The 64,444-nt window shown below is 46.7% G+C and overlaps 1 protein-coding gene across 1 annotated transcript; it reads right to left on the minus strand.

Moving 5' to 3' along the window:
- Positions 1 to 24,205: 24,205 nt before the first annotated feature.
- LOC121851885 (DNA-directed RNA polymerase, mitochondrial-like) lies at positions 24,206 to 58,034 on the minus strand. The gene is given in 18 exon segments (XM_042345964.1): positions 24,206 to 24,348; positions 24,351 to 24,360; positions 29,596 to 29,775; positions 30,633 to 30,755; positions 33,416 to 33,538; positions 43,742 to 43,855; positions 44,604 to 44,901; positions 45,492 to 45,609; positions 45,612 to 45,654; positions 47,044 to 47,051; positions 47,397 to 47,598; positions 49,720 to 49,739; positions 49,742 to 49,964; positions 50,737 to 50,907; positions 52,031 to 52,201; positions 55,672 to 55,821; positions 56,541 to 56,727; positions 58,009 to 58,034. Coding segments are annotated over 18 exon segments (2,310 nt in total).
- Positions 58,035 to 64,444: the final 6,410 nt, after the last annotated feature.

Raw genomic sequence — 64,444 nt, forward strand, 5'->3', positions numbered from 1 at the left:
AGGAACTTTATCTGTGTGTCGCTGTCAGAGGAAGAAAAGATATTACACCCTTGTCAGTCATAAGACAGTGCTGAAGGCCGGTGTGTTCGGGGGGCCATATGATTAGTCTCTTGTTCAAACTCGTAAAATTAGCTATAAGCCGCATGGTTAGAGAGAATAGTTCATCGTTCGAGTATTGTTGTTGCTTTCGGATGGGAGTTACTTAGATGTAATTCCTGTAGGACGTCAAATATACTCGTCGGAAGGACATGCCGTATAATTCAACGCGTGTCGAGACGGGACGAGTTGTCGGGGTGTTTCACGTTTGCGACGGGCCTGCTGTCTTCCCCCCCAGAGGTGAGTGTTACGGCATTGAAGCAGGATATGCAGCCAGGATCCGTCTCGTAAGCATCCGTCGGGACTACATGAGCCCCAGAAGCAGAAATCATCCCCGTTTTGAATGCAATTCCACCCTTAAGTTCGCTCGGTAGGGATGAATGGGCTGAGTGCCGTGTTGTACTGTCCGCGCTGTCACAACAAGGAAGAAGCACGTTTATATCCAGCCGTCTCAGCTTAGCGTGAGATATATTAGTGATAATTGGACGTTTACGGTCAAGAGAGTGTGGGTTTGTTGTCTGCTTGAGCGTATCTTGCGCCCGACGCATGGGGAATTGTTCATATCCAACCGAGGTAAAAACGCTGAACCTGGAATTTGCCGGGAGTTCTTTAGGTCCCGCATGACCAGACCAATTATCTCGATACCCCTATTCGGTCGGGTGTTACGACCGGCGTATTGATACGTGGACAGTACAGAGAGGTTGTCAAGCCTGCGTAGTCGCATATTAAAAGTCGGAACGGCACTCAATGTTACCTCGGACTGGATGATGAATGCATAGATGCTAGGTGGTGACCTTTAGCTGACAGCTATCCTTTCTCATAAGTTGTGCTAAAGACATAACGATGGAAGCGGCAACATACACGACATACAGTACGCCCCCTGGTGAGAAAGGTACTTCACGTGATAGACGAAAAGGGTCCAGCAAGGGAATAGCATGCGAAGGGGCTGCGTGCCCTCATTAGTTCAAATAAAACTGGCATTGGTCACTATATCCGGATACTCGACTCCGGAGTCTTAGCGATTATCTAAGAGGTCCGGGGCAACACGTTCTGGTGAAGCCGCCGTTGAAGACGACGACGACGTCTTTTGTCACCGATGGCTCCGATCTGCGTGACGACAACCCCTCGGGCGGGATCCTAGTCCATGGACCTGGAAAGCCCACACTCTACCATGTACATATCACAACGTGCGCTTAACGGCCTTTAAATAGGATCCGCCTCGGTGCCCGCACTTAATGTTATTCCCACGTCGTAGCTGTATCCTTGGAACTAACAATGTTTTTCAAGGTGCAGCAACCTGTCCCGCAGCCGGGAACGGTAAGTGGCTCCTGGCGCGTGCCGGCCGTCAATTACCCGCGGATGGCGGGAAACTTGTAACTACCCCTAAAAGACACCTCTGAGCTAGACCAAAAATATGTCTTGAATCGGTGCTAAATTAGTCGCACGCCTCCTTTCGGTACGTACCGCCAGATGTCTAAGAAGAGGCAAGGTCCCTGGAGTAGTACTGGAAGTGCGAGAGCACATTACCGACCGTAATAGAGTACCGTAGCCCGCGTGGTAACGTGTTCATCAATAGGGGGGGTGCGCCGCAAGGCTCAAGTTTCACATCGTTTCAGAGACATATCTTACAAGTGAGTAGGGCTTAGAATCATGAGCGGTATCCCTAGCATTCCTTCCTTTTGACTATACCACTCAGACATCGTCTTTCAAACTGCACGATAAGTCCAACGGCTATGACGATTTCTTAATGTCCCGTTACCGCGGTGTCATGGGCGGCCGCTCGCGACACACCGACGGCATTTAAAGAGACCGAGGAAAAATGAGCCTAAGGCATTTAGCACGTTTTCGGAGATAAGATATGGACGCCTCACGGTTGGATGAACACAATAGCCGTATATCTTTCTTATTGATGTAATTCCATATGCGAGGATACGTAAACTACGAAGCTCGAAAGCCATGAACGATACTGAATTGTGTCCGGTTGGCTGTGACTCGCCAGCCGGCACCCACAGTAACAACCAGTTTGCTTGCCTACGAAAAACCCAAGTAATAGCATCCGGTAGTAGGGAAGAGTCTTGCACCGCACTTTCATGATACTGACTGACTCCTACTACTGCCTCCAACATATCAATAGATTTGCTAGTAACGGTACGCATTGGGGCCAATTTAGCCTGATCAGATTCTACTGGATATTGTGCTCAAGTCGGTTGCCAGTTCATCTCGAGGCGGTGGTAAGATGCGCTGGTTGGCGTGTTCAATACGGAATCACGTTCTAGGCTATGAGGCAGATACAGACTTCGTTAAGACTACCGAGCTGTGTAGTATAGGCTCCCTCCGGTAAACATACATGGAATTCTCTATTTCCGATGTTGAAGGGTCGCTCTGCGATTTCTCCGCTAGGGTTCTGAGAATCGTGTGATGTGGCGCGAAGCTTTCCTCCTGTAGACACCATGTTCCGGCACTATACCCTGTGATGTTACAGGGATTGGTACAGACTTTTACTAAGACTGTGAGGGAACCACGCAATTAGAATAACCGAAACGGACTGCTTAGGTGTAGAATCCCCTACACGCAGCGCACTACAGCCTAGATTGCTATAACCCGTGATACCCGAGAATTAAGGTCTAAGATAAGCTGAAGAAACGGAGGATCTCATCGATCGTTCTTTGTGCCTCTCATCTGGCCTCGGATGGGACATCTCTTGGCTTCAGGTATCTCTTGTACACTGTGCGTCTCAGCCAACTAGCCCATCAGTTCTTGACTTCGACGCTCCGGGATAAAATCCGACATATAACGCAGACCAGGGACGCCAGAGCTGGGCATACAGAACTTCTCCTTCCGGCGACTAAATTTCTACCGGGGCCCGGGCCGCGCTTGGCGCTGGAGGACGTGGCCCCGACAACCTCAACGAAAAAACTCTCGTGCGGCTTTCGCAACGCGAGTCGTTAGGAGCCGTGGCACGCCCGGTATTGAATGCCACCCATCAGATCGTATCGCAATAACTCGATCATTTTCGTAGCTGACTCCACGCATACAGCCCCAGGCTCGAATACAGGGCATTTATGTGATACTACAGTTTAGTGGCAACTGTGGTTGTCAAACTAGGATAGGTGGCCGATCTGTGCGCTATGTGTCATGATAAAGCATTGACACCGTTATTTACCTCAGCCAAGGCTACGGGTTGCTGTACGGCTGGTTTAGCAAACTGGAACCACAGGTGATTGCGGGGTTAACCGATTACGTGTCGCCTCGACTGTTCTGGTCAATTACATGATCAGAGCAGAGCTTGTCGACAAATCGCTCGCATGGGCACACGTACGTTAGAATAAGACGCGTCGGTCGGAGTAGTGCTCAGATATTGGATTGCGCACAGCTAGTCAATTGTCATTAGCGTTCGGGTTGCTAGTGTCCAGAATGCACTCAGTTGACCAGCAGGGCCCGCGTCGCCATCAGCTTTTCTGGTCGCTATGCGGGGGCATAACACGTGTAAGTAGCGACATCATTCGTGAAGACCTGCTATGGCGACACAAATGAGGGTGGCACCTCGTTAACCACGAAGCATTGTTATATTCCTTAGAATGTTCTTCCGGAAGGGCAGGGGACCTCGTGCAATGCGTTCTGGTTGTGGCGCGGCCTTTGAACTGGAGGAGTTTAAACTTATTCTATACATGAGAACTGCGTCACGTGGGCAATGTCGTTGCGATTTAGGGGCCACCGATGGTCAGGAACCGTGGACCACGTCATCTACCAGGCCACCGGACTTTATGCGTATATTCTAATCGGTTTGGAGCGCTCCATACCGAGGATTACCCACTAAGCCATAATCAATGATACTGAGAATATAATTATAGGCCCCACCGTTCGCTCACGATTTATAGACACCCAGCGAAAGGGAGCTGAAGTAGTAACCGCTAGTCAGTAGTCGCCACCTTTGCGTCGAGTTAGCAGGCTTTTATTGGCCAAGTGAATGATGATGCATAACGTCTACTGCCCTAAATCGCACCACTACGGAGCGCCCACACTGGGTACCAATGTCAAGCGCGCAACCAGTCCCAGCTTCAGTGCGAAACCCATCAAGATTAAGAGTAGAAAAACAAATTTATACGAACTCTAGGAGTTGACCGAACCAGGCCGTTAAATCTGCCTTGAGAAACGTTCTGCGGAAGGATTCAGCACAATTATTATCCGAGGAGTAGAGGACTGATATCGGTTCGGTGGTCGCCAGGTACGCCGTCTCGGGGATACACCACGGAATCAGGCACATCTAACGATCAACCCCCGCATACTTAGGACCTGGTAACTGTAAGAGGCGTAGTCTGTGACCGACTTCAATCCTTGTTCTACTTATCAACATGTGGACCCGTAAAACGGTTTAGGAAAAGTTTTAGGGAACAGAAAGTCCAACGTATAACACATAAACGGGTTGCGCTGGGAAACGGTTGCTCTGATTACTCCCACGACTGATACATTATTTAACTATTGGCTTCGGGTTAGAGGTTTCTAGTGCACCTGTATCACGCACAGCATATTAGTGCTCGTATGTCATGGATTAAAATTTCATACGAGCACCTAGTCGTCGTTCGATATTAGGTAAGCATTCACTCACTGTTCGGAATGAGAGCCGCCTGCAAGACCGACCTAACATATTTTAGTAATTACGGAGAAGGCTAAGTCCCTGATTTGCAGGTCATGGACTAGATCGTACTAGTCTCGCACTCAACGGAAGAGCTGAGAGCCCTACCAGTTCTTTGAGCGTGCCCGTGGAGTGGAATATATGCATGCACTATCGCTATGCGGGGTGGGACAGGCTGGCGGCATAGGGATTATTAGCCCACCCGCGGTGTTAGTGCCCCATCATGTAGCATGAGACGATCACATGCAGTCAATGTGCGGGTCTCAAGTTTCCAGCTGCAGGGACGCACGTCGTGAGGTACCGGGTCCCAGGCAAACCGCTCATCTGTTCTCATCCCTAGTGAACTCAATCAGATCGTCTTACCTGTTTAAACTGCTATTCCAGCTATTGACCTGTGTAAATTAATTTTTATGGAGTAGGTGGTGGGCGTCAGAATGAAGTGGTAGAGCAAATGATCACCGTATGCCTGGATTACTGGTGTGTGAGTACTCTTCGCGTACGAGTCCCAATGAGACAACTCTTAGGTATGAATTGATCCAGCCCTGCGGGCGTTTGCCAGCGCCTCCAAACCAGGGTACATTAATTTAACACACCGACGGCTACTTGGAATCAGCGCTGTAATGCGGTTGGCGGAAGAAGCAGTGTGGAAGAAAGGGTCGAATGGGCACTACAGACGTAACTCCTGTACGCGCGCTTCTCAGCATGTCGCTAAGAAGTAGAATATCAAAACCACATCGTTTTGCAATCGTATTTTTAACGTGTGGACTCATTCTCGCAACAATTACAATTTACGGCATGCCTGTAATACAGGATCTTACCTTTATCTTACGGCTAATCGGCCAGGCAAGAGCGCGTGATTCTATAGTGCTCGAAGGAATTAGAGCGCACATTCTAGATTCCTTAGTTGGAAGTGGTGATGTGCCGTCAGGTTGGACCTCAACCTGATACACAACTGCTTTCGTGTTATCCGATATGCCCCGTACATAGCGAGATCGGAAAAGGGTCAGCCCGTTCTCAATTGATCAAGACGTCCCTAATCTAATGCGCCAATCCGTCTTGATTCGAGCCCACTAGGGGCGAGAGCTTTTAAATGGATTGAGCCGGCATGTTTGAGTTTTCACACCACCGGGTAGCGACAGGAAGTTTTTGTGGACGATGACATCGAGGGAACAAAATGCTTCGACGTTTTGCAGACCTCCCGCAAATTCTGGAGTCTGACTATTAGGCGGACCCATATAAGCAGTTGTAACTTGAACCTCGTCAGATACGTGCACTATAATCTTTTACTTCCGGTCACTCCTCGTTTTGGATCTGTCAGGTCGACATCTCGCAGGGACGTACATCGCTCCAATCCCGAATCTCAAAGATTTATATCCAACCAGGTCGCGCATCAGGGCACCTAAATTTATGAGGGGGACATTTGCTAATCAATCGCAAGTAATGCCCCGAACGAGACACTAGGCTGCAACCACAATTAACATTAATATTTCCTTTCCGAATTGGCCCTCTAGCCTAAGAAGAAACGGTCCGCCATTGTGGGTTAGATTGTCCGTCATCTGCCATCTGCGTCACCGGCTGTGGGCGTAATAGAACAGCCGTAGTATCGATCGGTGTGAGTAGACATATCAACAAATTATTATGTTGCGCTCGTTTTCGCCATTGATTATGATGTCGCAACCCCGGTGTCTGCTCCCCTTGAGTGGGGCATACGCCAGAGGATAGAGAATAATGCCGCCGGGACTCTTCAACACTATCAGCCGCTTGCGGACTCTAAGGATAGGTATCATAATTCACAAAATTGAGCGGGTCTTGGGAACAAAGCTTAAATGGAAACTTGAAGGCCCGGTGTTAATATAGATCCCGAGGCGTCAGAACGGACCGGTGTTGTCTAGGGGTGGGAGTAGTTATACTGGTGGAAAAGCGGCCGAGAACTGAAATTACCAGGTGGTTCTTCCGCCAAACGGTCCTAAGTCTAGAAAGCTTGCGGGAGATCACAAGACGTAAACATTGCAATGTGATTAACCGCCCGGCTAGGACGCTACGACATAGGGAGTGTTGACTCATGATAGGAGTAATACGGCCTGTGCGTATTGCGATTAATACCCGTTCAGGCTAAGGTTCCTCGGAGCAATTGTGACAGCTACCGTGAGACATAGAATGATCCGCCACGTAGACATTTATCGGAGCCGGAAGTATTCCTCTTAACTTTCGTGAGGTGACGTGCAACAACATTGACTTTCCCCCGTCGGACCGCGGCCATGGGTGTGCCCGCGAAACATAATAACCCCAAACCAAAGAAAACGTGAAGAAATCCCTCATCTAAACCTCGCTCCGTCGGACGCGCACGTCTTACCGACCAAGCCAGGCGCACGCGTTCGATCTGCGGCTATACAATCTCAGATCATTGTTGGTGGGGGGAAAAGGACGCGTCTTCTCTACAGAGTCATATTATAATGAAGCTATCGGGCCCACGCGACCCATCTTTACCGCTACTCAGGTTGATGGTGGCGTCTCTGATAAGCATTGTCTTATAGGAGACAATGAAATCCTCAGGGCACGAAGATTTGGTTCGATGTATGCAGTAACGTTAACCTGATAGTCCGAGAGTCGCTTTTAGTAACTACGCGCACATGCCACATGTCGCCGAATAGTGGGAAAGACCATTCTGCCGGCGCTACTAGAGATACTCTGCATTGACCGGGAAGGGTTTTTAGTATGTATATATTGCATCGCCGCAGGCGGACCTTCGTCGTGTGCTCTCAAGACTATTTACGGAACCACAGTCTGGGCACTTAGGCTCAGTTCGATGCGAAAGTAGGAATGAAGTGCCACCCTGGCCATTCTGGGCAAGAGAAGAATGAATAGCCCTTCATTCCATCGGTCATCAGCGGAAGAGTGGGTGGAACAATCCAATGAGTCGAGTAAACGTGCAAACCGTCCTACATCCTTATGTTAGGTTTTTTCTCAGAGCGCTTATGGCGGATGGCAGTGTTAGCCCGAAGCTCTTAGGGTACAGGGCCTCAAAGAGATGTAACATACGTGTAGCCCGACTGAGATTTTTGCACTTCATCGATACAAGAGTGCTTGAATCTGAAGCGCGCAGGCGTAGCATCTGCAGTGAAGGTGTTCGTGGACAGCTTGACAACAATTCGAGTGAATAGGCATAATAACCGCCTACTCTCAAACTTACGCACGGTGGCGACTTTATAATAATTACACTATCCGCAGATTCACGGTTACCCAGGCGTAACGTGTTTCACCAGGAGAGAAGCAATAAGCGAGTTGAGTCTTATTCTAAATACGGCTCAATTCTTAATCCGGGCGCCACAGGCGCGGATACGCGTACCAAATAGTACATATGGTGCTACCGCACATACATAATCATGCCTGTGCCTAGCCCTAGCTTGGGACCGTAGTTCCAGTTCATTTAACATTCCAGGAAAAGAGTTCCTAGGAGAGAACATCCGAACAGTCTAGCTTATAAAGAACATTCAGGAGTAGATGTAACCTTATTGAGCTATATCGGGATCCTCTCTGAGAGAAATACTATAACGAGTGGCACTACTCATAGTCCGGTTCCGCAAAGGTCGTGGACTAGAGGCTATCCTGTTGACATGGGTTATCAGAGACGGAGTCGTATGCGACTTCATAGAAAGTTAAAAAAAAAACATTTTGTCATTGCAACCCAGTATACGTCACCGGGCGCCTCTGACGTGCGGACCACGCGATACCCTCTTACATCAATAGTACAGTTGATGTAGAAAGCACTCTCCTTAACTCCCTGCGATTGCGGTCTGATCAGACAAAGTGAATTGACTTTATGCACAGACATCATATAAAGCCGTAAAGTCTAAGCGTGGCTTCCCATCGTCAAACGGATGACCCCTGACTATAAAATTATAATTTGACGTCAACGATAATCCGTATCCCGAATCCTCTTACGAGTTGTCTACCAGAGGTTGCAAATAGTCGTAGCCCACGTCCATATGAAGATATGTATAATAAAAGAATATATGTTACAAGCCCGTGTCGTGTGCCTACACATCAACGATACGATTGCAAAAATCTGTCCGTGAATCGATGTATTTATAACATGGAATGACACTCTTTCAAACATAGCACGCGGGCTGTGTGTCGGGAGCGTAAGCATAAAGATAGTGTAGATACCTGGCGAGTGGGGGTTGCAATATATTGAAGCATAAGAGTTTAGACCATCTTGATTCGTAGTTGCGCATCACCAAGTGTGAGCCCATCAAAGGCTGACTCTGCACCTTAATTATCAATGACCACCCGTCTTAGCCGGTTATACTTCGCCCTCCTACCCTGACCTGTGGGGTAGAGCACGATGGGCATCCACTATGTTTAAACGGCTAGTATGTCACGCTCCTTGTAATGAGGAAAGGGTTTAACGCATGCGTGATGTGTATGGGGGCTGCCGCCGGGTAATCCTGACACGACTGCTTGCAGCTTTCAGGTGCAGTTTGTTCTGTCTATGTATCTTCAAATTTCGGGAACACATTTTGTGTTCCGATTTCGTTCTGCACCGACCTTACATATAGACGACGATGGTACTCGATGGGCTATCTGTAGAGGCTACATTAGGACCCTATCTCCACCGCAAGTGGGTGCTAGAAGCTCGCTCCAGACGGTGCCGAACACGTGACTATGAGCCACGTACTGGTGTCCGAACAAATGCGCTCATGTGCCCGAACTAAAGAACGTGGCCCTTATCCCCCGGCCACAAACCCGAAAAGACGACTACTTTAATGGCGGTGCCGATATGTGGAAAGGGAGCGGGCGGGCCCCTCTGTGTGAGTTCATTCTACTGCGGCAAGTACGAAAGGTGCCCTTAGGGGCCACTTATTTAGCTTTTCAATCTATAGGGGACTATGATAGTCATCCCCAGGCTAGGCCAGAGCTAGCGCCTCAGGGATGTCGGGGTAAATACAAGGTAAAGAAAGGAAAAACAACCTAGATTTTGCCCCTAGGACTCGCGTGCACTATAGAACGACGCGTAGTGAAATTGTCACGCAATCGCGGCTGCTCGGTGGGGTAACAGGCGTCATATTTCTGAACTAAGGCGAGCGGAAGTACGGACAATACATATTGTGGCGTGAACGCTTCTTAAGGCGGGATTTTTGACCACTATCCCGGGAGTATGTTGGACCCGACTATAATTTGGCTATTTCAGGGTTTATTGTTAACATCAACCGACCCAGCGCGCAACTCGGATTACATTAACTGCTCGGCGAGGCCTAGAGCATACGAATTCAGTCCAGACGCGATGTCACCGTCATATTGCCTGGGGCGCAACGTAAGGGGGGGGACGGCGTGTTACACAGTCCCCTGACTCTTCCGTAAATACCTATACGGACGCCCAATTTCGCTATATTGGCACCCATTTTTTGAGGTCATCCTCGGCAGAGAATAACATTACAATGAAACGATAGTTATTAAGGCACGTCTAACCTGGTCGATGAAGTTAACAATCTGTTCATTGGTGAGGTAACCACCACATGAATCTTGAGCGATTGCGTTCCTATACGTGTTTAAGGTGCTCATATAAACAGCCCGAACATAAGTAATGCTTAGCATGGGGCCGGTTCTCTGCAGGATGGCCTTAACTGCTTGAATCTGGGTTACATAATAACGTATGCATTCACGCTGAGGACACCTAACGTAAATAAATTGTGTGACTGAAGCAGAAGGTTAAGCTCGATAGTGCGAATCTGAGGTGAGGTCTGTCAGCATCAATCGGTCCAATACTTGCGTTCGGCTTGTGGACCCAGATGAGCTGATTGGTCCTCATAGCGTTGCTCCTGACGTTCAGTTTACAAAGAAATTTCTCGCCATCGCTGGTATCCTCTTGATGTACCAGCTATGTAAATTGATATGCGTGAAAGAGTCTGCAAAGTCAATGGATTTACGGTCTTAGGATGCCCTTGAAACAACACTCGGGGTACGACTGCATTTGACCGCGCCAACTTTAGAGAGTTGCACATGGCACTGTCTCTTTGTGGGGCTCCACCAATTCGATTAAATAACAACACACATATACCTTTTTGGAAAATTATTTGTTACTGGCGAACGAGGGGAAGCCATAACTTGTCCTTCTCTTGAGACTGGAACGAGCAGGCTTCAGATACCTGGGAGGAAGGTACTGCCACTCTTTTCCGTAAAGTTCTATCACCCCCTGGTAACGCGTTTATATTCCACATGTTGCTTCGTTGAGCCCATACATATAGGGTATCAGGCAGGCAATAACTCCATCTCAGCTCTCCATAGCAAAGGTGAAGCCATTTTTGCACGCTCATCGAGCATCTACGCTAAAACTGTTTTCACCAAAATAGCCATGGCGGTCAGCCATGGAAAGGGATTGCAATTGTCATGACGTTACCCGGATGGGCACTAAAAGCGGCGTAGACTCCATGGTGATGGGAAGTGAAATAGCTCATTCTACTTATCTATCTTTGCCAGACATCTTCTTTGGAGCTTCGGAGGAGCGAGTCGCAGTAGGACCCTACTTACATTTGTCGTAGGACAACCATCCATACTAAGTGGTTTGGCGCAGCGTTGTCCTTCGTCCCAATTTGCCTCAGCTCGTCGAACGAATGGCGCCGGGCGTTGTCTGTATGGGTAGGTCGTTGGTGCTGAGGGGATGGATATTAGTGAAGCCGAACGTACTAGAAGAGGAAACAGCCAAACGAGTGTGATCTCTCTCGCAGTCTACTGGCTTCCTCTAGCCGTGGGGTTGGTATCGGAAACACGAGTATGGGCCAGTCAGATCAGACGATGATAGCTGGCTGCGCACAAACTAGGAAAGGATTTACAAAAACACTATTTATTAGGTCCAGCCCAGTCCTGCCATGAAATAACGTGTACGGACAACGAGTGACCAGGCCATTACTAAGATCAATCAACTCTCAGGCTTACCTGAGCCGCACTGCCAGCGTGTACACTGGTACCCCCGACCTTGCCAGCATGCTAATGAGCCGTAGTTACTATAATCGCTCGGGTGCTACTTCGGATGGACTCCATCTCCTGGACACGATGGCCACTGGCGGGCCCGCTAGATAAATGTTGCGTCATGTGTCAATCAGCTGATGCATTGTCCGTACTGTGTTGCAGAAATAAGCCGTCTCTACCGCTGCAACGATGTTGGATGGGGTCCCCCTTCCATTGCCTAATTTTCTAACTTGCTTGGTGAGGTGCGTTTGGGGCTTCAATCACGTCATTCCACCTGTATTGAAAGTATTCTTGAAATATGAACTGCTCTCCACGGGCGGATTATGCAAAATAATATAACCAGCTCAATCGTATGCCAGTCGTCGAGGTCGCATACGCCAAGTTCACCTCGCTACCGATTCGAACTGCATGGACTACGGAATCCACAAGCGTCTTAAAAGATTGTAGTACAACTTTGCAACCTCTCTAGCTTGGGTCCAAACCTAGCGCATGGATCCCACTATGTTATAAATATGCCCCTCGGCCTAGTTTCTGCATCTCAGGCGTCAGTTCACCCCAAGACCCGACACCATAGCTGGTAAGTGAACCCTCAATGCAGCTTTAATCCTATCGTTAACAGCGCTCATAATAAGTACCTACGAAGTAACGAAAGGTCGTGGCTACCGTGCCCCAGGCGGCATGTTTTCTTCATAATCCCTTCAAACTAGCTTCATTCCACCAATAACCGTCTCGTGCGATCGAGGTCAACAACGATCTATTTTCCGATGAGCACTAGCTACAGGGAAACCCATGCACCGCATACTTTTTCTTCGGTTTCTATACAGGTTGGGTACAGGCTCCACCGACATACCAATAGACACTTCGCCGACAGCCGTGCCTCCAGAACCCCTACCAATACTCCTTCAATCGCGCCAGCTACGTGCCATAACACACCGAGCAAGTGAGGTGAATCACCAACGATGGCACCACTAACACTAATGCATGTTAATTGAAGGCTTGACAGTGTCAGAACTTCCCCACGTCATGAGCGCTTCTCAGCGGAGTTATGCTCCCATCCGCTACTGAAAGTCCATTCACCTCCACTATCGACAGTGTCTCTGACAAATTATTTCAATCGAACACTACACTCCTGCGTTCGAACGGCGGAAGCGTGATAAAGCTAAACGAACACCGTCGCAACATCGAAACCAAAGAGCGCCGGAAGTATGGGGAGGCGGACACATGGCCTTCTATTGGACGTCCATCTAATCCCATTCAGTCGATGATTCGATCAAAAAACACTGCAAATAGTAACGCCCGTTAAACTGCGAGTCACTCGCCAGTGCAGCTTCCAGACACGTGGCTCGCTTGAGCAAAGTGTTTGAAACTCGGACATTCAAATCCATATTAGTTCCTCAGTGGAGGGGTGCAACCCAGACTACGGACAGGAGGGCGTCTGACCTTCTCCCAGGACCCGGGTTCAAGCGAATGGTGACACAGATGCACCAGTAAAGCGATCCGGTCTTAGTTGAGATGGTAAGTTATCCCGTTGTGCTGTGCGGGGACATACTGTATGACGCACGGTCCTCGGGGTTATACGGCTGTCGCATGCTTCAGACGTTGCGAGGAGGCACGCTAAAGCCTCAAAACTCTATAACCAATATGTACCTTCGGTTATAAGCGTCTCCTCAGCGTCGGGCCTTCGGCCCGTCGAATCCAGGAATTTGCTATACGCTACACGGCAAAGCTGCCAGATGGTCTGGCCACATCGGGGAAACCTATCGTCAGGGGCTTCGAGTCTCATTGATTATGCTAGAACCACAACGGCGGTTGGTGTTACACCGCTCATTGTCGAAGACCCGTGTAAGAAACTAAGTGGACAGATCGCGAACATTTAACCTTTCGTTTGCGACTCTCCGATCTAGCGGAGCCAGGAATTGCTAAATCTACTAGGGAGAGCAATTTTGTGCTGCCAGGTCACGGCTATCTCGGCCGTACTAACGTGACTCGACACAGTGGTAAGCTAGCATTTTTACGCCATGGAGTCGTATTTATACTCGCGGTAATAATGCAGGTGTGGGGCTCTGTTAAGTGCCTAACCCGCTGAGACAGCACGTGCGTAGGATTGTAGTACTATTAACTTAGGCGAACTAAGTGTCCTTTCCAACGCTCTGCATAGTGGAATCGCAGTGCATAGGATCAAACAATCGCTGGGGATAAACGTAGGCAGTTGCCGCGATCACCCACAAACAGGATTTCGGAAAGACTGTTACTTCTTAGTCGCGGGACTTCAATGTTCCGGCCAAACAGTGAAGCGAATCCCTATGGAGCTGGCAACCTGCCACCCTGTCGCGATCAATAATAGATTAGGAATACTGACACTGGCTGGCAGACTTTCAAATCAGGCCAGGTTCTGCCCGATGATAAAATCTAACCGAATCGGATCGACCATGATTATGGCTGAGGGTTCCGACACGTCCAGGATGCGTTTGACCAGCTGGATTCCCAATGGACAGAACGACTAGTCACGGCTATGTCCTGATAACAACTAGACTCAGCATATCCCGAGAGTTAAACCATTCGTTAAATTGGTGAATGAGGGTACTTGGAACAGAACTTCCCAGCCGACTTAACAAAGCGTGTTGTTGTCCAGTAAAAGCTTGGTTAACACCTCTATCCACGCACCTAGTAACACTTGAATACTTCGGCAGTAAGTGATGCTGCTAAAAAGATGCAAACTGGGCAACCGGTCATTCATAGGTATACTCTAATAGTGGTGTTCCTTGATGGCGTTGAGGATTACAACATTGTTTCTGTCGAGGGTGGAAGCGAATTCACGGACCTTATGTGCATCTTGTAAATCACGGTATTCGACCGATTAACCTCAGCCTAGATGTCGGCGGGGAGTGACACTATAGGAGCGATGGGGTCACTATCAACTGTTACTGCCCCAGAACTTTTAAGCGGGTTTAGATCACTTCGTACGGGTTCCCACGAGTCAGGACAGTGATTCGCTGTCTCGGCGGAAGCCGCTCCGACCGGGTAACCTGAGCCAAGACAATCCGAACACCCTCGTGGAGATACCTGACCGTAAAGAAATACCCGTCACCGTTCCAATTCGGCTTCTGCTAACTACCGCAGCTTCAGCCGTAAGTTCGGTGGCCGCGATGCACTTTCCCTGTATCTGGACTCCCATGCCCGAATAGGATCAGCTGTTGACGAACAATTCCCTGAGGTCCATACTATTGTCTGAGGAAACATTACGTACGTGCTGTACGATCTCTGAACTGCCGGAGTGTACAGGGCAGCCGCGTATAGTTCGGTTAATTTGTCGCGTGACGTGCAGGCTTGTAACATGGTCTTGCATACATCCATGACTCAGGCAGCTACTGGTCGCTTTCGCACAAGGCTGCAATAGTTGGCCTCGTATTGCCCTAGTCCAGTATGTAGATACCGTCTTACTTGCATCCTGCAAAGAAGGAAAATCTGGACGCTCGCAGCTGATTCGCTCTCACTCAAATACTCTGTTAAGGTACGATATCCGGCACATTCCGGGTAGTCAGCACGTAGATGACTTCGACAAAAAGACCTGTTTTCATGTAAGTTCGGCGGACCCATGCCTAATGTAAGCACCTCGAACGGCCCTAGATCGAAATAAACGACCAGGATCTTAGCGGAACTGCAAAACAGGCCACAGAGCTCTAGTGACATAGAGGCCCCATTTCGGCCCTGGTTCGGGCAATGGCCGTTTACCTTGACTGGCTAGTGTGCATAGCGGGTTAACGTATAGGTACATCCTTAAGACTGAAAACCTGTGCCCCAGTTCTGATTTAGACCCCTATTCACCCTATCTGGGAGAACGTGTTGTACATATGTACGTTAGTGAAGAGTATAACATGCCTCCATTACCCCCATAACGAGGATGGGAAATATAGAAAAGTGCACATCATACTCGCTATGCCCCCAAGCCACTAAGACCGTTTACAAAAAATAGACTAGTCGTTAGACTGAGTACGGTATCAATCTGTTAGGCGGGCGCTTCAGGTACGCCTTCTCCTTGATTCCTCTTATTGTCCCTAAATACTCAATCTTCGGCAATTAAAAAAATGGATCCCTCCTAGAGTGCGACGGGTTAGGAGAATTGATCTTTTGATAGTTGATTGAAGCGTCGCGCCGGGAGCGCTACCTTCTGCACTATATTGCGAGCTTATGCGAGGACTTTCCTACAGTTGCACCTTTCCAGGTTATTAAGAGTCAATTCCGGAAATTGACTATGTGCAAGCAGATATCATGAGCGATTCTTCTCCTTTAAAGGTAGGATAATCTCTAGCGGGCATACATGTAAGGGTACGGATGAGATAATGAAGGTGCAGAAGATTCCTCACGAACTGTCATGTCAGCAAGTAGGATTTGTCTTCGAGAAGCCAGAACTACGCCGTACTGGTGGACGCAGTTCGAGCTTTGCAACCCACAGTACATAAGCGAAACGGAATGGGTGGGATGCTGAGACGTCGAGTACTAGAAGGTGCACTTGACTGAACTAGACATTACACACAATTGATTCGCTAGGGCGACGCCTGTGGCCAAGCGAATCTTTGGAGCTACGATAAGCATCTTTATACGTGGGTCTCTACGGACACCACCCGTGTGTAGCGTGGGGACGGACATTTGCTGATGACCAAAACCAAGTTACCTCTCATCAATCTAGGATCTATTGGTCAAACCTCGGACCCTCGCAGAGCGAGGTGTTCCCTTAGTCCGAAATATCGGTCCGGAATTTCGTGGGCTTTCGCGGAACTTCGTTACGTTTCCCGGTATTATGTTCGTAACACCCTCACTCAAGTCTGGATTACGTTGGCGGGCCTATGACCAGCCACGATATTCCCGTCCAGCTTGTCGGAGAGGCATGGCTAAAGAACGAACTTAAATCGCACTTGCATTTGTTCGCTTTAATACATTTATCCCCGGGCCTCTGGTCGCAAGCAACAACTCGTCTTAACTACCCATGCTGCATGCTGTGCCTGGGAGTACGCGGAAAGTGGCTGCCCGTATCCATCGTATTTAAAAATTGTCGTTGGCTAGTCCCTCTCGTAACGCGGACTGAATTTTGTATAAATAGCGCAACCGATATCAACGTTACTGTCGCGAAGACCATTGTGGTTTAACATAGGGTGAAAACGATTACACGAGTATACACAGAGCGGAACGCGGATTGGCTAATTGGTTTGTATTAGCAGCCGTATCCGATACATTAGTCTAATAAAACCCTTGGTGTGGCAGCCTTGCACCCATATTATTAATATTGGGACGTTGGCTTGTCACGGGACTGTTGCAGTAACCGCGAGTACGGGTATGAAACCAGGTAACTTGGGCCCGTGCTGTAGTTGTCTGTTTCAAGCCCGCGTGGAGTATGGCAGAAGATGCTGATCTATTTGTTAGTTTCGCTAAGGGCAAACCCGGACGGTTTACGCTATTACTGAAAAGTGATCGGTCATCGCCGCTCCTGACAAGGTGACAAGATGAGCAGCCAAGTCATTCCCTAGATGGAAAGTGACCGTGCTATCCGGAATTACACATCAGGGGTATGGATACTGATGGTACGGAAAATAGGATTCTGCACCTCATGCGCAAAACCCTACGACATAATGACGAGCCGTGAAGATTTCTGTACCTTCCTTAACAGTTAGCTGTAGGAGGGATTTGTCATAAACATACACGCCGCTGTCTTACTATCGTGGCCATTGAGAAGAGTCCAGCATACCAGATGTGGGATGGCATAGAGGTGGGGTCAATGATCACCGCCTATATGACCGATCCCGATTTGCCCATTGCAGTTGAAACCCCCGAGGGTGGCTAGATGGCCAGTGTGTGGTATTTGGACTCTCGGTATCGCATAACTTCGTTAAATAGGCTATCATAGCAGAAGTCTAGTCTCAGATTTCTTATTATACTCGTCTCTGGGGAAGATGCGCAGCCCTGCCCAGCGCATGCACTGGCACTTTGAATTCAACACATAGCTAAGGCACCTCCTTTACGGGTCCGTTCACTGCCTACCCGAGTGATCCGTAAGCGTTAGTAGGGCCTTAGTGGGCATGGGACATAGAACGTTTACTTAAGGTACTGCGGATACTCGTGCGAACGCGAAGCGATAGAGCTCTGAATTCCCCAGGCCCAGTGCACCAAACGGCTCTAAGATTCCAGCACCTCCTGATGACTTCTCTTCCAAACAGACTCAATAGGGCTCGCTATCATTCGGAATAGCCCAAGGAACGTGAAGTTTGAACGAACTAGGCTAGTACATTCCCGTAGCCATAGTGTCCTGGGTTGCCCAAACCATTCAAAATGCGAGCAAGGCCTGGCGCATATAGGAATGTGACCGACCGTCGACTACACACCACGCGGGGGAATACGGCTCGTGACGAAGGCTATACTGAGCCGCAAGCTGCGCAGATCACCGCAGGTACAAGCGGTACAAGATAGGATGGCTTCGCTACCGTATGGGTGGTGGGCGAACGCCACCAAAAAAATTACAAATTATCCCTTTGGTATATCCCCTTTGATAGCATGAGAGTAGAACAAAATACTGGTAGGTCCCTAGATCTAGAAACCGGTATCCGGAACTAGGCGACGGATCCTCATGAACGCCTCATGGGTGGCAATGGTACATTGAGACGCTACTATTCGCTCGCCCCAAATTCTGACGGGTTGAACAACAGTACATCGATTTTCGGCCACAACGCAAGCAGCCGTCCTCTACGGAATTGTTTTAGCTGTCATGCTGGAAAATTGAACCAGCGACCTCTGCATTGAAAGTTCTGTGTGCTAGCCATCACATCGTGGGCTGCATTATCCTTTCTGCAGAACTGTATTCCTTTAAAAAAAAAGCAATTAGACTTATTTTGCTACTCGGGTCAATTATTACAAAGAAAGAGGTTGCACCCTGCAGATGAAACTCATTAAGACCGAAATCATTCCAAGGTTGTCTTCCTTGAACAAACGTTGCCGGAAACTTTAATTTGAAGAACCCATATGGAAATGCTTTAAATATTTTTTTTCTGTTGAACGACATTTTCTTAAATGGCCCGATTTTCAAGACCCACCAATAACACAGAAGTCATGGCGTGAAATATCATGGTGGCTGCCGTTTTAGTGTCGGAAAACACTTGATATACACACGTCAAATACACTTATTTTGCAATTCCATTTTACATTGCAAAAGTTTACTTTTTTACTTTAATTCTAGATTTGAAGCTTTCATGATTGCAAGGATTCATACTCTTAGATTTTTTTGGTAAAGTCACGTAGGTAAAAAATAATGATAAATAATAATAAAATTATAATAAATGAAAATAACTAAATTAAATCACGACATTTCGGAGGCAACACAAGTCTCCGTCTTCAGGTGGGACCGTCACAGCCAAATTTACTGTATCAAGTGAAGAGAAATCCAGGATTGAGTATAATTTCCTAATGCTCAAAACAGCCCCCCCCCCCCACCCAAAAAAAAGATTTACAGCACTAAAGCAAGAAATACAGGACTACAGGACACAATATAAAATGTAGCTCTCTCCAAAGTGGCTAGATATGTAGAGAGTATTACCCTAAAGAGCTCTGCAGCGAAGAGAGCAACGCAAACTGGTAGTCGGCGTAACCTTCAGGAAACATGGATTACGCGGTTATTATAATATCTAAAAGGTACTGCGGTGAAGGCTAAGGCCAGCCACGGACACACAACGGTTGTACTGCAGCACACAAGTGAATCATCATCTTACCCACTAAACCGTCCCTCCCCCTCCTCACCCCCATGCCCCCCCCCCCCCGCTTTCCACCTACCCCTACCCCCCCTCCAGGGAGAATAGACGGGCACTTGTATGACAACGTTGAAGAGCGGCGAAGACAAACGCGTGTGATTAGGCACTTCTCTTTCTTTGTCTTCAACAAACAAAAAACAATATCTCATTTTACGCATTATTAATAAGGAACAGCACTGTGCTAACATCGTATCTTGCGCATTCACTGGAGGTGGTTTTGGATACCGGCTTAAAATAAGCTTGTAGCAAGGTGATTCAATTAGCAGTTGAAATCGGATCATGTCCTTAGTCCCTGGAATAGCATGGCCATAAGCCGACACGAACAGATTTTCCGCAATCCACAGAAACACTTATGCTGCTATATTAAGCACATTTCAAAATTAAGCCTTTGACAATATAAATCAACTTCAACGATTCCACAAATATCCTCTCAACTGCCGGCATCAAGGGAAATTAAGCATAGGCTAAAACAATGCAATTCGACAGACAGAACTGCTTACAATTTACTTTCCTCAAATGGATTTTGGAAAAGTACAAAGTCCCTTATCGTTTAACCGCAATGGCACCGAGAAAACAAATACCCAAATTTATCGCAACGCACGCATGTATTAAAAGGAGCAAAAATAAATCTTACGAGCGAGCAAACTTATTTGTCGACATGGGCGGAAACCCCGCCAACAGCTGACCTAAATGACGACCCCCCGCAAGTCGTCAGAATGCACGTCACATGTTATGGCTGGAGCATCGCCGCAGACACGGCCACGTGTTTCTTTATCCATTCCCCTGCGCCCACGTGGACAGCGCAGCGCATGCAAACGACTTCACGGCGGCCGCAGTGGCGGCCGCGGTTTGGTAGCCGGGAAGAAGGCACACAGCCAGGAACGAGCCGTGCCTACGCAGTGGGAAGAGCGGGTGAAGGTGAGCATCCGACACCCCATCCCTCAAATCCGCTGACAACTCATTTATTATTCAGGGCGCACGCACCAAGCTGCCCAATCTGCTGACCTTCCAGCAGTGATGCAATACTTGGGAATTAAATTACCGTGTTTTAGGAAAGGTCATAACTGGGGGGGGGGGGGGGGGGAATCAAAACGAGGGGGTTCCAAAGCTGGAGAGCACCAAAGATTGATGAAGTTTGCGAGCGGTCCCGTACGCGACCAGCACACAGCCCTGCGTGAACGGGGAAACTGCGCGCAGGAGATAAGATGCCGTGTCACTGCACCGTGTAAAATATATATAAAGCGGCAGCCCTGAAATTGCCTGCTCATACCACTACTGGCGGAAAGGTCCCCCACACTCGAAAGAGTTCTGCAGAGTCCCTCTTAGAGAGTATTCTTGGCATGCGCATTCGCTCTGGCCAGATGTCTTGGAAGAGATGGAATACCCACACTTAAACCCGCCACACGCGACCATAAGTGTACCATGCACAGGTGCCTTCATACTTTTTCCGCTTCCACTAAATGATTAGTTTTTTTTTACGCAGGAAAGAGATGCCGTCTTATCTCCATGCGAAAGTCAAGGTACGTGGGCTGCACAGCGGGATCCTGCATCTTGTAAGTTTTAAATAGCGAAGTGAAGACGATTTTCAAAACATGCACGCATTCTCTCGCAGAGCCATTACTCGCTGGGGTCCTTCGCGCGGCGCTGAGTCACGGATTAAACCGGGGAACCTAAACAGCGCAAATGTGTCCCGTGGTATTTATTTTGTACACCGCTCGCAACGGAAGACCCGAAAAAACACGTTAACACGTGCACAGTGCTCGCCCACACTAATATAAAAACAGCCGCTATCTGCCTCTCGCGGATGAAATTGCAGAGATCGCATTTTAATTCAGGGAGGACACGCGCGCGCGCTTGATTAAATGTAACACGACCTTCGCAGGGCTGTTATAAACGGCGACGAGAGTGGGAAGGCCTTCATCAAGCGGCGGATAGACAATTCGCTCATGACAATTGCTGATGACCGAGTAATTGTTGAAAATGCAGAATGTGGGGGGGGGGGAAAGTCTCTACGAATGAAGAGGATATTTGCACAAAATAATATATCGTATGCAACCTACGGCAGGTGAAGGTGCTCAATATTGACAAGTCTGCTTGTTACCAGGTGGACAGTGTTTTTAGTGTTCAAATGCATCGCTTAATTATTTTCTGTTTAATTTTCGATTTAAAGCTTTCGTGACTGCAGGGATTCATCTTCTTGGTTCTTTCGGTAAAGTCTTTCAGACAGACCTGTTCTTCACCTGAGGACGGCTGCTTGCGTTGTGGCCGAAACGTCGTGAGAATTATTTTATTATGTTTTATTTTTATTATTTCCCTTCTACGTGACTTTACCGAAAGAACCAAGAAGATATTTTCTGTTTGTCTCACTTGTGCCGTGTTGCTACAGACGGAATTTGACAAGTAATGGATGAACCGAGCCAATTCATGCCCTTCCTCGACTAAAATTAAACTATTGGGAGTAAAGATAGCCCTATTTTTGCCACAACCCAACACGAACAAGCGATTTAAAATGTCCCAAACACCCGGCGACACAGCCTTTCGTAATTATTCACCCCAAATAAGTACAGCTTCGTTTGAAAGCCACTCTGTTGCCAACTAGATTCTCATTTTCAACAATCAAAAAAGCTGTGATATATTTTATTTAATAGCTCAAAGGCTTTATTAAATTTTCATATATTGTTTTTTTTCAAAGACATCGTAGTCTTCCAGCGTGGTAGATAATTAAAAGGCTGCTTATATAACACGTCGATCCCCATTGTGAAGATAACAGCTACACAGCGGATGAACACTGGCATTTCACCTCCATCACCAACAAAAACTTAATTTCGCACTCAAACAGCTTGAAGCAACGGCATGTTTGATTTTTACGTAAACCACGGGCTATGTGAAGAAGAATCCGCAAATGTAATAATTACATGGATTTTTTTTTATCACAAAGAGAGCATCACAAAAAAAAATACACGTTACTTTACGGACAGAGGGCGCAAACCCACAATTTCTTACTCGTGGCGCTGCTGGTGGGAAAAGGTTCCACAAGAGGAAGCAATCGAAACGTCGTAGTATGCTATTATTTAATTTATTATTTTATCTTTATACGTGACTTTACCGAAAGAACCAAAGAATAAGCTCTACAGAGCCGCTCAAGTGAGCCCTGTATGACACCACACACGCGACCTGGCTGCCTGCTGATCGACCGGCTGTGGTAGAGACATTTATACCGCCTGCACAGTGAACAAAGGGGATTTAAAGAAACCTGCACCCATTGTTTCAACTGCCACGCCCAGGGTTGACCTCTGGAACTGAAAGTTCATTCTGCTAGCCCTTACACCACGGCAACATCCTGGTCCTTATAATGTTGCCAATTTCACGGAAGGTTAATCAAACACACCCTGCGAGCAGCCGCCTTTGCTAAATAATTACTGTTAATGTTTTTTTTACCCATTCCTTTACCCTCCCAAAACATAATGAAATTACTTTAATAGAATAATTAACGGGCACATTTCGCACCTGTACCTCCGGTGACACCGTTGCCTCTCGCCGAGAGGTCCCATCTAAGTTTTTCGTTCAACGTGACCCTCGTGTTACGGTATGAAAGGCGCATAAAGGTCGTATTATTTTCGAACAATGCAAACCTTATTGATGATGGCGTTTTGCACAAGAATGCGAGTTCTAAGCACGGACAATTGCAGGCAATGTGTAAACTCCCGGGCTTGCAGGGAGCGAGCGTGCGTGTAAGTCAGTGAGCAAACATTAACGAGCCCCATTCGTCTTATCTGTTCCCTCTCATCATATCGGAAACAGCAGGGGGGGGAAAAAACCAGGCAAATTTAATCAAAGGCCTGTAATGAATTGTACGCAATGCCTGTCAAATCCGTCTACGTTTGGTCGTCATAGTCATCTGACGCGGCTGTGTGAAAAACTGTTTATGTAAAGCTATACCCCTGCAAATGTAGGTAATTTGGTTAGTTCTTGCCTGATATAACTGTATCTTTACCATTGTTAGGTGGGTAATTACACTGGGCGGAGGATGATTTAGTGTCGTTAGCCTAATTACCTGCTGCAATTCAAGAGAAAGGGAGGACTGTTGCGATCAATAGCGCACTCACTCTATCATTTCCACTGAAACGCATGAGAGTTTTGAATTGGTCGTCACAACGCGCCGGTTTATTTGCAGCTCCGCTTCGGAGAATTGGTGTGGAGTAAACGCAGAGCCTCACTTTCATGGATTATTAATGCGCACTATTTCCAGTCTTACATAAAACCAGCGTATATTGAAATAAGAGTAACGGTGGGGTGGGGGGAAGTATTCTTTTGATTTATACTGCTACGTAGGTTTTCACGGTCGTGCTGCACAGCTATCCGATGTTTCTTCGGTGTTGTTCAGCATGCTATCTGACGTTTCAGTTCCTGAAGCAGCTGCCAGCATTTTTAACGAAACGTCGGACAGCATGCGAGGCTTGTGTTCGGCACAAAGTAACGGGGGTTTAAAGTGCACCGTTGTGCCACATGTATCACACCCAGGGCCTGTTTCATTTTTGGTGAAGAGGCAGCTTCTGCCATTAGATTTTTTTTTTTTTACAAAATCCTAACTTTTATTTTCTGCCGATTTGGCTGTTTTTACACCGGGGGGGCAGGCATAATACAAATCAATGGGTCTGCTTTTCCACCAACACATGAATCACGACTCAAGCGTTCAGCGGTCATGCACAGTTCACCGCAATTACCCGACTGGCCACCGCAAATTGTCCCATTGATGGACTGGAAGGCGCAGCTGGCGAGATACACCCACCTGGATCTCACGGGTTCCCGTGAACATCTCCCGGAGGCTGGAGAAAACCAGTTTGGTCAGATAGGCCGAGGCGTCCACACGTGCTCCTAGAGGGGGGCGGGGGGTGAGAGGGGGGGGGTTCACGTTTGTTTGGGGTGAGGTCAGCGAGGCAGCTGGGAGTAGACAAGAGAGAAAGACGGTGCAGCTACACCATCAATCACAGAGCCACTCTCATTATACCTGCAGCCATATACATGCTATTGCTTTCTATCTATAGTCCAACGTTCTGGCTATGAGCTTGGCAGGCCGGTCGTTCCTTGCAACAGGCAATGTAGCGACACTCAAAAAGGTGACGGGGGCTTTTTTTTTGGTCGTGGCGGGGGAAGGTGGTTTTCTGTACGTTTTTGGCACAACATAAATCTTAGAATGGCATATTTATGGCTACATTTCACACGGAGCAGTGGCCTTTGAAACGAAATATACTTGTACAACAAAAAAAACACGGCAAAAAACTTGCCGTAAAATGTAACTGACAGTACGACGAGAATAGACCTTGCAAGAAATATAACAAATTGAAATGTAATCAATGGCTACTATTTAATTACATTTTTATAATAACCTCCATGTGCATTTTTTATCCAATAATTTTCTGAATTCTGGCCAGACTGTTCCAGAATTACAAAAGGGCAGTGAACTCGTTTTTTTCCCCACCGACTTGATATAAGTCATTATAAAATATCTGCGACCTTTTAGCTTCACGGTTCACCTGCGAAATTCCACTGCATTGCAGTTGCTGGTGGTTTAAACTTCAGTTCATGACTGAGCTTGGACGAATTGCAGGCAATGGCCACTCTGTGAAACTTTAAAAAGCTGACGACAAATGTGTGCACTGGTGTGTGTACTTCACCCGCCTTCCCACTACGATTTGCATACTAAGAACAGCAAGTGCACGAAGCTACGATTTTTGCAATCATCTCCCAAGAGTAATTTTGTCTCACGAAGAGAGCGGCAAATGCATCCCAGGTTTTATTAGCTGGCATGTCTCCGAAGTTTTTGTTGTTGTTGTGTCAAGAGAATGATAGCCACGAACACAATTACTGCAACGCATGCGAAAACCTGCACTAAAATAACACGAAAAATGTTTCACTGAAAAAAAAAAACCTTTCTAAAAAAAACGCTGCATACGGATTACTGTGAAGAAAAACTGATATTGCGTTAAGACCAGACGGTGAAAATTATCGTATCATATTATCATACGCCAGACTTATTGTTTTATTGTCATTTTTTTAAAGGTACAAATATTTCAATTCAAAGCACCTGTATGCTCATTAAAGAATCACGCCTGCACATTAAAATCAAGATGACGGGGATGTTTTTTTTCTCTCCCTCCTTTCAATAAAAGCGTCATAAGGCCGAAGCCACCTGCTTCTGACGGGCGACGGCACACTGGCGTGTGCTTGCACTGATCCCCCTGAGATTCCTGCACGTACGAGGTTCTTTGCGGTCATCTCAGCCACAAGGATTGGCATAATCGCTGTATATTTTTAAAGCATCGTGGCACGTTTCTGCCACGTGGAAAAAAATTGCGAGTGCAATATTCATGTGCCTTTCTTTGTCGAAACAGCACCGGGCCCACACATCGTGCCAAGACAAGCATTATGCAACAACTTTGCCACGACATTCTACGTAATAACGACGCCCAAAATAAAACCGAGCAAATGGCCTCATTTTCATACTGCTGCAAATATGACATAGGACCTCATTTAAGCTACGCTGCACAGGGACAGCATCTGGCGACAAGGATGCTCTGTAGTCATGATGAGATGTTTTTCATAATGAAAATATAATTTGGTCATGACCAGATTTGCAGTCTGGAATTACAAAATGTACTGGAATTACATTGGGTATTTAACCATGGATAAAAATGCCGCTTAATGACAGGAGAATTGTTTCGTATTACTAGACGCTAGTGGTTTATGGTCATCGCTTGCCATACTAAATTGTGCATTGTGTACAAATGTAAATAACTGCTCCATAAAGTATGTCCATGTGTGCACACATACATACATAGGGCACCATACAGGTTTTGTGAAGCGAACAACGTTAAGACACTGACGTGACATTGTAATATTTAGTTCAAGTGGATTGATGTTACTGGTTATTACATTGAAAAATGAAGCAATGAGGGTATGTGCATGCGTGTGTCTGTGCGTCTGTACGTGTGTTTAATATTCGGTTCTGAAACTCTTTTGATCAGCTCTTTTCTGTACAAGTACAGCGATGTGAATTAACATTAAACATCACCCAACAAAGTCAACAAGTCCATTAATCAGTACGAATATTGCCGGTTCAAAACACGGTTAAATATAAATTTGATTTAAAGCTTTCGTGACTGCAGGGATTCATATTCTTGGTTCTTTCGGTAAAGTCACGTAGAAGGGAAATAATAAAATAATAAAAAGATAAAATAATAAAAAGATAAAATAATAAAAAGTTTCTTGCTGTGGATTTCACACCTGATGATGATTGCTTTGTGTTGCAGTCGAAACGTCGTGGGAATTTTTATTATTTTATATTTTTATTATTTATATTCCCTTCTACGTGACTTTACCGAAAAAACCAAGAATACGGTTAAGTATGTTTTTTTGGGGGGGCGGGGGGTTTCTCAAAACTAAATTCCCAGATTCGCCGGCTGACATAGGGACGATGATAATTTACCTCTGGCAGGTATCTGCAACAAGATAACAAAAATGGAAGAGTAATAAAACATTTCCTGAAAGCAAAAAAAATCACACGCAGTGACAAAAGGTGAATCCCAAAGAGCGTAACACACAAACTGCATGGGAATGCACACTGCTGGATATGAGCGTGCGACAAAGGGAACCGCTTGGAATGTTTCTAAAAGCTTCTTTCCGTTATTTTCCCAGCACAATAACGCTTGAGGAAGCAACGTTTAGATTTCCTATGCCAGCAATTTCATTAATCGGCGCATCCACTTGATTTTTTTAAATATCGAGGACGCTGGACGCATACTAAATGTTCAATCTATGTAAGTGGATGTTGGCGATCGCTCCATCACCATCAGTTCGCAACAAAACCCCCGGGGGTCACCTTACGGAATGCTTGCCGATCTGTTAGTGGAGATCGGGCCAATCTCGGGGCGTTTCCGCGGGGGCCTACGATGGATGGTGGTGCAAAGGAGAGGTTTGGGTTGTATGAAGCAATTGTTCGAGGAAGATTTTCCTCCCCCCCACCCCCTGTTTTAAACCAGCACCAAATTCTGAGAAAACATTAACTCCCACTTATGTGTAATTCATTGATTTCACGTGCCACTTGTGAAAAGTTGAATTAAAGTAGCGCTCGGGAATTGATTTTTTTTTCATTAAACTTAAAGCGACTTTTAGGGTTACATTTCCACACGCACAAAAACAACAACATTTTCGCGCAATATATTGGCTTAATTGTAGTTTCGCAGCCGAGGGCATCACTGAGACACGCGTGTCTTTATGTTACCAAGCCGAAGACTGTAATATCTCTTGCGCATTGCTGCTTACAAAGCACTCCCTCTAACGCAACACTACGTTGGCATTTGTGAATGATGTATAAATAAGAAAACTCAACACATTGTCAATATCATCACCCGAAAGCAAACACTTATATAATAGGCAGCGTTTTGGGCAAAGATCCACGTTATTGACGGTCGTGTTGGGTTTTTGTGTTGTTGTATTTTAACATTCACTAATGAATGTGGCTTATTTGATTGTGATTGTTGGGTACAAAACAATTAAAACAATAGTTCGTAATCGTTATTTAATATGATTTACGCGTATAAAATTGAATGGGATAAACATCTCCGGTCCAAGTTACATGAAGGTGAATTAATTTGTAACCCCTTCTAATCCGTCGCTTATCGCTAGCCGTCATCTCTGTATTCTTCAGATTTTTTTGGGTGGGGGGGGGGGGGTTTAGACCCTTGCTTACTCCACGTGATGAACGCAAATGCAATTTTGAATTGCAAAGTTTGGTAGGGGAGTATTTTCTTTTTTTTTTGCTCGTAAGTCAAAAGAGTTCATTATGAACTCAAAGGCCCTTGATACAATAATTCCGACAAGCAGGTACATCCACGCGATGGACAGCCTGAAAACAAGAGACAAAGCCTCCATACAAATTAGCCTAATGGCCATCGGTGACAAGACTCGATATGATCAATGGTAAGCACATTTGAATACATTTTACCCCCGACACAAAATCTAATATTGCTTACCTCCTGCAGTGGCGGAGGTTACGCTGAAGGTTAAATGCAAGTATTATTGGCAGCAGGACGCCAGCTAAAAATAAGCAGCGTTTTTAAGGGACGTTTTTCAATTGACGGTGCAATCAAAAGTTATTTTTAGTAAATGAACAGGCCATTCCCCAGGCCTCAGTGCTAATAGTATAAAAATGTGATGCACTTACGAAAATGTATTTCCTATTTTTAAAAAACCTTAAATAGAATTTCGTGCCATAATTTCTCATTATGCAATTAATGTGCCACGTGAGTAACAAACAACATTGTTAATGTGTTAAAGCATTTCTCATTAATTTCTTCACCATATAAAAAAGACGCGCGGAATATATTTAAATCACGGACATAATAAATGTAACGTATTTGAATTCTGTTGAGCATAGTTTCAAAACGGTGTTAGACCAGAGGACGCCAAAACGCTTCAAAAGAAAGCTATCTCTGGTGTGGACCAATCAGTTTCAAAGACAACGCATATATTATCAGAGTAAGTTTTTTGTTTGCATTCTAACCACAAGTATTGTGGTTAATGCAGACATGATTCCTTGTAAAAGGTTTCAGTTTGGTGCTTTAACATCTAAACACCAGAAAAAAGAGGGGGCAAACCTATTCTCATATTTTGGTACTGGCAAAGGAGGTCCCATGATGTATCGCAATCTTTTCCCATTACAAACGCAATCAAGAACACTAAAAAATATATTGCCACGAGGAAAAAAGTTAACACCAGCAAAGCAATTTATCGCTTAAAAGCTTTGGTTCTTGCACTATACCCAAGTATCCACAAATCAACACAAAACCTGGCAGTCCCACTTTACTTTCCCATTTTTTTGCAGCAAAACAGTTGCACATATCTAGAGGGAGGCCCAATTGCTTTGTAAATTTCTGCAAAGGCCAAAGCTATCGGAGATCGAGTCGTGCTGGCACACTCAAGCTTCAGACTAAATCGAAGAGGGCACGTCATTCCGCAACTGGCGCAAGACCCCAGGGGGCCCGGGAACAAAATGCCACGAGCGCAAACAGAAGGCTTTGGCTGGCAGCGGAGCCGCAGGTGGTGCTGCACCTTGGGGAAGTCGTCCATCTCGCTGAGGCGCTTCTCGATCTGCTGTCGTCCTCCGTAACGCGTCACGCCGTACACCACAGTCATCACCGTCTGCTTGACCAACTTGCGGCCGATGAAGCCTTCGAGCACCTGGGCGATCTTCACGTCGTTCTTGGCGTCCTCAGCACGGAACACATCAACCTGAGAACGGCAGCGGCCATCGGAGAGATTTGTCGCGGAGTTGTGAGGCGAGGAGGGGGGCGGCACCGAACCGTAACATCGTCAAGGGACACTTGCCAAAACCTACACTTTGTCCGTGAAACACGCTTGCCCGCACCGTGTCAGCCTCAAGCCTTGAATAAGCAAAATATTCATTCAATATTGCTCGACTGGAATACTTAAGATGGACATGAAGATAATACGATGGGAATTAGGTCTGCTGATACATGCACAGAGCTCCCTACGGTGACGTTTTCAGTTTAAATTGCAGCCGGTTGGCATGGCCCATCTTCCCTCTGGGTCGGTAATGGAAGGGTAAACGGTGCGGGTGAACCACATGGTGGGAAATAAAAGGTGGTTGCCCTATGACGGACAAATGCAAAAAATTGTTGGATGTCCACAACTCGTGCCAGATCGCCAACCAAGGCGATCACCAACCAGCACTTGCTGTTTGGGGACACTGAAATTTAACAGAAGAAACTATCTGCACAAGTAAACAAAAACATACACAAACATAACATCGCGTAAGGCTTTGGAGAAATTAAAACCGACAAGATTTTTTAACCAAAAACATGATTTACAGCAAGTGCCGAGTGCTAGGATACCACAATTATCTAGACAGTTAAGAAATGAACCGGTGAGAGCAATCTTTTACAAAACAAGGAGGGGCCGAAACGAGAGCATTAGGCTCTATAACGTGCAGCACAGAATTCGCTTTCTTTCTGCGTTTTAATTCGCTTGGGTTCCCCCCCCCTCCCCATCAAAAATAGACCGGCGCGGCACAGGAAGCGGCAAAGCGGAGGCCACGGGACCGGTCGCAGCGCCGGCGGCAGCAGCACCTGCTGCGCGACACTCGCGTACACGTCCTGGGGCATGTCCAGCGGCTTCAAGTTGACGGATGCGGCGCCAATCGTATCGCGTCCCAGGGCGGCGTAGTGCTGCAGCCCATTGCAGGACCCGTCCTGCGCGCCAACAAAAGCAGCAGCAGCAGCAGCAGCGGGTCAGCAACAGGATCAGCATCAGCGAGAGCGGAAGCGGCAGCAGCAACAATTCGCCACTAAGTACGGTGCCATCACCGTGGTGCCTGTGCCACAGTCGGCGAACTCTTGATTCCACGTTGAGTGGAAAAGGTTGGCTGACGGGATCACGTGCCAGACGCGAGTGTTAAAGGTTAACAGACGAGGGTGACTGGCAGATGCACCAACTGCATTCCTCGCAAAATGTCAGCTTGTGTTTTAGCCACCTGACACACTACCCCAGTGCACCGAGCTTTGTCCCTCGAGGCCAGCTGTCTCTATCGGCCCAGCAGAAGCATTCACAAGCCTCCTTTGCACAGACCAATTCGGCAAGCCCTTCGGTGTGTTTTTGGTCATAGCGCGCGCGCTGACGGGCACGACGTTTGACGTTTCGCTCCGCGTGCTGGAAGCTTCTTCGGGAAATGAACAGAGCAACGCCTCGGACATCGTGCAGAACAACACCCGGTACAAGCGTAAAGCACAACGGCAAAAATCTATGCAGCGATTTCTTCTTTGATTTGTACCGGTCCTGAGGTTGTACCAGTCCTCCTGTACAACTTCAGTAAATCCTCTCACTAGCCTTTGCTGCGTCCAATCATAATCCATATATGCGTCCAAATAAAAGCTGCTTGGTTACGCAGGGCTGTTAATCACACCTGCCGGACAGACTCACTGAAGGACTTTGCCCAGATCACTCTAGCACAGGGTCGGCAACCAAAATAACAAGAAGAGACATTTTTGTTAGATTTCGGTAAAAAAAACTCAATAATTCAAGAGTCGCAATGCACGTTAATAGGAGAGGGTCCTTAATAAATAACGTCCTTAAAGAGCCGCATTTGCTCCGGAGCCACGGTTGCCGAGCCCTGGGCTAGCATCTGTGAGATTCGGTGGGTATGTATTCATAAAGAAAAGAAGTATAAATAAAACACCTACATTGCAATTGATTTGTTAATGATAACCTACAAATGCGCAATGTAAAACCACCTTAAGCAATAAGAGAAACATTCTGCAAACTTCACTTTATCAAAATCTGATCAGGTGCTTCAGTGGCAGAGCAAGAAGCTCAGAGACTGAAGGTTGTGAATTCAAATCCTGGTTGGGAGGGGGTCGACTCGCCCCATCATCCCTCCGGGGTCTGTGAAATGAGTTCCACTTTATTGGCGAATTCAACAGCGGTTCCCCTACGCACAGACTCACCCTCGCCATCGGGATACGGAATTTCAAGCACCACCTCAACGCTCATTTGAGCAGAAAGTCAAACCATTTTGACTTGTTTTGTTTCAGTCTAACTGGCCTGGTTTAAAAGTCACGACATCAGTAATGGCGACCAGCTGTGATCACTTCCACACAGTGCACACAGGGACGCAAAGGTATCACAATGTTTCGGTTTACACAATGCAAAGCATTAAGTAGCATATTGCAAGCAAAAAGAAAGGAAAATTATATATTTATGCCACAGTGAGACAAATACCGTATCGTTAAACAAAAAAAAAGTACTGCGGTCATTATAATGCAATTTTAATGCGTCTCGATTCATCGCACGTAACGTTGTTCGGTAAAGACTCGGCGTGCAAGTTCACCCCACTGAATATGCACAATCACCATCAATTACCGCCGCCGCAACCGCTGCCGCGTGCACTCCAAGCTCAAGATCAGTCTCCTCATGAAGAACTGGGCCTTGGCTGCTTATACGTAGCGCCGAGAAGCGCTACTTGCTGCCCTTATCCCAACACTCTGCAACGCACAACCGTTAAAAGAAAAAGTCCAGTCGCGCCTCTGCTCATCTTCCAACATAGGTTGATATGCGAGCAATCATCATCATCATCAGCCATGCTCCCCCCGCACCCAAGCACCTACCCAAGTCGTCGTCATCTCTCACGGTCAAGTGATGGAATGATCCATCTAGCTCATGCACAAGCCGAGATCTCATCGCTTCATCTCCCCTGTTGACGTCCACTGGGGCCGGTTCCCTGCTTTGAACGGTTATCACCCATAGGCTTGTAACGATGCATTGGTTTATTGATTTAAATCTCTTCTAATGCTCACGTGATCACTGTAGCCACTAGAGGTGCTACATTCACCAAAGTGCTAAGAGGAAGAATAGAATAATTAATTGTCTTAAAACTCGAAATTGCGAGAATTCCCCACATCATGAGGTGGCCGGGGGGGGGGGGGGGTGAGTCTTTAAATGCCTTCTTGCTATTAAGTGCAAATTGTACTGCACGCCTCGCTGCAAGTGGAGCTGCCTGTGATGAGACGTTTGACAAAACTGATGATCATTGCCGCTGCTGATTTGACGATTCTTGCCGCTACCGCTGCCGATTACGATAATGCTGAAGACCACGGTGACGATGACGAGAACGATAATAAACACAATGACGGTTGGGATATTGTCGATAATGACAAAGATTCTGACGACGATGATGACAGTGATCATAATAAAGACGGTCACAACGATGACAATGGTGACAATGACGACGAAGACGACAACGACGATTAGAACGATGCCCATGACGTGAATAGCGATCATGATGACCACTGTGACAATGACGAAGGAGATGATGACGATGAAAACGACGACGATAACGACGATGGCGACATCTTACCTGGTGGGTAGGAAAGTGTGATATGTACTCCTTGGGATCGGGGGAGCGGACAGCTTTGGCAATCTCCATGCAGCAGGCCAGCACCTGCCACGGCTCGTCTGCCTCCATCCACCACTGGCGGCCCTGGGAAGGCATTCATTCATTCATCACGCGTAGTCGGCGAAGGAGCCGTTGCGCTAAACGTGTAATTCCCTGTGACAGCATTTGCATAAACTGCTCTTGCTGCCGTACACCAGCGTCTCGAGTGCTTTGTTTGATCCACGGGGGGTGCGACCACGGGGTACGGCGCCATTCCTTTAAGGGTCGCAATTCTCACTTCCAACGTCGACCACCAACCCAAGAGTGCAATTTTTTACTGAAGATGGGCGACGTGTCCAAAAAAGTGACATGGCCTGTTTCCCTCGAACTAAGCTCTCGACCGCTAGGAGATCGGTTCGCAGATGCAACGGTGACATTTCTGACGAAGTCGAGCCATCGGATGCCAAGACGGCGTCTTTGGCGTCGTATGTGGAAGGACTGCAGCCAATCCAAATCAGCTTCAGGCAATGTCCAGGCATCCGCACCGGACAACAACAAAACTGACAAAGCACAGTGCCGGTAAGACTCTCAATTTTGTGCCATCACTGTCGGAAGCACGCGACGGGACGTGGAGCAACGCCGAGTCACCCGCGGCACGTCCGGAGGGAGCCCTGCACCATCGTCGTGAAGGGACCGAGCGCTCAACCATGAATGAGATTCACTCTCTACGGGCCAGAGGAGTTGTTGGATATCACTTGTTTTTCGTGCGCATTAATCTTACTGCTACCCCATCCCGCTCTGCCCCAGTCCCCCCAACATCTAATTACGTCATTATTTGCGAAAGCAACATATGATTGCGTCGCAATTTAATATTTCACTGGCTTAGGTGTACGTTATCATTTTTCATAATGGCTCTATCTAATTGTTAAGTGATCGCTAATTAATTGAACAAATGTACATAATAACCGTGGCCTTTTTAATTGTTTTAATTGATCTACCCCCCACCCACCAACCTCCTCCGCGCACAACAACGGTTAAACATGTTCGTAAGTGTTAAGGCCATAGTCCACAAACAATGCTGGCCCCCTCTGTAAATACAGCTTGTTATTTATTTGTTCACTGCTGATTTATTTAGCATGTGGTTCACAGGTGAAGCCAACAAAAAAATGTTTGTCAACTGTGATACACAAAGATCTCCCCGTGTAGCCTTTAACAGATTCTTGGGGCGAGTGCTTTTTGCGAAAACCTATGAAGGCCAGCAAGGCGCACGAGGGGGTGGTAAAACCAACACCACGCCAGGCCGCCTTTGTCTGCGAATGCTGACGTTTGCGCACCACACCAGGTACTCAGCTGAGGTTGAGTCACACAGACAAACACAAACCACGCAATGGTCACACTTGCCATTAGAGACTATACGTCAATGCTTGGGATAGTAAACATTCAATGCATATGCCACATGTGTGGTTCAAAAGGCCAAAAAAAGGTTGGCCCGATGTGAGAACACAGACAAGGCTTGTCAAGTACATCGCTATGACACAGCATACCATACACGGATAAGCTAAATGTCCGGAACACAGAGATGTGAAATGTTGTTGTTAGGAAATAAAATGTCAAACGCTTCACGTTCTGCTGAATTAGATGGAATTTTTTTTGCCAACTTAACGTTTTGAAGACTGCGCAAAATATATTTCATTCCTGTTAGAGAGTCCAATTTTTGACAAGAGACTATTTGTGCTTTCCCAGAGGCAGGTCCTTGGATTATGCCAGTTGACTTTAGTTTAAATTCAATTTTCAAGCAGATTTTTGTTTTATACGCTGAATATATATCCTTCAATTTTGCTTGGACAGCTCACCCATGCTGCAGGGTGTTCCGTGCATGCAAACCAATCTCCGTTTTTTTTTATCTCTGCTGCTTGTGTTTAAAAAAGGTATCAATATAATTGTTACCTATTCAAAATATGTTTAGATTGGCTTGATTTGCCTTTATTTTAACTGTTGCTATCACAGAGAATACCTAAGAGACTGGGTTTATTTTCATCAACATTACTGTCACACGAGAAAAAAACTCACGAACAGCACCTTGTACAAGTGTTAAGAGCCCTTTAAATTTGAGCTCAATATGGCCTACGAAGTGGGAGTCGGTTTACATCCAGGTTCTAAAGCCAAACAGTGACCTGTGAGTGTTAAAAAAAAAAAATTGGGTTATGCCAGGAAAGTGAAACATTAATTATATGGCACTTTTTTTTACTGCAGAATATCACAACCTCACAATTATAAAACAAAAGTGAAAACGGAGCGGTTCCAACTTTTGGGGCTCTGCGCTTCATATCCTCATTTGCCACTTTTCTCAACACGAACAAATCACGACCCTGCACTGCAGCGAAAACCAGTTGGTAAAAAAAAAACCCTGACCTCAACCCACTGCAAGAAAAGTTCCCACAAATTAGTGGGACAAAAAAAACCACATGGATCCAACCTCCAAAACCGAAAATCTAGTTTTTATTTATTTTATCAATAATAAAAAAAACACACAAAGATTCATCGACTCAGACATTCCGAACAAGGAATGCTAAACAGTTATTGAAGCGCTTTGACTGGTAGGTACTGGCACCGAGTGCTTTAATTAGAGTCAGATGCGATTGCTACACACGTCTCTCCTTCCAGTACCCTGCCAGCCGTTAATCTCACGTTTGCTCCTGTCCCCCCAGTCTTCTGCCAGAAGCTTGACAATTACCGGCACTCTCTGCCCATCCGCAGGCAGGGGCACGGCATAGTCTGCCGCTGCCCCTCGCGCACCCCACCACCACCGCTGCCAACTCCCTTCACCGCACTGTCAACACCAAAGCGCACCGCAAGACCATCGCTCCTCGTCCACCATTGACTGCAAGAACCTTTGTTAATATTCTGTGCTGCACGCTGGCGTGCTCTCCCTCTGAAATTTTTGCATGTTATTTTCTAAATACTGATGCCTATGTATGCACTGTTACCAAGATTAAACAATCACCGTCGACATCATCAGCCACGACCAATCAACTTTTGGTTGAAGGCCTCCCCGAGCCGTCGACATCTATCACGAGCGTGCGACGTGATTATCCACTTGGCACCTGCACAGGAGTTGATTTCACCGCCCCAAATCTCACCGATTACCTCCCTGTCATTATTCAAGACAGAACTCTCTGGAGACAGAATTGAAAGCAATAAACTGGGACAATGGTGGTATCAGCGAGGTCAGGAGGGGAGGAACTCCACACTTCTGGTAGATAATTGAACAAGAATGAAACAGGAATGGCACGGATGCTGCAAAAACGCTGGAAATTTTTTTCCTATTTTCAACACAACGTGCAGATGACAAAAGGCAGTAAAGTATAGCCAAAGGGAGCAAGCGTCTAGCTTTAAAAGGGCAGAATGCTGTGCCCTTCTATTAATCTTTTCTTTGTCCCAGCGCAACGGTGGAAGGCACCCAAAAGTTGGGATTTGAGAGCACTTTGCAGTTAAATGAGGAAGCATCCATTTGGTTATTTGTAGCTCGGGTCACGTAATGGAATAACTCATAAACGAATTGTAATTCACCATCAATATCTATTAGCGGAACTATTTTTAGAAACTAAGAGCCAGGCTGCATGTGGAGAATTATCAGGTGTCAGTTTGACCATGGCTCAGCGGAAACTGCGACGGAAAACAACAACGCGCGGTAAACAACACACGGTGAAAACCGAATGAGCTGAAAGACACAAGTCCTAAACATCAGCTTCAACCTTGTAGGCCAGCGGCCAGCTGCATAAACACCTTAGGTGGAAATCTCCCTTCAATGATGCTGGCCCGCAGGCAATTTTCTACTCGAGTTGTTTCATGCAACTCATGCCAGGAGTATGGAGCCTTTTTTCCTTTACCGAGGGCCAAATATGACTTTCAAATACCATTTGATGGGCGAGCACACATGAGTACATAGATCAGCATCACCCAAATATAATAATGTGAAAAAGAACTTGGTCTCATCTTAACACGCTAACACGATGCCTGCATGTGCTTTCCTCTGACGCGTTGATAATAATATTAGGTCGCAGTTCCGAAGTAAACATGCAGCTAAGATTCTTGCAGCGATGGATAAATATAATGTGCCAGTCTCATGTGGCAACGGGCCGTATAAAATTGACTCATTGGCTTTATCTCATACCATAGGCATCGCGCACCCCTGTTGGAGAGAAAAGCCGGGGCTGCGTGTTCCATTTTGTCTAACCTAAATTTTAAGCTTTGCTTTATGGTACTCTCTACAATACCACCAATGACACGCTGTACATTTTATTACATTGACGCAGTGACATCACTCAGAGTCCGTCTTCTCATTAGGGAAGCTTCAAACTCGGGCGGGACAGCCACAGTGCTGTCTACTCGGGGAGAGCTGCTTGCTCTTTGGTTGCATCATCCTTTAATGAGGAAGTCACAGTAGATCTGAAGCTGTCTCATTAATGCAGCCTCAAGCCATCATCACCATTATCGGTCTTTGTCAATCCGATGTTGATGAAGGTCTACTCACGTACGAAAGCCTTCATACAGCACACAAAAGCCCATTTTCACCTTAGTTTCGTGCAATGCTATTTGACCAAAACATTTCATGAAAAGAGCTTTCTTGTGGTGGATAATAGTTTTACAACAACTGAGAGGTGAATTTGTTTCCATCATTAGGCATGAACGATTAGGTCAAAAGGTCTCCATTTCTTTCATGTAAAAATGTTTCTACTTATACGAACACCAGAACTATTGTACTTCTACAGTTGCCCCCCTTTTGTCAATTTACTTTACGTCCTCCCCCCAAGCTGTGCGGGTTGTGGAAATTATTTGACCATACTTCACCACGCTGGTAAGTGCGGGTTTTGCCGACGGTAGCGGATCGAATAAACGTTAAGTAAATAGACTAAACATTTACGTGAAAGAGAAAGAAAGCACAAAACCTGGCACCACACAAATAAAATTAGCATTTTCCGAAAACCGCCATTCATGAGGCACGTTTATGCTCGTGGGCGAGCGCGACCGTAAAATAAGACGGAGACTGTACGAGGATCGCTGTAAATGCAACACAGGACGTGGGGCACCATGGCTCACAACGAGGCAACGAGAAACGTCAAGATCTCCCTTCGGGTCTAACCCAAGACGCTCCAATTTAACAACATCCGGCAGCAGGGGTGAGCGCCCCACGTCGCCCAATTAGGCACCGTCTTTCGGACCGACCGATAGCGGACGTGTTTAAGTCTGTAAACCGGCCTGTCACAATACGTCTAAAAGTTCAACTGACGGCAGGCCCATCTCACCATGATGGCAGCTTCCCGGTGAAAAGAAACCCCCGCTAACTTCAACTGTTTTGGCGGCAACCACAAAAAGGCTTTCTCACCCCAAGCGCCTGCCAGTGACAAAAAGAAAGTGAGTAGAAATTCAATTGAACGTCCTTTATTTAACCAGGTGACAGCCCCTGAGATTACTCCCTTTTTTCAAAGGCAGGGCCCAAATGGGTATAGTTACGTAAGAATGAGGGCGGGGGTTGGTGGGTGGCTGAGTGGGTGGCTGGTGGGATAGTTGCAATTTTGTCGCACGTCATTTTTAAAAATTTGCGACTTGGGTTATAACAGCGGCAAATAAACGCCCAGCCGTGGGAACGATGTCGCTCGGTGTTGAATGTGCACTCTCCATCGGAAGGCGCGTTGTGTAATTGCCCCAAGGGACAGGTACCTCGATGTATTTAAAAGCGCAAAATTTAGAATTATTGAATCAAGTGTTTTCAAGTAAATGACAGAGTTGATTAATTGCTAAAAGAGAATCGCTTTTATCAGCCATACCAAGCTGGTGGCAGGCAGGCAACGGTTTTGGCATCATCAGCCATGGTCGATCCACTGCTAGATTGGCCTCGCCAAGCCATCGTCGCCCCCCACGATCCTGCGATGTAACAGTCTACCCAGCGCCTGCGCACGAGCTCATTTCATCGCTCCCCCCCCACCCCGTCTCTTCAGTGGACGTCCTTTTGGATGCGTTACAAACCTCGGCTAGGATTCTGCATGAAACTGCATTTGCATCGTCCAACCGTTTGATTTGAATTCACACAGCGGAGATTGTTGGTGGTCGTGGTGGCAGGATGTTACACCAGCACAGACGCCCTTCGTCGTTTCATTCTTTTCAACATCTGTACCAATGACTCACATTGGAACGAGCTTGGACTTCATACAAAGGCACCAAAACAACAGACACTGCGACAGGCACTGTGCACAATTTTCCTCCGCTAAAAATAGAGCGGTCGGGACAATACCTTGGCAAATTTTTTTACTTTTCTCTTGGCAAAGAACCAACTTTTTTTTTGCTTTTTACATAACCCTGCGCATGATCACTGAAGCGGCGACAATTCAGCCGAGCATATCCCGTTAAGTAGCGCCACGAAAGCGTTAACGTCACAGCAGGATTGCCACTCCTCTTCCAGACTATTCATCTGAGCAATGCCGTGTTCGCCCTTGGGAGATTTCAAGAAATGCGCTTCCGGTAGTTTCTTGTTTGTATCTATGTATGTTGAACTTCTTTTACACTGCACGTAGCCAACCGTGGAAATCAGGGGTGCAGGAAAGGACAAAAAACTTAACACAAAAAGCAGTTCTAAAGAGATGAGTTTTTCAATCTAGACGATTTAAAAGTGCAAAGCTCCAGCGGCTTGCTAATATTTGAAGGAAGAGCATTCCAGTTATCCTCAGAAGGGCATTTGAAAGCGCGTGATGCAGTGACCGAGGCAGTGCTTACAAAACAGCTTCTCGTCAACAAATACAAACATCACGTTTACTTTGAATAGGACCCTAATTGCTCCTCCGAAACCAATTTTCGGAAACAGTTGTAATCTCTCTGTGAATAATTTTAGAGAAAGCGTGTTGCCTTGTCGGACTCCCTTTTCACGCGTATTTTGACACTAGCAGTAACAAAATAGCAATAATGTTAACACTGTATTTACCGAGCAAGGCCGCAAATGAGGCTAACACCTTTTCAAAAAGGTTTGGCTTCGAATGGTGCATTTGCTCGTGCACATTTTTCCACGTCGGTAAGAAAATCATGGGCAACTTTCAAAAACCCACACGTACAATGTGATAGCACGAAAACAAAAAAAACATACGCAGGGTCCACAACCTACTTGCTGTACTTCCTTCGACAGGCGGATTCGCAGCTCTGCAGGCAAGCGTGCGGCATCTGAATTATCTAAGACCGCTGGAAATCACAAGCATACATTCATCATGGCCGGGACTTACTGTGCATCAAGGGAGAGAGAAGTCTACGTCCCCGTTTCACAGGTGCTGCATTATCGCGAATGAATGATTTACACTTGCACAGAGGTTGATATCCCTCGTTTATTGCATTGCCTCCGTGATACGTTTAACTCGGAGGGGGTTACGTGGATTGGTGTCTATGGTGTATAGTGTCAGCATTCCCATTTAAAAAATGTATCAAGGGTGCCTTCCGGCCCTTCCAGGTGTCGCACAATCAATTTGTTTGGCCACCGTTCCGAAGCGTGATGTTTTTACATTAAGTCGTGAGGCAAAGGATATTTTCCCGGCGCAGTTTATCGCATGTGGAAAGAGCAATTAACATTGTAAAGAGCTGTAATACGATTACGTCTGCTTAGCGTTGGAACAAACAAGTATTTAAATGCTGGGATTATAATTTTTTTCAGAAAAAAAGGATAAAGGTGCTCTTCGGCCGATGTAAATATTTTCACGCCGAAAAACATACGAATTCAACTGCTGCCATCACATATATATTGCGCAGATGACGCATTAGTGCGATGTTGAGCCCATGCTTAGCGGCAACGGACACGACAAAAGCTCCATCTGTTGATCTAAATGTGCAAGTGTGTCGACTGTGGCAGCGGCAGGTACAGCATCCCCTCACTAACAATGCCTTTTAGTTGACGTAAACGGCACAGGAAAGCTATTTGCATAAGCCACAGTTAAGCCGGAACACGATGTATAATAATCACTACGTGTGAGCATTCAGGGCTCATTTCAGCAAGCCTCCTATTAGATTCCAATTTGGATCAGCCTCTCGAATGTGTGTACATCAGCATTGCGTTTTTGAATTTACGTGCTTGCAAAAGGTCGCAAAAAAGCAACTTTTGCAACGAACCCTTGTGGGTTTGTTGGTGTTTTTTTGGTTGAAGCGACTGCTTGGTTTAAAGTTGTGCAAGGAGTCATTTACGAAAATGTTTGCTGTATTATTAAACAGCAGCAGCAGTTCGCGGCCAAAGTCGCCCTGGCTTTATTTTAGCAAGTGACGTCAGTCCAAGCTTACACAGTAATGCAAACTCGGTAAAAGCTTCAAGGACGGCGGAGAGTGAAAAGGATAAAGGACGATGGTGGTGACTGCATACGACAATGACTGAAGAATTACAATTCATCAAAGTGGCAAATATTGAAATATTTGGGCCACACAAAGCTGAAAACATCCTGGAATACCCAAAAACCTTTCCATCTTCCTTGGCTTACATCTTTTCTTTTTTCTTTCTTGCATTTGACAGGTTATTTTGATTGTTTGGAGACGATATTGTTAGTACAATTGATTTTTTTCTTAAATCGTAAAAAAAAATATATAAAATAACACATCAGTACAAAGGTCAGGGGCAAGCCAAGTCAGGCAATCAATTATAATGAGATCACTCACGTTTCTCTAGTTGATAACCTGTTGCTGCAATTTAGTCGACGGCTATAATAAACGTCGAGCCACAGTGGGACAACCGCCACTGCCCACTAAGAGGAAACTAACCGCTCTAATTAAGGCAGCAGCGACGTCCCAGCTGCAGAGTGCCTCGCCAGAGCTCGTTAAGGGCCTTAATGAAAACGTGGAAAAATTTTTTTTCTCTAAGTGGGTTTCTAAAAAAAAAAGAGGCAAGCCGAAATGATGCCCCCCCCTCTGTAAACGCCACCGCGGGACGCACCGAGGAACCCGCACACCACGAAGGCCGCGACGTCAAAGGGCTCCGACGATTACGCGGGGCAACGCGGCTCTGCGGACGGAAAAGCCGGCGCAGATAAATAAAAATTCCAAACGAGTCTTTTTTGCAAGGACACTCCGGGTGAAAGCGACACGTGGGTGACTCATTGGTATTGGGTGGCGCAGTGTATTAAGAGTTTTCATACTTTGCTTCATTCCGGAAGCCTCGACGAAAAGCAATTATCTGCGTTGAGGTTGCATGCAATTCACACCTCTGTAGCAGTCATGGCAAATCTAAAGCAATCACACGGTCATTAGCATTGTATATCATCCGATCTGTTGATGTTAATATGGTAATGCTAGCGTATGTTACATGGAAAGAGAAAAAAAACCCCATCACACTAATAATGATGTCATGGAAATGTTTGCTTAAAACAAAGTCAAACGTTTAACATGGCAACGATGGGATGCGCTCACGGTATGGACAAAACAATGCTCCGTTCGGAAATAAATTCAACAACTGCGTCCGTGCGAGTGTCTGTGCATGTGTGCGTCCGTGTGCTTTGTGTTCGCCGCCTGCAGCAGGCTTTTTTCAGCTGTGCACCACTCGCATGCACTGTAGAGCTCATGCACACGCTCATACATTTTAAACAGCCCCGATGGAAGGAAGACACTCGCATCAGACGGCAGCAGCCAGCCAGCCACAGAACGAGCGCAGCAATGTCATCCGGTGACAATGCAAAGGGGGTGCCTTGCCATTGGCCGCTCTGAACAGGTGATCAATAGTTGAAAGACCTCGCGATTAAAGCAGGGGGATAAAAAAAGACACGCGAGAACAAACACGGAAAGCGCGTCACAAAACGACGGCTATCAAAGCGCACCATCAGTGCACATTAAAGACCCTGTGAGGTCATTCGCAAGAGGAGGCCACCGTGGGCCAGTGCTTCGGCCCAAATGCAAAGAAAACGTCACACACAGAGACTTGTAATATAAAATAAAATAAACTGGAAAAATGGGCAACTGATTTGAAGATAAATAATGAATTGTGAAAATATGAAATGTCAAATGCATTCTCTTTTTTTTGTATTTCCATCCGATTGACCATGAAAAATGGCTTCTTCAACTACGATTATCAATCCTCAGCCTTTCACCTCCCTGCAAAAGAAGGCCAACGGCCCAAAATATGATCTCTTTACATATATTTCTCAGTTGTAAGGCAAATTTTCGAGGTGGGGGGCGGGGCGGAAGCAGTGACGATGGCGGTGAAGTCTGTTCAAGCTGCGAGCACTCAAGACGTAAACTGCGCGGGTCGACGGCGGTTCCAACTCGTCCAGACGCTCGCATCGAGTCTGAGAGACTCACCGTGAGGGGTCGGTCAGCCGAGTCCAGGATGTCGTCCATCTTCTCGTCAGCGAACATGCGGCGTTCCAGCAGGGAGGACTTCTTTTTGGTACCCGTCAAGTTCACCAGGTGGATCTACGGATAAATGGATTGTTACACGTGTTACGTATGTTGAACTTGTTTTGCATCGTACATAGCCAACCGTGCTCATAGAATTTGCTCGACTGCGCAGGATTTCTTGCTTTTTGTGTTTAGTTTGTTGTCCTCACCTCGAACCTCCAATTTGCACGGATGGCTACATTCGGTGCGAAAGAAGTTTAACGTACGTACATGCATTGTGGTTTTGCTGATGAGCTCTCCCGATGTGATTTCGGATTGTGCCTCGCGCGCGTCGTTCAGCATGGTGTCGCACTTGTTTAGGAACGGAAGCTCCCAGCACGTGGAGCGGAAAAAACCACAGACATCGTGCCGAACAATACGCGGTACACGACCGGCAAGATTCAAGAACGATCACGGCACCGGTGCCCCGTGAACTTCACTCATTGCTTCCCTCTCACTCACGTTGAGGATTCGACTGCTAGACCATTTCACCTCACCCTAATTGTGTTCAACCACCACACTTTTCGAACAAAAATCTTTCCCTTCTGCTTATCCCCTCGCACTGTTCCGCCACGGAATTCCCTCCCATTGTCACGTTTCTCCAAGCTCGTAGAATAACCTCGCCCCAACTCATTGAAACCAATTAAATCTTATCCAGCACGCCTTCAAATCGAGCTGTTTGTTGCCGACCGCTTGGGATTTCGGGTCTTCGGTCCTTGCACCCGGGCACGCGCGAGATTCAACAAAAAGAAAATGAAACGGCGCGACCGACCGACCAACCGACCTTGATCCAATCGAGGCCGCGTTCGCCCAGCGGCCGCCCCTCGGCGAACAGCAGAAGGGCACGTGACATGTCGCTGCCCAGGTGGTTGAAGTGCGGCGGGCATGGGTAGGTGCGCCCGCGGAAGTCCATGTTGTGCGGGAACCAGAAGACGCGGCCGCGCATCGCGTTGGCGATGGACAGCTTGTAGAGCGCACTCATGCGGAGGCTGTGCATCTCGCTTGTCGTCTTGCGCGCGTGCGTCAAGGCGCGCCGGAAAGCCAGCCGGTCGGCGATGCCGTTCTCACCCGTTGGGTCGTACCTGCGCCGGGTGGTGGGACAGAGCGTGGTTTGATGCTTGGGTTGGCTTGTTCATTTCGGGTTAGGGGGTGGGTTTCTGTGTTGTCGATAATCGTAAGGGTTAAATTATTAAAATTCCTTTATCGGTTTGCCACACAGATAGGAATATCCAACAGTAACCGCCAAGCCCTGTGTGCGAGTCTGCGCCCGTTGGAACAGTTTCAAGCTGTGACAACTTGTGACAACTTGAAACTGTGCAACTTATAATTTGAACATTTACAGCAATATTTTGTCAATACGCTGCTGGATGAGGGCTTTCCCATTGCATGCGAGCTGTGGGGTATTTGATCATAATTCACCATGAACGCTGGTGAACGGGATTGGTGGTGGGCAGCATAGATGTGAGAACATATAAGTAGAGTAAAACAAAGGATTTACTGCACTACCCTCTGTTGCCAAACAACAACAAAAAAATTGTAATCAGGCGGAGTGAAATGCTCAGCGCTCCTGAAAAGCGATCAGGCCATCCGAATTAATGGAGGCTCGCTTAATTCCAAAAACAAATACAAAACGAAGATCTTTCCACCTCCGACCCCCCCCCCCACCGGCTACCTGGGCACTTTGGGAGCCTCGGAGAGAGGCGGTGGGATGTCGAGCTTGTCGCAGCCGCGGTCGTTGAAGATGGCGATGACGATGTCGAGCAGCGGCTCGTTTATGATCCAGGAGCACGCCCCAGTTGGTTCAGCACGTCCATGGCGGCATGCAAGCGCCGCGCCTCCTCAACCTGCGCCAGTCAAGTTCAGATGGGTCAAATGTTGAGGTCAAGGCCCAGCCATGCAACAAAAAGAGCCCCCCCCCCGCCTTGAGAGTGAGAGAAACATCTAAAATGTGTGTGCTTGTGTAATGCCCTTCGTCAAATATATCTACCAAGGCCTGCCTAGCAAATGAATACTAGTTGTGGAGAATGTTAAATAAAAGCAATAGAATAAATAAGCAGATGAATATGCCTTTTCTTCACGTATCTGTCCCTCCACAAAAACAAAGAAGTACACTGAGTGTCAACACCAGTCCAGAGGGTGCTTGTGTTGAACCAATTCTGCTGAAATAACCCACCAGCAGCAGGCCGTATGGCTAATTGGGATACGTAACAATGAGGTCATTGGTGTACCGTTTTGGCAGACATAGCCTTGATGTTTTTCCACCTTTTCCTGGTCCTCAATTTGACAGATCAGCTTTTTGTGGCTTAATCGTGCCCAGCCTGCGCTGTTGTGAACACAAGTCAACCCACTGCAGGATAACAGCCTCCTCATGCTGTCGGCCATAGCAGTTGTTTGACCATACTTCACCACGCTGGTAAATGCAGGTAGGTGAAGGTGGGATGTCCAGGACCGGTTCGAACATCACTCGCCGCTGGTATTAGTTAGCTCCGGCTGGGATTCAAACTCAAACTACCATGTTCATAGTGCAGTACGTTAATCGCTGCGCCACCGCTCCACCCCACATTTGAAATGAGCAAGCAGAAACCCAGCGTGCCCTCGACGTCACCTGTGAAGACAGCTGCAGCGAACAGAAGAAAATACCCGGCAAGCCACCGCTGAGTTTAATACGGAGCGATGTAAAATATGTGCGAGATGGAGGCAAAGTTGCGGTTAAGGCGCTTTAAGCCATGGCATTGAGTCGAAGGTGAAGCTACCAGATTTCGCCAAGCCATTTAAAGAAATACAAAACTGCCCAAGTATACGGACACAGAAGCGAAAATTTAAATATTGATGAAACTGTTAAAAAGCGTCATTAGGTAACACGCACTCACTACATAAATGAAGCCAGACTTTAAGAACTCTCCTCTTTTTGTCGAGCTCAGCATCATTTAATTTTAAAAAGCTTTGTTTGGGTGAACAACCACAGAAAAAATTTCCTGACTCAACCCGAAAACTCTGAGCAAATGATCACTCTGGGCTTATTACGCGCAGAGGACAAAACTGCTGAAACGCTACCCGCGCTCACGCCTGTGCGTGCTGCAGGTCTCTGCCACCGTGTTTCCAGTGGCACGCCCAAGCCGAGCCAGCACAAGGCCCTCACAGCATGGGTGGGTTCCCACCGGCTATTTGCCGAGACGAGCCGAGACGAGCCAAAACCAATCCATGGAACGCTTTCCTCACAAAGCAGGTGAATCTGGCTCAGGGCCCAGCAGGGCCAGGGGCGGGGCCTAATGGCACGTTCGTTGCATGTGATGTCACATGCAACGAACACAGCATCAGTTGTGTCAACGACTCGCGTCTCTCGGCTGGCTCATTGCACATGACGTCAAGTCGATACGGAAACTCAAACGCGTCGTCATCGTGTCATCCATATGCATCAACGACTGGTTCGTCACATGTGACGGGCTGCGGCCCAAACTTTACTTTCGTGGTGAACAAAACAACTTGGTGCCTCCTGAGCTGTGACGGGCCCTCGCCGCGGGCCCCAGCACGGCTCGGTTATGCGGCGGAAAAAGGGGTGCAGGGTCTCACCTGGCACAGATCAGCAGGTTCTGGTGCTGCGTGGCCATGTCCACGCTGCGCATGAGGGTAGTGGGTATCAGGACGTAGCCACCGAATCGGGGCGAGTCCACGCAGGGCGGGCAGGAGGTCGGCAAGGCCTGCACGTCGAAATGAAGCTCCGTCTCGACCGCCCTCGACTGCAGCTGAGTCACCAGGGGGTGCGGCTTAACGAAGCCGATCTTTAGGCGACCGGCGTAGCGAGCGTGGTCGTTGGTTCGGGGCAGGGAGAGACGCAGAGCAAGGAAGAGAGAGAGGAGGGGCCGAGCGTAAACACGCGAGCAGAAGCACTCGATAATAGACGCAATTACACGATGATCAGCGTACACTTCACCATCCAAAGCGCTGGCAACGAGCAATTTCCAGAGGCTGGAGAGGAGGTTTCCATCATTGTGCTAAAGGTGAGTTCCTCCGGGCCAACCTCATCAGTGGGGAGCCGTGCCTTTTTTGCACCACCCACCACGGTGCAATACCTCGGAGCCCCCTGATTTATTGTGTCGTGTCACTTGACAGCCATGCAGAGATTTTTCAAAAGCCATCGGCTGGAGAGTCCTGTTTTGTTTATGGGGTTTTTGTGTGATTACTTGATTTGAAATCACATCCGCAACAGAAAACATGAATGCTAAATAATAAGCAATGTGAATGGAAATTGCATCTCCCATGAATATTGAGTGCATGGCACTGCCAGTGCAGGTTTCATTTCATTTACTGCGAATTAACATTTTTTTTAAACAGAAACGCTCAACTCCTAACTTGTAATTAAACAAGTTTTCAAGCTAAACTGTGCACATTTGTAGGGCTGCCTTGCATTTAACCACGTCCACCTATTATTACAGTGAACATTCCAGAACAAATACCAGTATCGCCTTCAATTCCAAATATTTTACATTCAACTGAGAACATTGGAATGAGGAATGGGAGCCTTTGCTAAAAATGGTGTACGGCTGAATGTAGGCAGGCCATACAAAAAGAACAAATTAAATAAAGTTGACAAAACAATATCACTTTTCAAGATGTGAACAGTCCATGCAAGGAGCAAGTGGGTGATGTGTGTAAATCAAATACGACAAAAAATAACATTCGGCCTGATAGCGAGCTAGGTGTAATAGGCGCTGAAGTAAATGTCACTACACATCAGTTATACAATAAAGTATTTTTTAGAAGATTTACTTTACCCATTCATTTATTTCACTCCTAACTGCAAGGACAATTTGTTTGTTTATCTCTGCAAATCTTGTCAACACCAACACCCCTGCGTGGATATTTGCACAACAAATCCCACAAACAGGGGCAGGAGACCTTCAGCAGATATCTGCCGTGACTGCGCGACGCTGGAATGATGGAAATTGTACAAAGCGGGCGGCTTCTATTACCGGGCCAAGGAATAGCAGGTGGTCTTTGCAAGTGGCGATCATTATCGCTCTGAATCACGCTCATCATTCCAGCAGGCAATTTCATAGAAAAATTGCTTTGATTTTTCATGGAAGCGCTGGGGGCCCAGTGATTGCGTGTATGTGCGTGAGGGCAGCTGGGGTGTGCATTAGGGACGCATTCTGTCGAGCCAGTGTGTGGTGATTTCTCATTATTTAACCCCTTCGAGGGGCACTCACCCACTTCTAACAGCCACTAATCATCTTTCTTTTCAGCTGAACCGTTGGAAATCGCAGATGAAAAAACACAATGCGTTAAAGCCTCCCGTCGAATGCCTATTGGTTGAAGCCAATACAAAGGGACCTCCCCCCCCCCCCCTCAGTGGCTTTACAAATATATACATTTTAGTATCGCGACAAAGTATTAGGTCACTGATTCTCCATAGGCGTATCGTACAATGCATCCTCCGAAAGTTTGATACCCGCGCTCTAGCCAAATAGCAGGCGACAATCTGTCAATGACACTCCCCGGTGACACTAACTTTCAAAGAGACAAAGTCAATACATTCTACGGAATGATAATACTCTGGCAATGTTTTTCGATCGTAGCAAACATACACACGCACCGCACATTCACATCATTGCACTACTCCATCTGCATTGCCATCATCATGATGATCATCCTCAGCCTAAATCAATCCACTGCTGCATGAAGGCCTCCTGAATCCATCCGCCATCCGTAACAACCCGCGATCGGTAACAATCCATCCAGCTCCTCCACACACGAGCCAATATCATCGCTCCATTGACATCACCGCTCTGGAAAACCCGAGTGAGCATCGCGAACTGCGGTCAAGCACTGCTCGTGCATTTCCGCCATTGCTAACGACACCGTGCGGTGCCAATCATCATCATCAGCAGCAGTGGCCGTACCTGGCGCACGCTGCGGAAGCGTACACGTGGTAGAGCGCCGGGATGGGTTTGGTGCCCCTGGCCAAGTCGGTGGAGCCCGTGCCGGCGTACACCTTGAGCTCGCGCACCATGATGTCGAGCAGGTACGAGCCCAGCGTCACGGTCACCGGGACCGTCCACTCCACGGTCTCGCCCGACAGGCGGTACCCGTCGGCCACCTCCGCCTCGACGCGCTCCCAGAACTGGCGTGGCAGGTAGCCGCTCACCTGCCACCGACGGGAAACGTCACAAAACAAATATTGGGCACGGATAAAAAACGACAACGCCGATGATGCAAAGCAGCCGGAACGTGCCCCGATTCTGGATAGATCTCGGAAGCCAAGTGGGGTTTGGCCTGAAAAGTGCTGGCAGGGGCGATCACCGTGCATGGAAGAGGCTGCTGCCGGGTTGCCCCATCAGCAGGGGGCAGTGCAACAAAATCGTTGGAGTGCTCTGCTCTACTCAAACATTTATGCTCCCGCTGTCACCGACCACGCTGACCAGCGTGAAGTAAGGTCAAGAAAACCCTCACGACTCGACACGTGTGGAGGGTCCTTCATGCGGCAGTGGCTGGCAAAAGGACTGCAAACCATTATATTTTTTTGTAAATGGTTCCGCCATAATCCACAATCTCCAGCGAGCTCTTCCCCGTTGCAGCTCCACGGAATGAGACGTGGAGAGGTACCAACATGCGTTTAGATTATTTAGAGAATTGTGCTGCTATAAATTTCCACACGTTGAGCTATCATTTGTGGCCAGGTGACTTCTGAAAAATAAGCTAAATAGTTCAGTGGCCTTTACCTGGCAAGATAAAAAGTAAAATGTTATTTGACTATTTTGTAAGTGATTCGTTATCTTTCCTATACTTTGCAATCATATCGTGTTTTCCTAATGCTTGTAACATTCTGGACATCTGTGAAAAAGAGCTTGTAAGCTCATCAGATTCCTCCAAGTAGAAATACATTTATTTTGATTCAGGAATAATCGCCCCCCCCCTACCTTGCCGTCAATGGCCAGCAGTTCACAGTAGGCGTCGTACACCTTGGAGATCCGCTGCGCGACGTGGTTTCGCATCTTCTTGCGGATGCAGTACATGTTGAAAACCTTTCTGCCCAGATTTCTGGAGAGCGACATCACTGAATCGCCATTGGGCGGCAGGCTGGATAAACTCTGCACACGAACACGAGGGCACATCAGTGACGAGTCAGCGGCGTCATCGCCGGCGTTACACGCGTTGAATCATGGGAATTAAACGGCACGGAGTTAAAACAACACATACATATCGTCCTCATCAGTACCCCAGCTAAGTGGTCCATGGGCCTAAGCATAAATTGACACTCCTAAAGGCAGCAAAAACCTTAGTTGTACCAATTTAATGAGCAAATTATTTGATCTACTCATTTCAAATGGTTATCATATTATTGGCCACATTGAGAAATGGGAAGCGTTAAAGTGGTGCCACCTCAGGTGGTACCGGCAAGTGAGATAACCGCTCTGGGCTCATGGAGAAGAGCAAGATTTGGCATCGATTCAAACACATAAAATGGATGCAATAACCTAAATGTGTTTCACAATATCCCTCACCCAATACATTTTCTAACAATGATTGCGATACATTTTTTTGCAGAGGCCAGACAGCCTGCTGGTCAATGTCCCCACCAATGAGGCAATTTGTAGATAATGTCATTAAAGAAATATGTAAATGTGCCATAATCTAGTAAAATATTTACATTAAGAACCCATCATTTACTTGCAGTTCCTAAAGGCTACCAATGTTGCATCCCATGTTTTGCACGTGATAAATAACTTGCAAACTAAACAAATTGTTAAACAAATGCTTAATGAATAAATTATTTTTACAATTTACTATACGGTATTGGGAAAATGGATAGTGAACCAAAGTTCAACATACATACAAGCACGCAGAAAAACGTAATTTATTTCGACTTAAGCTAACCGCTCGTCTGCATATGTGTCTTTTTATTGACAATTTGCGAGTTCATGACATCCCACTGCCGCTTGAAAGAAGTTAAGTGGGCTTGGAGCACGACACAGTACGATGATGGCCGGTGGTCGAGACTAACGACATGGAGAGAGAACGCGCCCAAGAGTGCGTCCACCTCAGAACAGGTTCCATAAACCTTTCTGGTGGGCCAGCAGCAAGATGGACGGTCGCATCACGGGACCGTGAAGGACGTCGAGGGCTTGGGAGATCTTCATCCAGCAACCGATAGATCGTGGCAGCGCATCGTATGTGCAGAGAGTGTCGCTGCTCACAGCGACGCCGTCTCACCTCCAGCATGGCGTTCACGTACTCCTCGTCCGTGAGCAGGCACGTGTAAGGGTACAAGTCCAACTTGAAGCTGCAGCCGAACCTTCTGGACATTAGCTTCTTCTTGCCCTCCGCGAAGGCCTGCAGCAAGGTTGCCCGCCACTCCTTGTGCAGCTCTGTCAGGGCCTGCCGCTACATGCAACAAAGACAAAGATCCCCCGTATAGCCTTAACAGACTGTTGGGGCAAGTGCTGTTAGCGAGAATCTATGAAGGCCGGCACGGCACACGGGGGGTGGTTGGCCAACACCACGCCCGGCCGCCTTTGTCTTCCCAGTGGTGATGTTTACACACCGCACCAGGTACTCATTTGAGGCTGAGTTCACCTAGGGGAACCTCACGACTGGTTCAGATGATCGTCACTGGTGCTGGCCGTGAGAGGGAATCGAACTCGCGTCGCCAGGTTCGTAGCGCAGCGTTGTAACAGCTACACGACCGCTACACGCAACACACGTGCGCGCAGAGGGGAACGATGGCAGCAAGGTGGCTATGGCATGTGCTAAGAGTGTTGTCGGTTTGAGAGTAAACGTCGTGCACAAAAATCTGAATCGGATCAATGAACGCAAACCGTGCGCCGAGTGACAAGCTTGACATTTTTACCGAATCGTTACAGCGCATTATGTTCTTGTTCATTAAGAAAAGCAAGTGGGCTCTCGGGCAGACTGCATCACCAGAAGGGAACGATGGCCGGGTGGTCGAGACTAACAACCGAGTAGCAGCCAAGGGAGGGAACTCGTCCGGGAAGACACCCGTCCCGGAAGCAGAGCGATGAATTCGACTCGTCTGGAGGTGCTCAGCGAATTGTCTCAATGCAGGACCATGAGCAATTGCAATGGGTTGAGGAAGCCTTCATCCAGCAGTGGATTGATCGTGGCTGATGATTACAATACAAAGTTTGCGCGTAACATTGTGGGTATGCAACTGTATCTCAAGAGAGAAATTGTAGCATTTAATCATTAACTTATTTGTTCAGGTAATGAGGCTTTCGGAAGGTGCAGAGCAGCAAGGAAGGAAAGGTGACGATGGAATTGCAAAGTGCAAATGGAGACACTTCGGACGGAAGAGAAAGTCGCTTCTAGTTAGAGGAGAGGAGGAAAAAGCTTGAGCCGGCGGATGAGATTTTGGATGCCCGGACAGCTGTGGAGAAGGTGGTTGACCCGAGGTTTGGACAGGGAGGAGGAGAGCTTGGTTACCGGAGCGGAAAGCAAGAGAGTGGAACAAGCGGAGTTGAGAGATAAAGGGTCAGTGGGGGCGACCCCAAGGAGGATCCTGAATTTGACGAGGGCTGAATGGCGGGAGCCATGGAATTTGGAGCGCACCTGGGTGATATTAGTTAACGTATTTTTGAGTACCACCGTTTGTGAGCAAAACCAACAAGGATCATTCTATAGAAAAACTGACCCCTGGCAAGGGAATGTGGAATTTCCTTAATTGGCTAAGGGCCAGCCACAGAGATGGTGCTGTCCCATTTCCCGCTCCAGCAGAGACACTTGAACTCATTGATGTTCCGATTGCAACACGACGTTTCTATTGCAACACAAGCACTCATCATCAGGTACAAATGGAAGAGAAAACAAACCTAGTAAACTTAGGAATATAATACATTATATTATTTACTTTATTATGTTCTCTTTCTATGTGACTTTACCCAAAGAACCAAATCAAGTTTTCATTGAGTTCAATTTACCGAATGGTGCTGGCCCATTGGTGGATGGCAAAAAAGCATCAGTGAAGCATGCGCATCACAACAAATACTTTAACTGCGGCTTAAAATAAATGGCAGCAGTGCTTGGGATTACAAGTTCAATTCTATTGTGAAAAAAAATGTTTAATAATGTACGCAAGTGCGGAAAGCTAAATTAATCTTATTGTGTCATTGGCAACATTGATATGGGAGGTGACGCACGCTCCCCGGGACAAAGCACGTAGGATACGCCACCAAAAATTCAAATTCACACCCACCACACGAGGAGGAAGGGCCCCTTGCATGAGCTGGCGATGAACTTTCGGTATCCTTCAACACCTTTTGTCAGCACGAATAGGTGCATGTCTATTTGGGGAAGGTGAATAGGATGTTGCCAAGAACAGGGCCCAGAAATAGACTTTTTGTTGCGTGCAGTGACATTCACTCAGTAGAGCCTCTTTAGGGAAATAAGAGTGTGCGCGCTGGTAACTAAAGATACACTCCTCCGAGGGAGTGATGCCCTTGTCTGGGTGCACGACTTTTGGAATACATGGGAGGCACAAGCCTATCACTCTTTAAATGGCTCGCCATCATGGCCCGCACAAGCACAACTTAATTTTTTTTAAATGCAGATAAATCCCGTGGTCAGAATCAGGTTCCCGAGGGTATCGGAAAAAAAACTAAATAAAACCTAAAATGAGAGCTACAAACTAAATTTCCGCTCGGGCTGATTCAATGTAGGCCACATCACTCAAGTTGCCGGAGAAGCGAAAACAACGGCAAAATGCTCAAGTGCGTCGGCAGGAAGTAACAGTTTCCAAATATAATTGCACCTCTGGAATTCTATTATGGCTTTTTACCCCATGGCTGCCGGGCACCCATGGGCAGTGGAACCAGCAACGGTGTCGAACAGCCTGAGTGCAAAGCAATTGCAGAGGTCACTGGAGGTCAGCGAGAAAACACAGACGGTAACAAAAAAATAAGCTCTATCACTGGCATCCTGTGGGAGAGAGCGCTGAAGAGAGTCTTCTCGACAGCTCTTTACATTGCACTGTATCCCCAAAGCCTCTGACGTCCAAACTAGCCATTGGTGTCGATCTTCAGAAGACGTTCTCCAAAACACGATGTAATATTAATCTTACACTTTCATTTGAAAGATTTATCACGCATGCGAAAATATCCTAAATGACTCCAGGTGGCCCGGGGGAGAGCGTAATGTGCGGGATGCCAACGGGAAACAACGAGGTGGTCCAAGGAAGGCGTTTCTGACATCGCACACTCCTGAGAAATGCTATGAAGCCCTAATAAGTTGTCGAAAGACAATGAGGACATCCTTAAATGTCACGAGGCCCGTTTATGGCCATTAGCACCTCCGATTAGCACGGTTGGTTACGTACGGTGCGAAAGAAGGTCAAAACGTCCATACATCAAAAACAACAGCCCCTAAAAAAAAACGTTTCCACGCAACTTTTGAAAGCAATTCGCTGTTTTCTTGCATCATGCCAATGAAATAAAATCGTCGAGGCTTGACACTGGCTCCCTCTTCTCAATCAAAATAACCTCAAAAAATGGTTAAGTTGTCATAGGCTTGTGCAAAAAAGGGAACTGATTAAGCCATTAAGGAACACGTTACTCCAAATTAACATAATTGTCATTTTCTTCTCACTGGGAGGCATATAGTATGCATAACAAAAAAACAAGGCCCTCATAAAAAGGGAGAGAAATCAAAAACCTCGAGAAAAGGGTTTATTCGTTTCAAAACATTTCGAGGGTGGTTTCATGATTTCACACGCGCATACCAAGGATGCCAAATATAAACATGATTTTGACCAAATGCTTTAGATTTAGTCCACCATATCAATGGTGCCTATCAGTTCTAGGCTGTGTGACATGCACAGACGCACACACCAGCAAAAGTACCTTTTTCTCCATCTCTGGCGTTACCGGTTTCAGGGCTTCCACCGATTGAATGGTGACAATGTGAGCTTTCTCCAGATCCATCTGCCTCCGAAAGCCCTGCTTCAGTTCTTCGGTCGTCTGCTTCAGCCTGGGGTAATTCCCCGAATTATCCTGCGAGGGAGAACATAAAAAAAACAAATGAGTTCCCCCAGAGTTGCGGTGGCAAGATGTTAAATACCTCGCTCAATATGCAGGAGGTCGTGGTTCGATCCCGACCCTGATACCTGTATATTTGGAGTTCGCATGGCTCTTTCCCTGTGGATTTTTCTCCGGCTCCTCCGGTTTTCCCTCCACATTTAGAAACGTGCGTTTAGAGTATTTTGCTGCTATAAATTTCCACATGATAAGCCACTTTGTTGAGCTATCGTTTGAGGCCAGGCCACTTCTGAAAAAGAGCTATATAGCTCAATGGGCCTTAGCCTGGTAAAATAAAAAAGTCTAGTTTAATTTTAGCTTTTGTTACAGCACATATGGTTTAAGCTCAAAGACTTTCTGCAATCACAAAAGCTGGTTACATGGTTGACATTTCAGCAACAATTACATTCCAACAATTCCACCAAAACCATAAATTGCCAATAAGTGCTGCGGCCAAGATACGGTACAGCACACACAAGCGGCACAGGAAGTAGCCGCACTATCCCACGGTGAATGCGGACCCCAAATTAACCGCAAACGTCAGGACGACGGATCCCTCGGAGTGCAAAGGAGTGCGAGTGGGGCTTCTCAAACATTCAAACGCTCGCCACCAAAAGCACCTCATTGCTAAGGGAGGGGGGGTACGTGGTGGTGGTGGGGTGGGGGTGTCAGTCGGGGACCGCCCGCAGTCGTACCAGATCGTAGAAGCGGGCGGAGAGTGGGAATTGATCGAGTGGTCTGGGCAGCATCGCCGTCGGCGCGTAGTCGGGCCGGACGCGGCGCACGGCGGCCAGCACCACCTCGCGCTCGTCCTCCACAAAGTTGCAGTGCGCAAACAGCTGGTCCAGCTCCAGCCCGTTCTGCTGCATCTCGTCCAGGCACCTACAACGACCGGCCGCGAGCGTGCCATGGTTAAACCCCCGAGCAATGGCGCGCGCTCACCGCCAAGCTGCGGGGTGCTTGGATCGCGCGTGAACCGTTTTCGCTTTGTCGATGGCTTCCAGCGGCCGTAACGTGCGTGTCGTATGTGCGCACATATATGCATCTTGAACTCTTTTGCACCGTACGTAGTGAACCGCGCTACTGGGAGGTGCGAAGTGTGGCCACAGTGTCAAACTGACACGCGTGACCGAGAAGCATGATCAAATTAACGTCCCGCGACCCACACAGCGTGCGAGAGGTCGCCGTTCAGTGGTGGACTGACAAAGATCAAGAAGAGCGGCGACATTTGAGTTGTACGCAAACAGCCGGCAATCACAGACATCACTTACTAATACAGGGATGAAATAACAAAATAAAAGCATTGTTTGCAGTACTTTTTTCAAACAAAAAAGCAAATAGGCTTTGTGAAAGACAGTAATTAAAAAAACACACATACGTGACAAGCTTCCTTCCATTCATCTCCCTACATTGCCTCTATTTCTATCTGCAAAAGGTGAACCATGCACCTTAACCAGGTCATCTCCGAGGCTTCAATGGCAGGATAACGAACTTGTCGGGAGGTTCTAGATTTGAAGCTTCGTGACTGCAAGGATTCATACTCTTTGGTTTTTTCGGTAAAGTCACGTAGGTTAAAAAAGAAAACAAATAAATTAAATCACGACGTTTCGGAGGCAACACAAGCTTCCGTCTTCAGGTGAAACCGTCACAGCAAAATTGCTGTATCAAGTAAAGAGAAGTCCCAAGAGGCACGACCTTATATACTGGTTAAGGGGGAGGAGCCAGGATGGGTCGCGGGAGAGGAGGAGTTGTGAGATGGTCAGTACTGCTGCTGGAACTGAGCCTTTGTAATGTAGATGGCAGAAGTAGATAAGCAAGCTAGGATTAAGCCGCCTTTTGTTATGCTGCTGGGTGGGTAAAATTCAAAGCAGGTAACTAAAGTAAAAAAGAAGCTAAACATGATAAGCAACGTGTGGTGATGTTGATGGTGGTGCGTGGAGCTGGGGTAACAGACTGGTAATATGGATATGTTTAAGAAGATAATCTAAACTGGCTGTCTATCAGTAAACTGCACGGTAACTAAAGTTTAACTTGGTTAATTACATCTTTCCAATGATTGCTCAATCTGAATCCATCATCTCGGTTGAAGTTATGTCTGTGTTTGTATATCTGGATGGCCTCATGGACAAATCTTTGGTAGTATCCAGGAGGTTTGCAAAGTACCTTGGTATCTGAGAACACAACGTCATGCGAGCCAGCAGTATTATAACAGTGGTCAGCCACGGCCGACGAATTCGTCTTGCCATGTTTCAAATCCGACTTGTGCTCGCGAATGCGGTCAGCAATGTGTCGTTTCGTTTCCCCGATATAGCAGTCACCACAGGTACAACTTAATCTGTAAACACCGGGTACTGTAATTCAGGAATGGCGTCCTTTACGGATGGGATCAGATCACGGATTTTGTGTACTGTATTGAATCGGACCTGGATCTTGTGTTTGTTTAGAATTTTGGAAATCTTTTTGGTAACGCCTGCTATGTATGGCAACGTGATGGTTTTGATCGGAGTTTCAGGTGGTTGTTTCTGCATGGTGGGAGAAACAGCTTGGCGGATAGTGCGGTCAGAGTATCCGTTCATCTTGAGGGCCCGATGTACATGTTTTAATTCAATGGCCAGGTGGTGTTGGTCAGAGATGCAATGAGCCCTATGATATAGTGTTTTGATGAGGAATTCCTTTGAGCCGGGTGGTGGTGGAATCAGGCTTCAAGTAGGAATCTGTGTGGGTGGCCTTCCTGTAAACAGAATGACCCAAAGAGCCATCGGGCCTCCTCTCAAACAGAACATCCAAGAATGGTAGCTTGCCATCTTTCTCCACTTCCATTGTAAATTTGATGGATGGGTGTCTGGAATTGTTATGCAGCTCATGGAGACGTGACATTTATTAAGTGCCAGGCTAGCCCAACGTTACATTTGGACAGCGCCGCACATCGTGTTTCAAAGAAAGACGGATGCAGACTGCCGTGGTCAAGATTTAGAGGTTATGTAACCGCTGTGGACCAGAGGTCAGAGCGCTGAGTTGGCACCGCTAAAGATCCTGGGTTGGAATTCAGATGGTCGCCTGTTATTAAAGCAGGTTCTCAGACATAGTGAGTCGATAGATTACTCTCAGTGGTCAAGCAGGTGGGAAAGTGCTGCCCCTTACGGTGTCAACCAGAGGTCACTTGAAGGGATCTTTCCTGATGCTGGTCATTACAACATGAAGCACAGGAGCGACTGATGAATTTAGTAACGATCACTGCAAAGGTTGGCTCAAGATAACTTGTAAACCGAAGTCACGTGCCACGCATTCCGTTTGCAAATGAACAATATCAGTTTGAGGGTCACAACCGGAAGACACATCAAACCACGTGTACCTACTAGGGCAGACCATGGTGAGATCAGCTCATGTACAAGAGCTGGATCGGTTGAGATGGAGACGGCTTGGCGAAGGCTTCATCTAGCAGTGAACGTTCTGACTACAAATGACCTCATCCGATGCCACCACACTCCTATCAAATTACAGCCCGCAAAAAACCTTGCTTACACACCATTGCAGAAGCAGTCGCAAAAACAAGAACACCAAAACAAATATGTAAACGCCCCGTCGGCGATTGCAAGGCCGGTCTGCCTGGGTTGCCTGGTCACGTGTGTCGTCTGCAGAGATTACAAACGTTCCGCTTAGGAGGACGCGGGAAGACAATCTGTCCCCAGGTTTTGGGCGGGCCCTCTGGGACGCGTGTGTCACTCAAAGCCCAAGGCATTAATACCCCCCCCACCCCCCAAATTTCTCGTGCTGCGTGGCAAAACAGCCGAAGCCAAAACCATTTGGCTTTTTTCTGTGTTGTCCAAGACAACCAAGCTAATCTGCGCACGACAATGGATTACAATTCGAAAGCCTCGTGCTGAGCATCATCCACATCCTCTTAGCTCTTCCATTGTGCTGAGTTCGAAGGTGATTATTCCGAGTGATAAATCCACTGGGATGCACACACTTCTTGAATGCAAGCGTGTGACAAATGAGGGATGTTTCCACTTTATTTGTTAAGCCAAGGGACACATTCGGCCCCACAAGATATTCTATTGACCCACAGCAGCATATCAGCAAGGACAATAGTGGGATATTAGCAAGGACAATCGCTGAAATGTCCCTGGTCTTTACAGAAACGATCTGTGGATTAATTAGGGTTTATGAAGCAAGACTGCTGCAAGGTAAAACATCTCTTAGATATGAATACGCCACGTACGGCACACAGTGCACCCCTAGCATTGCACAAGTCACTTTCACACCTGCATTTGTAAATAATGATTGTAGTCCGTTAGCATTGAAAACAAAAGGAAGTCAACCAGACAAACCAAAAGCCACTGACATCTCTAAGACAATGAAATATCACAACTTTACTGCACTTCACATGTTATAAAATGATTGTGAAGACATTCAACAGCAAAATTATTCAGATAATGCCATCCACAAAGTGACAGGAGCTATAAAAGACATCCGGAAAAAAAAAAACATGTTTTAAATGGGCACCAACCATGGGATCCATAATAACATCGAAATTCCTGGCTAGCGATTAAAAAACATTGTCGCACGTTATTTAAAACACACTGCCATTCGCTTAGTTAGAAAACTGGATTTCTCCCATCAGTAGACATCATGTAATAAAAGGTTGCAAGGCATTACTACAATTGCTCAAGGTGCGGTGTGCCAGTACCGTTTAATTGAACATACAAACTGCACATGAGAACAATCGTTCGTATTTACTAAATGCTGAATTACATTTTTGTTTTATGTTTTATCATCAATAACAAATTAAAATTGGCGAAAATGCATTGGCAGTAGTGTACAAGCACAGATTACAAAATAAAACTCAAAACATATGTCAATAACACTGCCATAAAAGGAAAGAAATATATAAATAGGTTCCATTTTGAGCAATGGCACTTCTTCATAGTTCTATGCTATTTAGAGTAGAACCACTGCCTAACAAGTGACCTTTTATATGTTTATTTTTAGGGCACTGATATTGACAAATTTACTGAGTTACTCTATTTTATTAGCTGGATCGGTGTCACTGCAGAAAGAAATCCCACTTCATATATAAGGCTCTGGGTTTCATTAAAATATCAAGCGCTGATGTGTCGACAATGCAGTTTAATAGGACTCAAATTGTACCGCAAAATACAATTACACCTATGTTATTCCAATTGTTTTATCCATTTATTCTGAAAAAATGTTTTTTTTATACACATTTATTTAGGAATAAAAACCATTCTTCAGATGTAAAAAAAGGAAGTTCCAGATGTCAACACAAGCAATCATCATCAAGTGTGAAAAACAACAAGAAAATTTGAAAAAAGTGGGTGTGTTTTTCACACCTTATGATGATTGCTTGTGTTGCAGTCGAAACGTCGTGAGAATTGTATTGTTTTATATTTTTATTATTTTATTGTTTCCCTTCTAAGTGACTTTACCGAAAGAACCAAGAATATGAATCCCTGCAGTCACGAAAGCTTCAAATTAAGGTTTAACACATGTATCAGAAACACGGACAGTGACAAAGTAAATGGAAGAAAAGCTAAAAAGTGCCCAAAAAACATGCAAAAGCACTTGCTTGAAATTACACTGACAAACACAAAGATACACACAAATTAAGATATATTCGATCGAATGCAAAGCACATCAAGAGAAGTGCATGGGTTTGGGCAGGACACATCCCAGAAAGGAGAATGGCTGATGGCCGATACTGACGGTGGAGTGGCAAATACGGGAACATGCCCCAGAGGTTGAGCACCACAGAAGCAAAGACGACATCAGTTCAAGTGCATGAGCTGGATGGATTGTTGCATCGCAAGGCAGTGACATGTGGTCAACAACTTGGGTGTTTTGAATCCAGCAGTGGATAGCTCATGAATGATGATGATGATGTTGTGTTTATGGGTACTTAACTTTTTACTTTCGACAGTGAACTGCTGCCCTGGACTGAAATAATTCACAAAAAATTTTGCCCAACCGCTCGTAAAATCTCACAATCCAATAGAGCTAGATAGCTCTCACACTGTTTGGTTTGAAATAAACAAATCCCGAAACTATCAATGCAATGAGAAGATAAAAAAAAACATATTTCAGCACAAGGATACTCATAAGAGACAATTTTCGAGCCTAAAGTGGCCATCTCCGTGTGCAGACCACAGCCATGCAGGCAAATGAACGGGAGGCAGCGGAAATCACGGAGGACGGTGATGGACAGACAGACACGCGCGTCACGATCTGTCCACACCAAGACCGGGCGTTCTGACGGCGGAGGATCCGTTTTCCGAGAGCGAGCGAGCGAGCGAGGGGAGACACACAACACATGGGGGGCACGCCTGCACCGCAGCTCCCTGCCGACCACTGCACCGCGAGAATACTGAAGAACATTATTATTAATGGGCACAGTAATATATACCTGGCGGCAATCACTCACGCACCTTTTGCTTGTCATATTTTTCAGGCTTAGAAGCGTCGCGCAGCCCACTGATATTCCCCCCCCCCCCCCGACGTTCGTATTCCTTGACTTAAAGGGGAGACGTAAATTCTGGTTTGAAAACCCCATTTGAGCAAAATCAAGCGATTGACCACAGAGACAGATATTGGTCAAATGAAGACGGTCCTCTGCCCTCACAAATGTTTTTTCCCTGCACTCCGACAAATTACAAGCAATGGTTTGCTCAGGTCCAATACCCCAGCTTGCTGTATTATTTATGAAGTAAGGAACTAGGTAAAGTCTTGAGGAGCAAGCGATCCATCTTCATCTCAGTCATTATTCATTAGGTGTTTTTCAATCAAAGGCATGTTGCACATACCCTTGGCAGCAAAACAGCTATGGCACATTTTGCAATGTAGCTACCACCTTTAAGGAAATGTCAACACGCCTTCTGTTCCGATTTGTACCGCTGTAATTGTCAACCAAACAAGCAGTCACACGCAGTAAAAAATTTTATTTTTTCTTCAGTCGAACAACATCATTATTCTGGAGGCGTATAAAGAAGCATCTTTGCAATTTTGCATCTAAGCAAGGCATCTGTTCGACGCATATTTGCACCGTAACAAATAAAACGTGCATGCAACCTGCTGCTGCTGCACAAACAGGAGTGTGCGCCGCACTTGCTAAAGGGCAGCTTTGTAATCAGAACGACTGCAACAGAACATAAGTTAGAGTAATTTAATTAAGCACCAGGGTGGTTAAATCTCCCTACAGGTGGTCTCCCGTCGATGGTGCGCGTCGTTAATCCAAAGCCATTTCCAAGACAGCTAACGCGATTGCCCACTGGCTAATCTTGTGGGAGGAGGTCATTTAAGTGGAGAAAAAGGCAAAAACACGGGCACATTCCACATGGGAAAATTCAATATAGCCATCACGAACACAACTAACTCAAGTGCACGTGGTCCCTTGCCCTTCTACGACCCAGCCTCAGCTGTCCCCTCGTGCCACTCTCAAATGAGGGAATGAACAAAATTGGTGGCATGATTCGTTTTCTGAAACGTTGCAAGTGACAATATGTCACACACCAAACATTAAGATAAATTACCTTGTATACACATTACACAAACTGCAATCGAAGGCCAGCTTTGGGTCCATTCACTAACACCGTGTTATGCATCACTTTGTTGATTTATCCACAATGTTCTACACTCTAGCTACTTAATACAACATTATTCTGAAGGATGCTTTAGTCCAAAGTCAATGACTGTGACTGGGTTTTTTTTGTCAACGGGTGAAAAAATGGGCATGAACCACCCAGCTTCCCAAGCCCTCACTACAAACGTGCCAGAGACAAAAATATCGAACTTGCCTCATCTCTGACCACCTCTGCAAGGCTGCAATTTGCAGACAGCTTTCACAGCGGATGCACCTGACAGATGCACCAGCACTATGACCAAATCACCAGAAATGCGCCCGATCCCATCAGATTACAGAAGCAAAGGAGGCTTGAGTCTGAAGAGTGATTGGATGGCAAACCTCCATCCACAACACAGGTGTCATAGGCTGTTGCAGGGCTATGTTGTGAGCAGCAGAGTTACTGTCCTGTACTTATATACTCCAACAGCTATGCTTCCCACCATCAGATCAGAGGAGTGATGTATGGTAAAATAACCCAGTAACCCACAGCATGGGAGTCCCCATCCACCAGTCGATGGACAAAGGAATGTAAAAGAAGATGCACTTCAGCACTGCTCTACACGGACAAAGAACAACGCAAGGGGCCACCGCATCGGGTCACCTCCCAATGACTTCAGTACATGCAAACATAGGGCTGCAACATCCTGATGCTCATGCATCCTTTGGCTAAACTTGACATTATCAGAGTAATGGGTTCTCATGAACACAGCAACGGTGATTTGTTACACACAAAACCCTTGCCTGCCAAGTGCTGCATCACTGGTATGCGCCACCATGCCCCAAATGTGCATACAGTATTTATATTACGTGGTGGTGCTAATGACGAAGGTTGGGCTGTTACGAAATAGTGAACGTATAATTAACTAGTGGAGAGATCCCAACACAGACGCACGTATAGATTGTTTGACCTAAGGCTACATGAAAACGCTTTGTCTTGGCAAATACCTTCCAAGTTAATGG

This window comes from Callorhinchus milii, unplaced genomic scaffold (genome assembly GCF_018977255.1).
Source record: "Callorhinchus milii isolate IMCB2004 unplaced genomic scaffold, IMCB_Cmil_1.0 Scaffold183, whole genome shotgun sequence".
NCBI lineage: Eukaryota > Metazoa > Chordata > Chondrichthyes > Chimaeriformes > Callorhinchidae > Callorhinchus > Callorhinchus milii.